The following is a 72089-nucleotide window of genomic DNA, read 5'->3' on the forward strand; positions in this document are numbered from 1 at the left end:
TATACTGACCATATCGTTTCTCCACTCTCAGTTGACAGTTCCTTTCCTCCCGCAGATGCTGCTCGACCCGCCGAGTTCCTCCAGCTTCGGTCAGTATTATACCTACTGGGCTGTTGGGGAAAAACCCTGCCCGTTACTGACCCAAAATACTTCCTCCACTGTTGACTTTACTTCACTATACAACAAGGCCAATGATCCTTGGAAATTTTTCCTGCATCCATTTAAAAGTACCTTGGCTCAGCTGAGAACAGGAACAAGAGATCATTCAGTTCCCTGAGCTTCTGCTTCTCAATGAGATCATGGTTGATCTGAAGCCTTAACAACCTCCATATCTCTTTATCCCATTGGCTAACAGCATGAAGTAACCTTACTGGTAAACATTTTCTGGAGATTACAGACATGATAAAAAGAGAAGTGGTTTAATTAACTAATTAGGAAGATTACAAGCATATGTTACTCAACCATAGCATAGCATGGGAAGGAATTAGTTGCCACACTGGGGTGCATTACAAACTGGAAGATGGAAATCAAGGTTTGTATCAATCTCAAGAGGCTTCCAGTACTAATGTCAGCTTTGTGTATTAATTTAGCTGTGCTGAAGTAGATCTCTTGAGCATTGCCAAAATGTGAACTGTGACTTGGATGTTTCCTTATTCCATGTTCAAGTCAAGTTAAGTTTATTGTCATGTGCACAAGTACAGTGAGGTACAGGTACAATGAAAAACTTGCTTGCTGCAGCATCACAGGCACATACTTTCAGACAACACTCACAGAACAAAAGCGACCCAATGTTAGAACTGATGCTGAGAAATTAAGCTGGATGTGAGGACACATGGGGAGTAATGATCTAATTAAATTTATATTGAAAATATATAAAAATGTTGGACTGGGAACAAACTAATTTCACTTCCAAAAGTGGAGCTCCCTCAGTACAACCACTGACGTGACAGCCTAGATTTTTGCTCAGATCTCTGGAGTGAGACACAAACCTCCCAACCTTTTGAATCAGGACAACGTGCTACAGCTCAATGCACTTTTCTCGTTAATCTAAATCAACCAATTACTCTAAGGATTTTGGATTTAAAAAAAAAAGTCAATTTTATCACATTGGTTGACTACTAGGACAAAACCTTGGTAAGCTCTTTGTGTCTTGTAGACTGTAGCCCTCAGCTGAAAACTTGTCCTGAGAGACTGTGGGATAGATGAGAAGTATATTGCACATTTAACCTTGCACTACAGAAACACACCCTTTGGCCCTCGAGTCCATGCAGACCATCAAGCACTCATTTACTTTAATCCTATACCAATCCCATTTTATTCTCACAATCCCAACAACTCTTCCCAATTTCTAGAGAAACAAAGGACTGCACTTCTACTTATCCCAACTTCTACTGATAGCAATATTAGAGACAATAGCGGCCAATGAAACAACCAAACAACATCTTTGGGATGGGGGCAGAAACTAACTTGTTTTTTCCCCTTTCCCAGTTTTGACGGAGTCTTTGACCTGAAATGTTAACTCTTTCTCTTTCTACAGATGCTGCCTGACCTGCTGAGTGTTTCTAATACCTTGTTTTTATATACAAATCAAGGGGGCAGAACAAAAAATATAGGAAGGTCATGCTAAAACTGCGTGAAATAGCAGCTAGATCAGATCTGGTACAATTCTGGTCACCACACTGCAGAAAGGATGTAGAAACATTAGTTCAGAAATTTAATACAGATTTTTAAGTTATGAGGAAATAGAGTCAGTCATCTGGGGCTTCTTTGGCTCAAAAGAGGCTAAAGAGGTTTAAGTGAAGTGTATGAGGGGGACAGAAATTGTGAATAGGAAGACTCCAGTAATCTTAGTAGTAAAGTCAATTTCGAAGGATAACATTTCAGGGAATTGCTTCTATTAGATAAGAGTTTAGGCAAAACATTTTCACCCAAGGTAGTAGGGGGGCTGGAACTTGCTGCCTAAATGACTGCTAGAGGCAGAAACCACTGTAGTTAAAAATAACATTCAACATGCGGGTAATGTACTGGGACCAAGAGCCAGGAAGTGGGATTAATTAAGCAGGGAATTTTTGCCCCAATTTAATGTCAAGTGTATACATAATCTGTTCCCATAAATAATTTATTCCACTATTTCCACAGTATATATCCCACTAGTCAGCCTGTGCTTAGAGATGCACGTGTTGCAGTAAGCAACAGCTAAAGCTGTCCTATTTTTATACAAAGCTAAAGGCAGGCACATAGTAGATAAATATTAATGTTTCCTGACTGTATGTTCCTGGACTTTGCAATTGGTTCTAATGTTATGAATGGATGGATGGAGAACACAAAAGCATCTGTTCCTTAGAATTAATGCATTCAAGAGTTAGAATTCCAAGGCTACATGAACTGACAATGGTCACTAAGCTTTTGGGAAATGGCAAGTAATGTGCCCATGATTTCTCTACATCCACAGATGACTGAGGCTCCCTGGTAAAACATACAACAGAAAAATATGAACAACTATCCATGAGTATGTTATTATACAACAGAAGGAAGACTTGCATTTATATAGCAAAGTTCTTTGCAGGCCAATTACATACTTGATTAGAATTGTCAATGTTATAATACTGGAAAACACATCTAACATTATACACACAAACAGCAATGAGATGCAGATCAAATCGTGCTATGGTGATGTTGATTGAGAGATAAATGTTAACCAAGGAAATTTGTGCCGTTAATCCTGGAAAACTGGACAAAGAGCACTCGAATTTGAAATAAAAGTCTCCATTCAAACACACATGGAGACCTGCAATGAAGTATCACATCAATGACATTTCAAATTCATCTCTTAATTTCTAAGCATCTTACACCACCTCTGGTTCCGAAGCTTTGTTACAGCCAAAAATTTGTATGTTTGATATCTGAAATCATTGAACTATGCTTTGCAACTATGGTCCCACAAGTTTATGTAAATATGCTGCAGTTTTGAAAATGTGAAGTTGAAATACAGGTTGCAACAATCCATGAAATGTACATGTTCCACTGTAGACCATGGCTAGACTGAACCTAGGTTGTTAAAACTTCACTCTAATATTGCCCTTTTTAAAAAGATATAGAATTTGGCTTCTATTAAAAAAATCCTTTAGGTCCAGAGAAAGGCTTGCTGTATTGGTACAAAACTGGAAGTATCCAAGGATTTTGTTTTATATTTAAGGTACACAAGTTTCAACCACAGGTTTGGCTCAGTGATAGTGTTCACCTCACTACTCTTGGTTCCTGGTTGCAGTTCAGAAACTTGAGAAATGCAAAACCAAGTCAATATGTCAATGTTTTATTGAGCAAGTAGTATGCTTTATCAGCCAAGTGGTTAGATGAAACCTCAGTGCATGCTCAGATGGATATTAAAAGACTGATTCCTTTGGAAAGCAAGTTCATCCTGATATGTACTCAAGAAACATCTGAGATGGTTTACCTCAATATTAACCTTTTCTCATGGGATCTTTAAGTACTTAGCTTCTAATCAAAAAACTGCTAAAATGTAGAACTGTTCAGATTATTGCTGCCACACCATTTGTTCTTGTTAAGAACCATCACTGGATATATGTCCATGTATATAGGCCTTGAAGTACAGCATAGATTTATCAGAATGATACTTTAAATCCCCAGAATTAAAGGAGAGGTTACAAACAACTAGGATTGTACTCCCTGGAGTTTAGGCCGAGGTAACTTTACAGCACAGAAATAGACGTGTTAAGTTCAACATTATCAAATTCAAAATAAGTTTACTACCATTTAACCAAACCAATTGGGATCATGTAGGAGATGGAAGAACCAAAGGATTTTATGAAATTACTACCATTATTTGAGAATGTGATCATGCCAGCACTGTAATTTCTCTTCATTCCTTTATGAAACTCCAAACCAATAACAGCCAGAGATGTTCCATTTCCCAATGTGTGTTAATCACCACTTATGGAAAGGGAAGAAGCTTGTGTGCACAGCAAAAGCGGATGTCATTTCCAGAGATTATTAAACACCAAGACACTTCAAAGTTATAACCAGATGTTAAAAAAGAACTTTAATACTATGCACCGCTGAACAAAAGTGAGATTTTGATGCACACTCGAACATGGAAAACAGGAAAATTAAATTCGGCCAGTCAAATCCATAATGGTTCTGTACATGTGCAACTCAGTTCAATCTCTCTCTCCTCTCCCCAATGCCCCACATATTGTGGAATCAAATCAAATCATTGGAGAAGTCTCAGGAGCCAAGGAAGAAAGTGAATGATTGCAGTTAATGCCTCAGAGAGACTTTATATTAGGAGTGTAGTGGCAAAATATTATCTCATCTCCATTGAAACCCTTATCTATCCAAAATGCAATTTAACTCTGAAAAGAAAGACTTTCTTCCTTACATCCTCAAACCTTACATTACTCCCAGCTGCAGGAGAGCCTCACGTACCTGGAACCAAATATGAAAGCAGCACGTCTGCTGGAAATAGCTACGTCAATAATAAGTTTAACATTAGTTTTAGTGCAGTTACCTATGTAAATACTTGTGACGAGTTTGAAATCAGCATCCCCAATAGTCAGGATACTGGCCTGGGATGGAAGAAGCCAATCCACAATTACTCTTGTTCAGATAAGGTGGTGGACAAGTTTCAGTCAAGTTAATGGAAAATGCCCACTATAAGCTCATTCTCTCATGGAAACCAGCCTACCCTCCATGAACTGTCTACACTTCACTGCCTCAGTAAAGCAGCCAACATAATCAAAGACCCCACCCACCCGAGAGATTCTCTCCCCTACACCCTCCCATCAGGCAGAAGATACAAAAGCCTGAAAGCACATACCACCAGTTCAAGGACAGCTTCTATCCTGCTGTTACAAGACTATTGAACAGTCCCCTAGTACAATAAAATGGACTCTTGACCTCACAATCTACCTCGTTATGGCTTTGCGCCTTATTGTCTGCCTGCACTGCATTCTGTTACTGCTTTTCCTTGTACCACCTCAATGCACTGTTGTAATGAAATGATCTGTATGGATGGCATGCAAAACAAAGTTTTTCACTGTACCTCCGTACATGTGACAATAATAAACCAATTTATTTACCGATTTAAATAACCATTAAAGGTATCAATTTGAGTGGTGCATTCTTTTAAGATTAGTCTAAATAACAACAAAATCACATTATGTACCACAAAACAAAATTTTATTTATGAAGTTACGCACAGGAACACAGAGGTATTTGACATTGCAAATAATATGGAATGTTCATGAAATATTTAAAATAAATAGATATCTGTAAGTGCTTTCCTTGAGCACCAACCGTAGGAAATGCCCATTCTGTCTGTCTTCTGCTGACGAGCATCCACCACACTGGGTCCACGAATGTCAAGACCAAGAGACTGATCAGTTGATATTCTGACTACAAATAAAACCCATTCACAACAGCAGCATTACCCTTTTCTACTTTATTCGTTGTTGTCATCTCTTATTTCTTTAATAATAGTTATTAAATTTTGAAGTCCAAAGATATAGCCAGTGTCCTGCCCTTCGTGGACCACACTGTCTTCACCAAAATACTTGCAAGTCATGTGAGCAAAGTCAATCATGCGAACATCAACCATGCTGCTGGCAGAGTTCGAGTAAGCATAAGCTCCTGCAGACTCATCAGCTGACTCTTCAGAAAGGTCTTCTGAGTATTCAGAATCCGAATCCAATGTTGACTCCTTGCCATCATAAATGATAAGCAGGGAACTAGAGTAGAAACGATATGATTCCCGCTTTTCTAATACAGATTTGAGTTCAGACAGTTTTTTAAGAACAGGTTCAAAAAGGTCCCTGCGTAAGTACTTTCCATTATTAAAAAATTGGTAAAGTGCATCTTTAAACCCTTGTGTAGAAAGTTTCCTTCCATGATATTTGTTCATAAACATAAGTTGGCCAGAGTCCAGTTGATATACCTAGAGAGAAAATAAGGACAATGCACATTATAATTGCTTTCCAATTGCCAACTTTTAAAAAGGCTGATCTCAATTTGAGGAAAAAAAGAGTTTCAAGCAGCATTATCAACTCCAGAGGAAAAGTTCCATTCTGGGATCAAAATCAGTTTTAAAAATGCAGAACACTATTATCCATGTTTTTGAACAGGAGCACAGCCCATCAATTCAAATACAACAGGATCTCTCTATTCATTTTGGCTACAAAACGTCTTCAGCTAAGTTATCAATTAGGTTTCTTGAAATACAATATAATGGCTAACTAACTCAATTCTACAATTAATAGGACTGAAGTCCCAAGGGAAAAATGTGGCGGATGGTCACCTGGTAAAAATACTTCTGATCTAAAATTACACAACTGCACAATATATTTTAGCTACATTAAGAGAACAGAATACAGAGACCTGACATTGTTCCATATCTTATGACAAACAGACCATGAAGCTGTTTAGGATCAATTTTGACAGCATGTTATTAACATTCTTTCCTTACATGTAATTAAAACTAAACACCTTGCAGAATGAGTGCAATCTATCTTTTAATGGCAGTGTGCAAATTTTTTTTCTTCTTAAATCTCTACTTAGCTAAACAAGCTTTCTAGTTGAATTAATCAAAAGTGCCAGAATTAAAACTGTTCACTTGCAGTTTTTAAGTATGCTGTTCTTGATTAGCTGCTGAGTGCATTCGAGAAACCTAGCAATATTGCACAATTGAATAAATTTCCAAAACATTTAATTCAAATTTACTTTTTCCAATACAAGATCAAGAAATACACAAACCCATTGGCTGTTTGGTCACTCAATTATTTCATTAGATGGTTTTAAATGGGATCAGAAGTCCACAAGGGGATCTCAGACTTCAGCCTTGGTTGATAAATTGAGTGTCATAATTGTGTTCCAGTATTCAATACAAAAGCTTATTGCATTGATCACTCCCAATTATTTGTAGTTGACGATGTATCAAGATCTAGCCCCTCTCAGAGGCCATCAATATGTACAAGGAAATCACATTTAATCAGAAATGATTGAAAACAGACAGCAAGACCTTCTTCCCCTGGTCATCTCCTGCTTTCATCAATGCAACTATCCCTAACACAGTATCTCGTTATTTTCCCACCTATTCCTGTTAATATACAGCTTAGGTACGGCATTCAGTATACGTACCTGCATTCCACAGACTCGGACACCAATGACAGCTGAAGTGCTTTGCTGACATTTACGGATTTGATTAGCTTTCTTTTCCTCAGAAGCATCATCTCCATGCTGGCGAGTTCCCATTTTTAAGTCCAGAACACATGGAACTTCATATCGGGAGGTTAAGTTCTCCAGTAAAATAAATTCTGACAATGGTGTTAAGGCTATACACAGATTTTCAGGAAGGTTAGTTAGTCTGGTTAGGTCTGTGTTGGGTTTCCAACTATAATGCAGAGAAATTGTTATGGTTTAAACATAATTACAAATTAGTCTTTACTTAAAAAGTACATACAAACTGTGTTAAGTTTAAACATACTGACAATCCTGCAATTTCATAAACATACACAAAAAACGTTCAGTGTTTTACCTACTTACTAAGCAATCAAAATCATTTAAGTCATATCTAGAAAATACAATATTCTACTTCCTTATCTTTTTGGTTGGAAGCTCTGCAAACCTCTTCTAACCCTGCCCAAGGATGTACGATTAGTAAATTTGCGGATGGCACAAAAATTGTTGATGTCGATAGCGAGGAATGTTGTCCAAGGCTACATCAGATCAGCTAGAAAGTTGGGCAGAGCACTGGCAGATGGAATTTAATCCTGACAAGTGAGGTGATGTATAGGGGTAGGACATATTCAGTAAATGGTGATGAACAGAGAGGAAGGAGTTTTAAAGGGGATCTGAGGAGCAAGGTTCTTTTTTTTTATTTATAAACAGTGGTTGATATCTGGAATGTACTGCCAGAGGTGATACTGGAATCAGATACAACTACCCAGTTTAAGAGGCATTTAGACACAGGCAAAGCATAGAAGGATATGGTCCTAATCTGGACAAATGGGATTAGTATAGATGGGCAAAAAGATTGGCATGGACACAAAGGGCCTCAGAATCTATTTCTATGCTGTACAAATCTACCTTCCAGACAGTTCTGTCTAAACAATACCTGAAATGGGAAATCAGACCATTTTTATTCAAGAAAATTAATTGTCCAGAATAACTCTCTGGTTTTAGTAATCATGCGCAAGAGGTTCCAGAATGTTGCAAAAAATATCCAATTCACAGACATTTTTTCAGGAAAGGGAGTCTGACATCCGTGTATATGGTAAGGCAATGAAATTAATGTCAACCTCGCAAATGAAAAAGTAAAGTGTGACGTGCTGTGATTAGTGTACATCATGTTGAATCTCCGTTGAATTCCTAAAATATGAGAGGGGGAGAGAGAGGAGAAAAAAAGAGAGGAAAAGAGAAAAAAAGAAGAAAAAGAGCACACAAGCACATACCCGTGCACACAGGAAGGACGCAAGATAGGACTTTACTCTTATGCCACAATAATGAAAAGGATACTGTATTGGTTTCTGTGTTTGGCATTATCCTTCATACGCTTCAACTGTTGCTGGTGACACTTCATGCTCCAAGGGTTATGCTTTACCTTCCCAGACTTCTTCTCTACACTATAAAACAACACTTCAGACTTCTTCGATTCAAATTCCTCATCTAATTTATGGCTACAAGAACAGAACAAGAATTTGGCTGTTAAATTCAATGTCAATGTTACAGAGAATTTAGTTAAACAGGTGACAAAATTAAAAGTGGCAAACAAGAATTTCAATGACCCAGCTCCTTACTTGTTCAAAACATTACTCATTTACTTAAGGAAAACCAAAATCAAATTACAATTGTATTGAAGTAAAGCAGTAGTCAAAAAATTCCACTTTAATAAATGAGTCAGTGGTCTATGAAAAAAATGACTCAGTTTGTTCAACTCAAAAATTACCCTCTAAGGAAAAAACTTTTGGTGAAGAACCCAGTCATGGCATTATCTGGAAACAGTTTCCACCAAAACACTGCATAGGGATAACTACTCAACACAAGATCCAGCAAGGTAGGCTGCATTACTTTAACTCAAAGAATCAAGAAAAAAAAAATCAAATGCATGGGTTTTCTAAAAGTTCCACTCTTTGTAAAATGAGGGATGGAGTCCAATTATTGCTTATACAGGACCAAAGAGATGAAACCCCACAGTTTAAAATAATATATTTTAATTCTTCTATAAAATTAAAAAGGCAATGAATTACTACTGAAACCAACCTTTTCATTTTATCTTCTTTCCTGTGTTGCCTGACCCTTTCTTTGCTGTAATTATCATTTTCTAGTAACACGGGCTTTTTATTACTCCATTTTATTAGCTTATTTTTAGGTTCACATTCGGAGTTATCTACATTTTCCAAATCGGCTTGGTCCCCCGTTAGTGGGTAGGCGATTAAGCACAGATTTCCTTCTTCATCTTCCTCAAAACTTACAGAAACAACACCTACAAGAAGAACAGAAAAGCCAACAACTGTCAGATGGGCAGAAATCAGCAATTAAAATCCTTAGCAACTAATTTAGTCACTTGATTGTACAGAGTAACAGCAACAACAAAACAGCCTGTTTGCTTACCCAAGCCTTCAGTTTTTAATGCAGTAGCGCCGTCTCTCAACCTAACAAATATCAAAAAAAAACTAGACAAAGACATCTTCATAACCTGGAAAAATATAAACTTCCAATTTATAGACACCCACCCCAAACACTGCACATACATCAGCGTATAATAAAAGTAGGAGTCAATAAAACAAGAGAGACAAATAGACTTGAGGAAGTTGTTTATTGGAATTGAAGTTAATTTTTGAGCAATTTATTGAATAAATGTATGCAATAGAGCAACATGGAAAAATACTACTTCATCCAAATCTTGGAGGCCAATGAATCACAGCTTTCCAATTATGAAACAGAGCATAGCAATGCACATCATAAAGCCAAATAGTAGAGGCTGATGCAGAATAGTGAATACAAAGCTTGCTGCAACATTCTGACACAGTGAATACAGAATCCTGTAAAGCTTTGTCAAACTTGGGTGAACTGCATTTACGAGACAGACAAAACAGCACATAATCCCTAAACAAACCCTATAACTCAACATACAATTACAAAATTAAGTCAAGAAAATGTATTACATTGCAATTATGAAAAAGGACACCAATTAGTTTTTTTTCCATTTATTGTTCTGCAATTCATTGTAGATGTAGTGCAATTCCACCACCAAACCCCACAGTCAATGACCTGTGCTTGCTTCTTTGCAAGTTCATTGAAGAGGTCTGTAAGTAAATCTGAGGCCAGTCTTTGATTTGGCTCAATGAGTTAAAGAATTTGGTTCAGCTGTTGGTTGACTGCTGCTTCAATCCTAACATCGTCTCTTTTTTTGAGCATTCCAACAGCAGTCTGAATGGGTCTTTGTCATCCTGCGCGACTGCCAGACAGAGCATTCTGGATGAAGGAACCCGTAGTTCAGAGCCTTTAGTAGCTGGCCATGGAGTAAACATCAAGAATGGACCTAAAAGGGGGTGGCGGAACCCAGGTTGTCCTTCAGACAGGCAGGGTTAACTAAGGGAGGCATGGACAAGGACTAGGGCTTTATCCTGGAAAACAAACATGATGGAATGAAGGGGAGCTGTAAGCCCCACCTCCTGCCAAAGCACAACACAAAACATCCCTAGATTCACATTAAGCAGGTTTTACACATTAAATTAATTATTGCAAAACTTAAGCAGTTGCTAAGAAAATGCCGTTATCTTTTAAAACATTATTCACTGCAAAATTAAAGCCTTAAGTCTTTCTAAAAATATACATCTTCAACTTTCACATCAAAGCATTCCAATGAATGTTATGATTAACATAATTACGGTAAAATACTGTTATCCACGTTCCAGAACTGAACTTAACCTAATCATATTACTTTATTGTGCCAAATACGAACAGAAACTAATCTGTGAACATATTTCCTCTACAATTTGTAGAACATTACTTTCTTTCCTCTTAAATTAAAACTGCATGAGATTGCAACATCCAGATGTTGTCACTTACTGTACTAGGAACTTCCCCAACTACAGCCTACAATGGAACTGGCCGACTCACACACCCTGGTGGAGCTAGTTGTTCCAGTCGGTCCTGTTCTAGATGAAAGGCGGCAGACTGCTGCTTTTCCAGCTTTTACCTCAACTTTAAAAAGCCTGCTAAAGCCTACTGAAATCGTTAGAGAGAGAAAAGCTCCAGCGGTTTCATTTACAATTCAATTTATTTAAAAACCATAACAATTTTGCAAAATTGCCAAGTCTTTACATTTAAAATCTACTTCATAATCAAGATCAAAACCTAAACACTTTAAATATTTAACATTTTCTTCACCTTGGATGAACTTACCTCCATCAGCAGACCCACTAAAGTATAGAAGAATAGAGGCTATTCATTCGTCACGCAACTACACTGCGATCTAGCTGGCAACTGGACCCCACCTGTCAGATCACGGCTTTCATCTGATAAAATTTGAAACAAAAACAAGACACAAATTTTCTTTGTCCCACCCTCCCAAGGTACCCCAACACCGTAACAGATTTGTACAACAGTAAAGGAGAGAAAGCCAAAATAAAAACATGTATGCATTTTCATAGAAGATGTGTTTGTGCATACCTTTATATTGCGGTGTAAACCGACGCATCTCTGGAGGCAGTGTCTCATAAAACTGGTGTTCTCGTTGAATAAGGGGTTTGCAAATGGTCTTGTCATTGAAGCGGAGGACACAAGAATGCCCTCCAACCTGGTGAACAAATGGCTCTAGGAGGACTCCCTTTGCATAGTTCTCCACTTCCATTGCTCCAAGTGCTGGGCTCATCCTTAAAGCACATTAGACAAATCAAATACAGCAGGCCGTGTGAAGTCTGTGGCTACACCAAGCTGAAGTTTCTTTTTCCAGAGGTGGCTAATATACTGCCAGGTTCCTGCAATAACAATAGAATTCCCAGCGATTAGGTTCTTTCAGTTGCAAGCCAAAATAATTTCTCCTTGAAACAAGCCAGGGCAAGCATTCCAGTAAATGATCTTTTAGTGAACTGAAACACAACTGAGCTGAGCTGGGAAGGGCAATGAAATACTGAACTATGAGGTCACACACAGAAAAAAAAACACTGATCCAATTATATTCCTCCTACGTCACAAAGTGTGACCAATTGACTGCCACTTACTTTTGGTGGGAAGGCAGTGGCAGTGAGCCAAATAGGGAACAAGGGAGCGGAGAAAATAGAACACTGCTGCTCTCAGATGGTTTGCATTGACTTCACAGCATTTCCTTATTGTGGCAGGATCAAGGGGAATAAATGCACACAGATCTAAACTCTTCTGATCAAATGCAAGCATCCGATCTTTTTAGTCAAGATCAATAAAAAAGTTTGAAAAGGGTTAATATTAAAAGGTTATTTATTCATTGGATGATTTCTTATGGACAGATTTAAAAGAATAAGTACCAAATACCTAATATTTCAAGAGTAAAAAGACAACTTCTGGAAAAATCTATTTTGTGCGTGCTTCATAATCTCCCAAATGAAAATGGCAAATGAGAACCCAAAGGGACTGCAAAGGTTAGTTCAGACTGAATTGAACTTAGATGAGAATCTGCTGCTAGGATATTCTGCACAGAAAATTCTTCCTGATAAGAATTCGAGAATTTTATTAATCTTCATGTTTCAGATGATAAAAACAGAACAAGTGGAGGGAAAATAAAACCTTGTCAGTCATTTTTAACCTACTTTCTGATCAATTATTGGGAATTATTTTCAGAAATCAAATCCAGTTTGGCTTCATGTTGGAATACATGTTTTTGTAGTGCTGTCTTTGCAGAGCAGATACTATAATGATAAAACATTGGTAGCTTTAATTTTACTAAAAGTAAATTTAATATACCAAAAGATTAGAAATCCAACAAAAATAAGCAGTGCAGAAGTTTCAAGGCATTCAATGGGTCAAGCAAAGTGAAGCTTGTGATTCTGGAGGAAGATTAGAAAAAAAGCACTAATATGATTCCAGCAAGGGTTCTACAATCAAAGTATTCAGTGTGGTTTCAGTACAAATCTGCTCAAGCATTCTCCTAAATGATTTACAGCTGTAATTTTTCTGAAGTTAAGTGCAAAGAACAAAGAATCAACACTCCACTTTGGAAGGACAAAGTACAATAAACTTTTAGAATTCAGATCCAACTAAAGTCCAAGACAAATGATTTCAGAACTGACAATCCAAGCATAAATAGCGCCACCTGCTGAGTTGCAGCTAACCAAAGTCAGTGAATGCAAATTTCACTGAAAAACACTTTTTCTTATGCCTCAAAGAATAACATCCTAGCAGCAAAAATAAAGTGCACAACACATACACTCCTTAATGATGAAACTAACAAAACCAGCTTCATTCATTCAGCCACAATTTCATAGAATCAGAACACAGATTTTAATGACTTCTATATTTCCTCATTAAGTACATTTCCCCACCTTGGCTCTACTGAAAAACAAGCTTTCTGCAAAGATTTGCAAGATGGAGCCATGCAATAAACATTGTTTTCTATTGTTTAAAGGAGTCAGGTTTCAGATCAGGCATTAACATCGTTCTTTGAGGAAGCTTTGTTTCTGAAAGCAGACTCCTTCTGGACCCTAGCCATCCTCTGCCACTATGTTTAACTGGACAGACTAAATGATAAGCCCAGATGAGAGTCTCGACCCAAAATGTCAACTGTCCATTTCTCTCCATAGATGCTGCCTGACCCACTGAGTTCCTCCAGCACCTCGTGTGTTACACTATCTGCAGAAGTGTTCAAAAGCCAAACAGCCTGGCAGTTGTCTTTTCTACGCTAACACTAGGAAGCAAATTACATCACTGTCAACATTCTCCAAAAAACAGGTGTGATTTTTTTTGTACAGATAAGCCCTTTATAGAGATGGGGTATGGTTCTGCACCACAAGTTAAAAGAATGTGAGTATACTGTATAGTTATCATATTGAATAATTAAATATCCAGTTGGCTGAAGGGGGTTAAAAACTGTGTGGATGGATATCAATAACCTAAAGATTCAAGTCTACATGAAGTTATTTATTTATAAAGTCAAGACCTCCAGAAGTCAAATCAAACAGCTTTAAATGAATACCAAATGTTGTTGTAATTCATGGTTTTAGAAAGGAACATAACATTCCATTACATTAACAATTTTACAAATTATGCTACATGAAATGCTATTTAAGTTGAAGCAACTTTGTGGTAAAAATGAATATAGCCAATTTGCTACCACCAAATTGGTCACACAACCAGATCTTTTCATCCTACACCCTCCCCCAATGTATTGGATTACACTATTATAAAAAACACATTTAACCTTCAAATATGATTCCTATTAGTAGAATATTTACCACCACCACAATAATAGCCCTTCAGAAATCTTATGTTCAAGATCAATTTAATAACCAATGAAATTCCAATCACTTGACGAGTTTAATATTTACTAGGTCTGTGACCAGTGGGGTTCTGCAAAGATCAGTGGTGGGTCCTCTATTGTTTGCAATATATATTGATTTGATGAAAATATAGGTGGTCCGATCAGCAAGTCACGACACAAAAATTGGTGGAGTTGCAGATAGCGAGGAAGTTTGTCACAGGATACTGCAGGAAATAGATAACTTTGGGCAGAAAACCAGCAGATACAAGTACGAGGCAAGGTAGTTTAGAAGATAAAATGAGAAAATATACAGTAAATGACAGGATCCTTAGGAGCACTGATGTACAGAGGAATCTTGGGTGCATGAAAGTGGCAACACAAGGGGATAAGGTAGTACAGAAAGCGTACGGCACTCTTGACTTCATCAGTCAGGGCATTGAGTATAGATTGGGAAGTTACATCGCAGCTGTATAAAACAATGGTTAGGCCACATTTGGAGTATTGTGTGCAGTTCTGGTCACCACACTATAGGAAGGATGTGGAGAGGCTGCATAAGAGATTCACCAGGATGTTACCTGGCTTGGGGTGTATTAGCTATAACGATAGGTTGGACAAGCTTGGATTGTTTATCTGCAGCATCAGAGGCTGAAAGGTGACCTGAGAGAAGTACCTTTTCTATATTTTCCGATCCTCAAAAGGTAGTTTTAATTTGGAACTGTTCCAAATATATCTAGTATTCATTTCACAATTATTATTTGAATCTACAATTTAGCATTAAAGAATGGCCTCCTATACCATAACGAAATTTGGAAATGACCCTTTGTGTAAGATAATTGTCTACCAACATTATTGATAGACAATGAGTAAGTGATTGAACTTAACATGTCAAATACAAAACATCACTGCAAACTTTGACAGCCCACCACAACGTTTATCACCTATTCTCCATCTGTCAACTTTATCCATAAAACAACAAGAGGTTCCTTTCATTCGTGCACCAAATTGTTTTTTATTTTTTATATTACTCATGTTATCTAATGAAATAGTTGTGTGCTGTTACCCACTAACTGCCAAACCTCAAACTCAAACAGCCCAGCCAAGGGTTAATTAAATGTGCACACCACTTACTACATGCAGAAGTGGAGTAAGCACTACTGGACTTTCCATAAAAACAACCTAATTTACCTTGTAAATAATCAAAATCTGGAGCGTGCTAAACCAGTTTCCCCACATGTGATAATTAAAAGAAAAGTAGAGAGGAAAACAAATTGAAAAACATAAGCCCAAAATTAACTGTTATAATGGAAAAATATAATCCAGAAATTGAACACCACTGCTTTCTTAGAACTGATTATTAGCACAATGGTTTAATTTAAAGTACTTTATAGGTTAAAGTGATGTACATCATTTGTGCAACAGTTTTTCATTACTTTTCTTCATCAGCTAATCAGGCAACTGGCATCAAAAACATCTCCCAAACAGTAATAACACCTGAAAGAGCAGCTTAATAATGAAATGCAGGGTAGCTAATGTGACTGTGGACATAAAAAGTGTTATAACCACTTTTCGAATACACACAGAATGGGCCACATCTTGCTGGTAGATGTCCACAGTTCCAGGGCAAACTACAGGTATTTACTCTGTAAATGGGAGCAAGTTTGTATTTTAGGAGCAAGTTTGTATTTCAGGAAGTCCTGAATCTATTGACAAACCCAGTGGATCATATTTGACTAACCCAAGTGATAATTTTAGTGAAGCAACAGAAGTCTGATCTTGCTTTCCAATATGAAGTGTTAACTGTTTATCTTTCCTTACGCAGCCAGACATGCTGAGTTTTTCCAGAATTTGTTTGTTTTTTTAAGTTGTAGAAAGTGGAAGTGATGATGGACAATGGTGGTTTCCGCTGATCAATCCCAGGATATGACCCCACCAACCGCCCCCCCCCCCCCCCCACAACTATACACTGTAGGCTAGCAGAATGGGCACACAAATAGTATACTGAACTGAGTGAAATGCGAGGAGAGGCATTTAACAGAAGGAAAGGGATTTTGACTGTGAGGAATTTAAATTATGAGGATAGATTAGACAACCTGAGATGATACAACAGGGAAAATTGAAAAGAAGATTTAAGAGAGGTATAGAAGATCAAGGTATGTTCGTTAGGGGAAAAGGAAGCTGTTCTTATTAGCTGACAGGTCATGGACCAAAAAGCCACAGTTTGAAAGTGACTGATAAAACATCAAGACGCAATGCAAGAGAAAACTACAGGTGGGTTAAGATTTAAAATATACTTCCTGGAACTATGATGAATGCAGATTCAATTGTGCCTTAAGAGGAAATTGGATAATTATTTAAAATCCAAATAATTGCAGAGTACAGGATAACAGTTACGGTTATAGGACTAACTAATTTGCTTTACAAAGCTAACATACACCCAACAGACCATCTTTCTGCACTGCAACGAATTTAAGAAAATGGCTTTGTCCATGTATGGTCTTGAGCAGTTAACGATATTTTAACTTTGCATGGATATTTATGACTCTCAATAAATTTAATTGCAAAATAAGGCAGGTTGGGCAACCTACAGTTTTGATAAATTATTCAATACAGTATTTGTTCTTAGAAAAGAATTCAGCTCCATTAGAGAATGATTCCAATATGCTAAATCCCCCTTTCAGATGCTGTCACACTGTTTTTGCCATAGAGTTCATTTCTAAGTCACAACTACAAATGTCCCCAAATACAAGCTTGGATGAAATTGCAAGCTTTCTAAATATATGAGACAGTTGAACTATGAAAATAAAATGCTTCATTTTGGGGAATTAGCAATAGAACTAAACATCATTATATAATTAACATCCTAATCAATTGCTCAGAAACATTTAACTTGTGGCAAATATATCAGTATATGCATTCCCTCAACCTATTAAAGGAACAAGAAAAATACAAGTATATTTTGATATTTAATCTAAAATAACCAGATATCTTGAGGCTCATTTTGTACTTTAAATTTACAGTGACACGGACGAAATACACATTACAGGTAGCTATAAATACCTCTGGAAAAACCAGTTAAGTTTCACATTCACATTTTGATTACACTGCCTGAACTGAAGTTGCCACATCAGCACACACTAAAACTACAAAAACACCCATCCCCAGAAGTGTGGCAGCTGCAAAGGAAACTGTCAAAACAATTGAAATTGAAATCAATTTGATTTTATTATTAGAAGCACCAAAACAAACCAGGTCAAAATAGAATGCAAGTGAATTTTACTACAAAAGAAAAATCACATATGAAAACCAAGCTAAAAGCTTAGTTGTGAACCTAGTCAGCAAGTGCTTACACAAAAAAAATTATTTTCTCTATTTCCCTTCAATCTTCTGAAACAGACATTGTGATATGGCACATTCTCCAACACATCATCCAAATGGTCGTATGAAAACCTTTTCAATTGGCATAGACCATTAAATCTTATGGCTTTACGTTACGTCATGTCACGAGTGTCAAGGGAGCCTGAAATTTTAGTTGTTCACTGATGCTATAAACCTGACATCAAAATTCACTGTTCAGCAGATCTCTCTTACCATACAAGTCTAGACTTTCAAAGGTTCCCTGTGAAGATTTATTATCCAAAACAAACTGCAGTTTGTAATATGAATAATAGCTGCAGCAGTAGCCTCAGACTGCAGAATCTCTCAGCTTGAAAACCAAACTCAAAGAATACATTATTTAAAGATGCAAGTGTTTTACTTAAATCAACTTCTCTCTTTAGATCATTCAGACATCCAGATTTATCTGGAAATATCAAATTTATCTATAACCTTGTGTTTCTCTACATCCACTAAAAATAATTTATTTTAGCACAAGGAAATCCTATCTTAAATACAATTTTAGTGTTTAACTATTCCAGGTAATGTTTAATATTAGGAAACCCAGAGATCAATTTGGATGGTTGAATTTGAATTACTAAAAATTTGAGCTTTGAGAGAAAATCTTACACTTAAGTCTTTAACAGATGTACAGTTGAGAGCATTCTGACTGGTTGCATCACCGCCTAGTATGGAGGCTCCAATGTGCAGGATTGAAAGAGGCTGCAGAAGGCTGTAAACTCAGCCAGCTCCATCACAGGCACCACCCTCCCCACCATCAAGAACATCTTCAAGAGGTGGTGCCTCAAAAAAGCGGCACCCATCATTAAGGACCCTCACCATCTGGGACATGCCCACTTCACGTTACTACCATTGGGGAGGTGGTACAGGAGCCTGAAGACCCATTCTCAACATTTCAGGAACAGCTTCTTCCCCTCCGCCATCAGATTTATGAACGGTCCATGAACCCTACCTCATTATTCCTCTTTTGCACTATTTAGTTTTGTAACTTATAGTATTTATGTCTTTACGTCTTGCACTGTACTGCTGCCACAAAACAACAAATTTCATGACATATGTCAATGATAATAAACCTGATTCTGATTCCGCTATTACTTATGCAGAGAAATAAAGATGCAGTTTTCTGCCACAACTTTAAATGACAGTGTGCACAAAATAACTGCCAATAGAACAGGCAATACTAATATTGTACAACTTAACTCAATGGCCAAGAGAACATACATTACAAATTAACAATAAGATAATCTCCCCAACTAGCTACGTAGCAAGTGAAAGCACAATTGTAATGTTAATTCTACCCAAGATAGCATAGTCATCAATAATTTATTTTAAAGAAATAAACATAAACAATTAAATATACCAGGAGATTTACATTTTTTTGCTGAATTGTACAAACAAACACAGCTGGTTTAAAAAAAACTTATTCTCTCATCCAAAATCAAAAAACTGCAACTGCTGGAGATCTGAGATAAAAGGAAAAAATGCTGCAAACACTCAGCAGGTTGAGCAGCATGTGTGGAGAGAATTGATGATTCAAGTCAATGACTTTTATCAGAACTAAGTAAGGTTAGAAAAATCAAACAGATATTACAGTGCAAGGAAAGAGCATGGGTGAAAACATAGGGAATGTATGGGTAACCAAGTGACACCAAAAGTGTTAGTGAAAGAATGTTAATCACATCCAATCTTCCAGAAGAAAGGTCAAGGAGAAGAGGAATAAGGATGAGAAGGAGACAAAAAGAAGTCAATGCTGCAATGGTGAGATACAAAATGCCACAGTTGCCTATATGACTATTCCTTGATTTATGAAGAGGATGTGTTACTAGAAATGCTTTGTTAAGCAGTTTCGTAAATCGGAAAGACTGCATGAATTTCATCATGCGCATTTCAGCATAATGTATTCCTAGGCAAAGAGCAGCATGCTATCCATTAGAGTGGAATTTAACTTCAGAAGTTGAAGACTCATACTCCAAAGTGTCAACAGTGAGAAATCGTAGAGCGAACTTTGTAAATCGAGGAATTACTGCAGTTATCCGGTGCTAGGCTACACTTCCTTGAGACAGAGTACTACATTTCTACCAAGAGCTTGGAAGTAAAATGAATTCTCTGTATTTAAGCAAAATGTAGACATCCTACAATCAATAGCTCAGCAGTACAGAAGTAACAATACTTTTATTGAAAGGCAGTACTCAACTTAGACAAATCTAATTCGCTAGCAGGCATGAGGTATTTATAGCTAATTGTAAAATTACAAAGTTAAAAGCTATAAGTGGATATAGTGGTTAAATATAAAATTAAGGATAGTGAGCCAGGAGAAAAATTAAGAAAACAGTATCATCCCAGCCTCTGCAATACAGTCATTGATTGGAGAAGTGAACATTAACAGAAGAAAAAGATTTATTAGGTAGTTGAACAAAGGGACAGAGAAGGAACAAACCCAGACCAATCAACTTTGTTCATGGAGCACAAATGTAAAAAAATTTCCACAGTGCAATTTCTATTCAACACAGATCCATGAAATTAAATTGATTTCATAATGTGTATTTTAAACTTGGTACTAACACAAGATCAAATTGTATATCTTGGAAAGTTTAATTCCAAATTTAACAAACATCTGCTCAATTTAAATACCTAGCTTAAGGTGTGAAAAGGTACATGGGGGAAGGGGGGTGAAGTATCTCCATTAAGAACTGAAAACTGACACTGCATTGCGTAGACAAGGTCAGATAGGTAAAATGAGACTTTATTCATTCCAACAAATGCTCTCAAAAGGATTGCAATAATCTTGCAACTTATGTTAGTCAGACATTGAGATCTTGTCTAAGAACAATCATCAAATTCCAGGAATTTTAGTTGGATAAGTAGCATTATAAGACATTACCTAGTTTAATTTTACTGTACCTTGAAATCAATTATGATAATCTGCTTTCCTGTTGTTTAGCAATCCTGATGGCTTGGCATCTGGCTCACCTGTTTCTATTTCCCATGCTCCCTTTACACTCAATGGGTTCACTGGAAAGATTATTATACTTGTATCTAAAAAAGTGATTTAAAGTGTATAGGGGTACTAATGGGAGAAATATCCAATAGTCCAGAAAATCTGCCAGTCTGGCATCAAATTCCTGAGGGTGCCAGATTATCAGAGCTGTTCTGAATTTTGATGTAAAACTCAAAACAAAAATAACTTCCACTATCATTTTGCTTAAAATCACTTTAACCAATTATACCTGTTTAAACTTTGAAAACAGCATTGCAAAATCTAATATTCAGGGGTTAAGAAATATTCCAGCTAAACTAAATATTTTGATCTGGATATGTAACATACACAACCAACATTGCATTAAAAACCACTGATTGCAGGCTTCTATCTAAATTATGCATAACCACTACAAGTGTACAGTCTACAAAGATAGAACCACAACAGGATAATTCCATCTTAATGATATTCCTCTCGACACTACGAACTTGTAATTTAGCAACAAAAGATCAACAGTTGGTATGACAAACTGAAGATTTTATAATATGTAGTACCTAAGTTACTTGATAGCAACAAAGGAAAGCCATTTTAATACTTGGGACCAAATAAGCACATCATCAACAGCTCTGCTGTTCAGTATACAGCTGAAGGCAGACATCCTATTGCTAAAGTTTCCACCAAATGTCAAATTACATGCTCTAAAATAGTATTTTAAAAGACTCTTGGTGAAGAATAAAATGGCAAATATTACTTTCAAGTTAATTTCTTCCACAGCTACAAAAGCAGTTGAGCAGATCATTGAAAAAGATGTACAAGTATGTGCATAACGTGATGATTTCTCGGACTCACTCACACCAAGAGCATTTCCCAGTTTTCAAGTGAAAATTGTAGATAGATATCTTTATTAGTCACATGTACATCGAAACACACAGTGAAATACATCTTTTTGCGTAGTGTTCTGGGGGCAGCCCGCAAGTGTTGCCATGCTTCTGGCGCACTTGGGTTGTTTTAAGAACATCAGTTGACTTTTACTAATGGAATTACAGCAGAAGCTGGGAACATCTCACTTATTCCTCCAAGAGCTGAAAATATTTCCCATTTCAAATGCTTAACTTTTACAAAATGAACTACCTTCATCTACTTCGGATATGCACCAGTCAAAACAACATCCTCTTTGTTGCTAACCCTTTTACAGAATAAAAAAAGCAGAAGATGTCAAAATTCAATCTACGGGAGTTGTATGGAATTTACCAAAACATCCATATTTGACAATTTCAGGGAATGGAAATTCCAGTAGTCAAGTAAGGTGCATACTTTAAATGTCAAAATAATGTACATTATATAGTGCAAAACTTTCTCTACACTTAACTAGTTTCTGACACAGAATTAGAATCAAACAACTCTAAACCATCTCAAATAACATAAATGGAGATACAAAGAACTGTTAATAAATTCAATGCAATTCTCCAAATACATTAACATATAAAGCACTTTGATTATACACTCCATTAACCAGATAATATAGCTAACATCTACAAACTGTACATTGAAGTACCTCTTTAAAAAAAAGTTGAGAAATATCTTAAATGCAGTATGCATCAATACAGTCCATTCTAAATGCAAGACTCTGAATACACTGCAATCTCATTCAAATTCCTTTCACCCATGCCATAATGACACTTGTGCTTAAAAGAAAAACAGTAACATTTGGGTAGGTTCCAATGCCACCCACCCAACCCCCCACTTCATATCTACATTGGGTCCAAATCCAGTATGAAATTTTGCTCCAAGACAACAGAGGTTTAGTTATTAAACAAAAAGAAAAAAATCTAGATTTCTTTCAGCTGTAGAAGCATTACAGTAAACAGGTACAAGGGACAGGGACTTGATGATAAATACAGCTCCATTAGGTAATCAAGATTCTGAACTAGTCTACCTCTAATATATGGGAGGAGTCCAGATTAAGTCAAAACACTGCATTCCTATATAATTGCTTTTTTAAATGAGCAATTATAACTTGTACACACAAGTGTGAATACAAAATAGCTACTGCATTTACCAAATGAAAAAAAATTCAAGCTTAACACATTGCTTTGAATACAAAATATGTAGAGGATGCAAATCAACAATGTATCAAATTCAGCATATCATTGCTGATCCACATCCACTTCTGATTTCAATAGATCAACAGAACTTCTAATTGTTAAACGGCATTAGAAATGGCCTAGATAGACCGAATTTAATTTTAGATGTATTCATTCAAATCCAGACTTCATTCGTGTATGGCTTCATGTATAGCACCCAATATCTAGTCACTGCGAAGCTTTGTGTAAGGGTATTTACTTACAGGAACTCAGATGAGTATTTGAATACCCATTCTTCACAATTAAAGGCTGAAGGTTATTTATAGTGCTGAAGAATGCTCTCTTTAAGTCAAAAAGGTTCACGAAAACAATGTTTTCTTGTCTTACGCATATTGTGCATCACCAATTATCCAATTCATCCCAGTCACAAACTGAAATGTACTTAAGGAAACATGCTAGACTGTATTTTTCTATCATCAACAGTTGCATACACTTAAAATGTGATAAAAACCAAGTCATTTTCATTTTTTCCACTTTCTAACCACAGTTATAACACAAAGCGTTTTGTTAGAACTCAATTGATATATTTATGATAGAACCTGTAATAATAGTTGTCAAGATCTGATTCAAGTAGTTTGACTAAGAAACAATAGCTCAAGTTATTAGATGATCAGATGAATACATACAAATTTCCTAACCATATAATTAAGATGGCAATAGATCAAGAGTTATAATTCAGTTCTTAACTAATACAAAATACTTTAAGCAAACATTAGTTTTGATGATAGCTGTTCAGTCTTATGGTTATACACTTATAACCAGTTGTGCAATTCTGAAATCTTTGCTATTGCTCTATACTTTTATTGAAACACTGCAACAGGATTTACAACTTTTAGATATTTAATGTTAATTACTGTAAGCAACTAAATGCATAATAAGCAAGACTTGTTACATCATGCAATTCAAATGTTACCTTTGCAATATTACAACCATTTTATTCAAAGATGAATAGTAAGGTGCAACTAGACACAAGGACAGACATTTTTCCACAAATACATCTTTTGATATTTTATATAGGTCCTTTAACATTGTTATGTTAAAATTGATGTACAATCTTTATGGCCTTCTGTCTGCAAAATACCTAAAGGTCCAATTTTCCATCTGTAATAACTTATACCAGAAGTTCCCAGAAGAACCTTCAGGGAAGAAAAAAAAATCACAATGAAAATAAAGTGCCTAATCTGTTTTGTTTTTAAGCAGTTTTACTAGTACATTACAAAACACAACATCTCCTATGTAGCACATTCATCACTTCTATGAATTTCTATAGTTCTAAAATAATACTGATACAGAACAAAAGACCTAACAAGGTCAAGATGACTTTCAAACTTTCAGAGTTACCCAAGGCATGTGCAAAAATGTTCAACTCTGCCCATATTCCAAAGGTACACTTTAAACTTTTTTTAGATCAAATGAAATGCAGAAGCACAAACACATGTATACCATTAGTTCAGCAGAAGAACATTCAGTACTAAGTATGAAATTTGTGTCATTATTGAAGTTTCAGTTTACTTTTTTGGGAAATTTAGAGCTGCTTCTTCCTGTTGAATACATTTTGCAATAGCGCCATTTAAAATGTATATAGATATTTTATTTCTAAAACTAACTCCTTCAAAGCCAGTTATGGTTGGCCAACATATTGATCCAGTTTCAATAAAAAGTTTTGGTTCCAAATTTCAGAAACAGGCCATGAAAAGTTTGAATTACGAACCACAGTGCAAGCTACAAATTTCTTCATAAACAACTTAAGTCACTGGAATAAACAGAACTGGCAGCAGAATCTACTGCACATACACATTCAAATCTCATTTTTCCAGAAGGCTGTGAAAGAACTGAAACTGAATAATAATCATAACACAATCACATGATGACATATCAGTGAGAAACACATTTTGTATCTACGAGTTCCTTAATTTTTGGTAGGTAATCACATCAAATTTCATTTTATTTTTGTAAGTGCAACTTCAAGCAATCAAAGTCATTCACCATGACTAACACTATTCATTTTAAACCTAAGTGTTAAAAATTAGGGTTTCAGGTTGTGGAATTTTCTCAACTCCAGATTCTTAATTCAAAGAAATTTAATTCAGTATCTTTTCCATATGTACATTTTTAAGTATGATCCCGAGATCAGAGGTAGACATTGTGGAGAAGAATCTTTGGATAAACCTAAAAGCAACCAATAAGTTTTATGTAAATCAGCTTACAGGATGAAAGGTGCTACTTATTAATAAAAAAATTATATTGATATGGGTGGACTTAATTTCAAAATCTTTCCACAATCTTCAAATGCTGATCCAATACAAGTACAAAGGTAAGAGAGACTATGTTAATGCTAAAAAATGAAAACAGACAAATGGAAAATTCAAAACAACACCAGATGAACTAACTGTTCACTTCTACAGTGACACCAATTGCAATTCAAAATAGATTGACTAAGATAAACACTGCTTCCTCCAGATTCTATTTCAGCATTGGACTCACAAATCTATTTTATGAAAAATTGTCCTTAACATTTTAATGCACTGCAGCTTTGAGGCACATAGCCAGAAAATATTATGCCTTACATTTATCTGACTAGCATATTTAATCTTAGATTAAAAAAAAAGACTCTTCACAGACATAATGGAACAAAAATGGATACCAAGCCAAAGGAAACAATTTTAGGAAGAGTGAGAAAAATCCTGACAAAATGCTGGCCTTTGAAGGAGGTTGTATGGTAGAATTTCATGGAAAATGGCATCATCAGAAAATGCATCAATGAGGGATTAAGATGTATTCAAGTGAAAAAGGCAGAGGTCTAATTATATTGGATAGAGCAAGGCAGAGGGTACAATAAAGAAAGTAGTTATAGGGTGAAATGCAAAAATGAAAGCATTTAAGATCAGATTGCTAAAAGGGACAGGATACAGGTAGAAATGCTTCACATGATATATTTTATAGAATAGGAAGTCAGCTAAAAATTAACTTGGATGAAACAATGAAAAAAAGAATGGTAAAACGATGGAATTAGTGGCAAGGATACAGAATTTCTAGCAGGAACCAAAGATGATGTCATCAGTCTTTGATATTCTAGTTGAATGAAACTACCAATATCACAAAAGGCATGGTAAGGGAACACTTTGGAGAGGGTTGGAGAGAATTTGTGAAGTGGTTACTGAGTAGATATCAGAAACTAATTGAGAATACCCATAGGCAATGTTGTTAAGAACATTATTCAGATAAGGAACAGGTAAATCATTAAAGGCAGAGCAGGATAAGATAACAGAGCCAATGTTGGAGATGCATGGCTATAGTGAGATGGGCAAGTTAGTGTTGCAAGTTTGAAAACTGGTGAGATACAAATTTTACTGTGAACAGAAGATTGGAAAATAAACAAGTTAGAAACATTTACTACCTACAATCTACCCAATAACTTGCACAATTACATCATTTTTCAGGCACAGTGAAGGATAGTGACTCAATTCTTTTTAAACAAGTTTGGAGGAAACATTTCAGCAAATATAAATGTCAGGCAAATAATGCATACCAAGTTAAAGAATAACGATTAACTATTTAACTTGATGGCAAAAAATACAATAAACTTCTATATGCTGAAGAGTCATCTGGAACCAATGATAGCAAGCTCATCTTTGAATCCGATGGGTAGAGCATATGTAATATTCAGCATTGCCCTGAGGAAATGTAGTCAATTAACATATCAAAGACATCAAATTTGAAGTTTCCTGCAACATTCTGCAAGTGCAAGATCTTCGAAAACAAACCAAATTTTTTTTAAAAACCATTTTAATGTACGAATTAGGTAAAGTGGTAGGTCTTTCAGCCCCTCAAGGCTGCTCTGTCATTCAATATGACCACGGCTGATCATACTGCCATGCAATACTGTCTTCGACCTTCTCCACTGCCACAATGAGGCCAAATACAAATTTGAAGGACAATACCTCATACTTCCCCTGGGTATCCTACAGCCCAAAGGCACGAACATTGAATTTTCCAATTTCAGGTAACTCACTCACTGTACTCCTTTTCCACTCACACCAGTCCAGGGTTTTTCTCCCTTTGTTCTCCTTTCAATCCCTCCCCAACCCTGCTACCCAGACTCATCACCCTCCCCCACCTGGTTCCATCTGCCTGTCACCTACATATCTACTTCGGTTTCTTCTCCCTCAGCTCACTTTTCCCATCCTCTCCCCCACCAGGTTCCATCTGCCCATCATCCCTCCCTTACTTGTCTTCACCTATCACCCACCTACCTTCCTTTGTCTCTAACTCCCCACTGCCTGGCCCCCGACTCCATCTGCCTTTTTTTTCTTTTTAGATTCCACGCATCATCTACCAGACTGTCTCAACATCCCTCCCCCCCACCTACCCCCAAATCAGCCCCTCATCTGGTTCCACCCATCACCTTCCAGCCTCTATCTCACCCCTCTCTCTGACTTCTAGATATGCCAACCCTGAGTTACAACCAGTTGGATTATGGAAATTCACCCTTACAGAATTCACAAATTGCTGCCCAAAATTCTGAGATATGGAATAAAATTCACTTTCATGGAATCTACACGAGAAAAAGCCTGCATATTGGCTATCTTTCAACCCGAAATGTCATCCATCTCTTTTGCCTCAGATGCTGCTAGACCCACTAAGTTCTTCCAGCAGTTTATCTTTTGCTCCAGATTTCAGCATCTGCAACTTGTCTCTAGATTGTAATTATGTTCAGCCAACCAAATATTTAATGTATTGTTTAGCTTAAGTTGTAACTGAGGTTCTTCATAAATTGAAAGGAAAACTACATTACATCTAAGTTTCTAATTTCCTCAGCAGCAAAAGAATGCTAAGATACTGTTTTACAGTTTCACTTTCTGCAAGTGATACGCTTAATCCAGATATCCCACATCAACTTGAAAGTTAGGGTTGAGAGAAGCACCTTAATGCAGGAACAGAGTTACTTCTTGATTCTTACTTAAAAGCTAACATTGATAGAAAACAAAACATGAATGTCACATGCAACAACAACAGTGGCTTGGCAAATGTGGAAGCTAGTCAGTACATGGAAATGTCCCATAAACAGATTTGAGTGACCAGGAATGGTACTTGTCATCGAATAGTGATATGGGACCTTTAGCAGAGCTTCGACTAAATTTGTTGACATGAAGCATCAGTCTCACGTTCAAGAAAATAGTAAGGCTAAGAACCAATTTCCAGACTAAGAACCAAATCAGAGTCACTCTGCAATTTATCAACATGGATGAACTTGCCATCAATAACAGGATGCAAATCTGATGAACTAAGGCGATATAACTAATAACTATTATAACTAACAGGGAAACAATTACTTCAAGTCAGGTCTGGTGACAACTCATATTCCAGAAACAAACCAGGAGACGATGCCATCCTGGAATTTTATTGACAATTTCACAACAGCTGACAGGTTACCATCACTATGCTAAGCTGTAACTTTCATTCGATAATTTTGCAATAGCACCAGCAATGGGCACATTAATTTTTTTTTACAAATCATCTGTACCTCTTCAATACTAGAGGGAGCAGGACTGAAGCCAACTAACCAAAGAAGCATCATGCAGAAACCAGGTAAGCTCCAGTATCCTTCACTGATCCTGATAAAACAGATATTTCTTAAAGGACCAGCACAAAATTTAGATGCCGACTGTGGACCCAAGGCACAGGCACATGCAGAGCAGACAGTGCTGAGCAAACTCACTCAGCAATCAAGTCCAATACTGGGTTTGTAACAGGGATCAGTGATTGTAATAAAGCTTCCACCAAAAGCAAGACGCCTGCAAGAAAGTTGCATTATTGATTAATCAGACCAACAATGACAGGAATTCTAAAATAGAGAAACATTCTCTGAATTGGTTGAGGTTACTGCATTTCTGATTACAACAGATCCTAATTTAATCATAGGTTCAGCAAACAACCTTTACCCTAATAATATTTTTAATCCTGCATTTGTATCACAGGATGAAATGCAGAAGCTAACTTTGCATTAAAATGTACATTTGCTGTCAGTTCATCATTCTGCAGGAGGGTCTTCTATGGGCAACTGACAAAAGCTATACCTTCCTAATAGGCAACCAACACACAATGAAATTTCCAAGTTCAAACAAGGAAAACAAAAAAAAAATCCAGCCAAATCTAAATAACTCGATAAAGGGTCTAAATCCAGCTAATCATTCATACCTGATATTATTTTATACATCTAAGATAAACAGGGAAGGAGGAAAAGAGGGGATTTTAATGATTAAAAAAACACACAATGAGGGAAATAAACACCAATGAAAGGGGGCATGAGAGTGAAAAATGCTGCAGATAATGAAGATACACAAGGTAAACAGTCGCAGGTCAATTAAATTTAACCCTAGAGTGGGAGGAACACACCGAGGTTTGATCCGGAGATGGAGGCGCTCTCAGCCTGTCACTAAGCAACCGAAGGAATGAGGAAGGAAATCATCCCAAACCACCCGTCATTTAGGGGATTTATTTAACCCGGGTGCCTACCGCTGTGTAATTCCCCGGGTGTTTTTGCAGGTCAGTCTCCTTACCGAGATTAGGATAGCTCGTTTTATGCCTCTCTCCCCCTTCACACACCGCACCTTCTTTGTTCTCTGACGGTATAAAATGGCCGCCAACCCTTCCCTCCCGTTGACAACAGCACTGCGGCCTCGTTCCAGCGCCGCGGGGCTCAGGAGGGCGGGGCCAGCCGCTAGCCCCGCCCTCCACCCCGTCCGCTCCCATTGGCCGCTGCTCGCGCGTGCGGCCGGCCGACCCGCTCGGCTCCTCCAAGCATGCCCTAGCAACAGCAAACCGATTGGTCAAATCCGAAAATAAATATGAGTTCCCATTGGTTAGTCCTAGAGGGCGTTGACGTCATTGTTGTTAACGTTATTTTTTTGAAGGTTGTCTCCCTGCCCCCTCCAACCCGTTATTTATAGTATTCATCACCCACATCCAACATCTCCTCTTCAGATATACATGATTACTCATCTATAATGCTCAGCAGTTATGTTCCTTCCCTCAGTCTGTTTCTGGTTTCTTGCATCAGCTGAATTTTGATTTTTTTTTGTTTGTATATGTAGTGTTTTGATGCAAAATTTAAACAAATCCACCTTTTCCTTTTCAGAAGCACATCATTTTCCCCATTAACTCCTCAATGTTGGTTAGGTGGCAAGTTCTCTGCGAAGAAAGAAAAAAAATTGCGTTGATATATTCATTAGTATTCATTTCGAGAGGACCAGAACGTAAGGGCAAGGATGTACCGCTGAGGCTTTACGAGGTGTTGGTCAGACCGCATTTGGAATATTGTGAGCAATTTTGGGCCCCATATCTAAGAAAAGATATGTTGTCCCTGGAGAGGGTCCAGAAGAGGTTCACAAGAATGATCCCGGGAATGAAAGGCTTAACATATGAGGAGTGTTTGATGGCTCTGGGTCTGTACTCGATGGAGTTCAGAAGGATAAGATTTCTTTATTAGTCACACGTACATCGAAACGCAAGGTGAAATGCATCTTTTGCGTAGAGTTTTCTGGGGGCAGCCTGCAAGCGTCGCCATGCTTCCGGCGCCAACATAGCATGCCCGCAACTTCCTAAATTGTACGTCTTTGGAATGTGGGAGGAAACCGGAGCACCCGGAGGAAACCCATGCGGACACAGGAAGAAAGTACAAACTCCTTACAGACAGTGGCTGGAATTGAACCCGGTCGCTGGCGCTGTAAAGCATTACGCTAACCGCTACACTACCGTGCCTGCCCTCATGAATGGGGAATCTCATTGAAACATACTGAATACTGAAAGGTCTGGATAGAGTGGATGTGGAGAGGATGTTTCCATCAGTAAGAGATTCCAGGATCTGAGGGCACAGCCTCAGAAGAAAGGGACGTCCCTTTAAAACTGAGAGGAGGAGGATTTTTTTCAGCCAGAGGGTGATGAATCTGTGGATTTCATTGTCACAGAGGACTGTGGAGGACAAGTCACTGGGTGTACTTAAGGCAGAGATTGATAGGTTCTTGATTAGTAAAGGGGTTAAGGGTTATGGGGAGAAGGCGGAGAATGAAGTTGATAAAAGAAATCAGCCATGATTGAATGGCGGAGCAGACTTGATGGGCTTAACAGCCTAATTTTGCTCCTATATCTTATGATCTTATATCACCTTTCACAGCAAATTAAATGTTTTCAAAGGAGCGCACTGCAAGGCAAACAAACAGTATAGCATCAATGTCAAGTCGATTGAGGGATTTAATATTGGAAGCATTAGTAGTGAGAACTATCTTGCTCTACTTAGTACCGCTTTTATATCTGTCTGAAAGAGTAGATGTGGCCTTGGTTGAACATTTCATCCTAACGATGACACATCTGACAGTGCAACACACTTCATTTCTGCACTGGAGCCTCAACATGGGAGTTTCGTGGTCAAGCTTCTGAAATGTGATCTGAATCCAAGGACTTCTGACTCAAGTGCAAAGTTGGCTACCAGCTGAACCTCAGCTGACATATTTGAGATCAGTCTTAACAGCATTGACATACTTGACAGCCAAAACAGCATTGATGTGCAGAGAGATCTTAGGGTCCAAGTCCATAGCCCCCTGAGGGTAGCCATGCCAGTAGATAGCGTGGTAAAGAAGGCATATGGCATGCTTGCCTTCATTGGTTGGGGCATAGAGTATAAGGGTAAAGAAGTCATGTTGCAGCTATATAAAATTTTGGTTAGGCCGCACTTTGAGTATTGTGTGCGATCCTGGTCGCCCTATTGCCAGAAGGATGTAGAGGCTTTGAAAAGGGTGCAGAAGAGGTTAGCTAGGATAATTCCTGGATTAGAGGGTATGAGCTATAAGGAGAGGTTGGACAAACCTGGGTTGTTTTCTCTGGAGCATCGGAGGCTGAAGGGAGACCTGATAGAAGTTTTTAAAAGTATGAGAGGCATAATAGGATAGACAGTCAGAATCTTTCTCCCAGGGCAGAAATGTCAAATACCAGAGGACATGCATTTAAGGTGAGGGGGGAAAGTTTAAAGGAGATGTAAAGGACATTTTTTTTACACAAAGAGTGGTGGGTGCCTGGAACAGGCTGCCAGAGTAGTGGTGAAAACAGATACAATAGTGGCGTTTAAGAACTTTTTAGATTGATGTATGAATATGCAGGGGGGGATGGAGGGACATGGATCATGTACAGGCAGAACAGAGTTAGTTTAATTTGGCATCATGTTCGGAGCAAATATCATACACAGAAGAGTCTGTTCCTGTGCTGGACTGTTCTAAGTTCTATGAGATGAGCTTAATTCATCCATGGGAGGCTTTTAATATGTTAGCGATGCTCTATCCAATTCACAAAATCATTATTGAAATAGTACCAGGTCTATCAATATTACTTATTAAGATTGCCATTCGCATTATAACATTTATTTACACGTCGCCTTGCAAGTAAACACAGCTCCATGTGTTTGAAAAAATTTGCAATCCATTCCATTCCTAGCATTTCTTCAGCCCTAAGTAAACCAATGCCATCTTACCAAAGGATGTCATGGAATGATCACATGGTATGACAACATATCAACTGACGTGACTTCTCCTTTCCAACTGTTATGCCATGTGTTTAAACTGTTTTTAAATAATATGTTACGGTACCCATTCCAGCAAAGGCTTCCCATAGCAACTGCAGCTCAAAGTTCAACATAAATTTCTTGGTTCTGAGCTGTTAGTTCAGTTTCCCATGTCAGCAAACTGAGTACTCCTCAAACCCACTGTAACGCAACTGGGACTGCCTTGTGAGACTCTTGAAAAGTAGTTCTTTATATTTCTGGACTACAGAGGAATCAAGGATCATGGAGAATGAGCAAGCAACCTGTCTGTTCTCGGCCTCCTACACTGCCAGGGTGATGCTAAATGCAAACTGGAGGAACAGCACCTCATATTCTGCCTGGGTAGTCTACAACCCAACAGCATGGATGTTGAATTCTCCAGTTTCAGGTAACCTGCTCCCCCTCTGTCCCCCAATCACCTCCCAGCCTGTCACCATCTCCACTCTTCCCTCCTCCATCTGCTTAACACCTCTCCTCACCTGGATCCACCTATCACCTGCCGGCTCCTGCTCCACCCTTTCCCCCCACCTTTTTATACTGGGTATCTCCCTCTATCTTTCAGTCCAGATGAAGAGTCTTGACCCGAAACTCCAAATGTCCATTTCCTTCCATAGATACTGCCTGACCTGCTGAGTTCCTCCAGTGATTTGCGTGTGTCCCACAATCTTGTTGAAAGGCAAGGGCTTCTGCTTCTTTTTCTTATGTTCTTTTGTTCTTACCACGTATGACTTGTCCTTCTTCCACTATAGGAAAGACGTGATTGCACTGGAGAAGGTGCAGAAGAGATTCACCAGGACGTTGCCTGAATTGGAGGCTTCTAGTTATGAGGAGAGATTGGATAGACTGGGCTTGTTTTTCCTGGAGTGTAGAAGGCTGAGGGGTGACCTGACAAGATGTATAAGGTTATGAAAGGCATAGATAGGGTAGATCATCAGGGTCTTTTTCCCAAGGTAGGGGTATCAAAAACAAGAGGGCAAAGGTTTAAGGTGAGAGGAAGGAATTTTGCAGGGGATCTGAGGGGTAAGTTTTTCACACAGGGTGTGGTTGATATCTGGAACACATTGCCACAGGAGGCGGTGGTATCAGATACAATTGCTATGTTTGTGAGACATTCAGACAGACACATAAATAGGTAAGGCATAGAAGGATACGGTCCTAATATGGGCAAAAGGGATTAGTGTAGATGGACAAAAAGGTCAGCATGGACATAGTGGGCGAAAGACCCATGTCTATGCTGTGTGACTCTATAATTCTATGACTCTATTCCTGATGCTTGGCGATGTTGTGCCAAAGTTAAGCAGGATTGTTCGCAGATCCGATGGAAATAAGCCTTGCACACACAATGCTGCACACAACACACTGTATTGCTAAGTTATCTCAGAAGCACGCCTGAACCCGTTTAACTGCAGCGACCCGTTCCAATCAGTCCATGGCGTCAGTCGCGACCTAACCTGTGGTGAGCCCAAATCCAAGAGACCTCACCACCGGTGTGCTCACTCTTCTAAACCCTGGTCACTTCTCTCTGCCCCTACCTGGGTCCATCCTTTGTCCAGGTCGACCCATCACGTGACCATTGCCTTGGGCCTTACAGGCTCATGTCTGCAGAGACAATACCTTGGTTACCTAGCACCCAGGTCACCCTTCCCCCACGCACACACATTTGATTCCAGCAATTGTTCCTTGCGCTCTCTGGCCAATATTTCAAGATTCTTACCACAGGAAATCCTGTCCAATATGCTAGATTTTGAATGCTTCCTTCCCAACCTAATAACTATGTTGGTTAGACTGCATTTAGAGTATGTTGTACAAATCACTGGTTAGGCTTCACTTGGAGCATTTGTGTGAAGTTCTGTTCACCATGCAATGGAAGGATATGATTAAGCTCGAGAGGGTGCAAACAAGGTTCACAAGATGTTGCCTGGACTCAAGTGCTTGAGTTATAAGGAGAGGTTGGATAGGCTGGGACTGCTTTCCCTGGAGCAAAGGAGGCTGAAGGGGTGATCTTAAAGAGGCTCATAAAATTATGAGGAGCATAGATAGGGTAGATAAGTCACAGTCTTTTTTCCAGGGTAGAGGATTCTAAAATTAGAGAGGATAGGATTAAGGTGAGAGGGGAAAGATTTAAAGGGGTTCCGAGGGGCAAGGTTTTCATACAGAGGCTGGTGTGTATATGGAACAAGCTGCCAGAGGAAGTGGTAGAGGCAGATACCATTACAATGTTTAAAAGACATGGATAGGAGAGGTTTAGAGAGATATGGGCCAAACGTAGGCAGATGGGATTAGCATAGATAGGCATTATGGTCAGCATGGATGAGTTGGGCCAAAGGGCCTGTTTCCATGCTGTACAGCTCTTGTGAATCTATAAATCTATGTTATAATCATTTATATATCATCTGTCACAGTGTTTGTTCTATTGTATAGATAGAGAATCCACTCATTACCTTCTGCCATCGTTCCTCTTCCAGTACAGGACTGTGGGAGAAATGTGAAAGACAATTGAGAATGTTCTGGAATTTCTGTAGGAGGGGAGCTAGAGGGTTAACTTTTGCTCTGCCGATAGCCAAGGACTCTCCATGTATGGTGATGTTTTGTGTCTTGTCCGCCACGCAGAATGCGGCAATCTAATTATATTTTGTTCCTCAAGAGTGCTAGACTGAGGCTGAAGCCATGGATGGTCACTTCTGCCATCTATTTCTGCTATTCACTTCTGCTGTTTGTACTTGGATGCTTGTAGTCACGTACTCTTGTAATATAAATAAAGGTTGTAATCTCTTGGTCGGGCAGAACTGCGAAACTCTACTTTTAGGAGTCTGAGCTCTCCATGATATCATGCTACAATAAAGATTTCTGAAGCACATGCCTACTGAGTCAGTGTGATACTTTTCCGCAACAAGGACACCGCTCAACTTACACAATATCAAATCAGAAAATGCTGGAAACACTCAACAGGTCAGGCAGCATCTGTGGAAAGGGAAACAGAGTGAATGTTTCAGATTGCAAGTACTGACTCCAACGCCTTTACCGTTCTTCCTTCCCAGCTAGTATAGTGTGCTTATTTTTTCCTTGTCTGTCTGGAGACCTGGGTACAGAATGTGGCTTTAAGAACTCCACTAAAACCCATCTGTTAAAACTTTTAACTGAAAGAACCGTCTCAACATCTTTCTGTTCTTTCTTTCCTCATACGATATCCTCTCTGACCACAATGTCTTGGTCATTACTAGTGCATGATGTAGTTAATTGCAATAAATACCTCTACCTTTCTAAACATATTCACGATGTTGTATCCAAAATTGAAAATATCAATGGACAGGTTAGGTGAGCAGAAAAGTGACAAATGGAATTCAGACTGGAGAAGGGTAGGGCAATGGATTTGGGGAGGGCAAACAAGTCAAGGAAGCAACGAACAATCTGCTGGAGGAACTCAACGGGTCGAGCAGCATCTGTGGGGGGAAAGGAATTGTCGACGTTTCGGGTTGAAACCCTGAATCAAGGCTGAGAGTGGAGAGGCAAGATGGCCGGTATAAGGAGGAGAGGAGAAGTGGTGACTGAGGTGATTGGTGGACTGAGGAGGGGATGTTAGATGACTAGCAGTTGGTACCAGGTAGGGGAGGGGAGGGTGGAGTTGGGCAGGTGAAGGACAGATGGAGGCAGACAAAGAGAGAGAGAAAGAAAAAGATGGAGCAAGGCGGGAGGAGGGGAGGGTGAAGGTTGGAGACAGCTGCTGGAGGGAGATAAGCAGGAACACAAAGGGCTACCAGAGCTGGACTCTGATAAGTAGAGGCGAGAATGGGAACCATCAGGGGAGAGGTGTACAGCAAGTGGAACCAGAACCAGAACCAGGGGAGGGGGGGAGGGGAACCTGTGGGTGAACTGTGTGTACTGGGTGGATGGAACAGGAGGGGGAGGGGACGAAGATGGGTGAAGGGGGTGGGGGGGGTATGTGGAAAAGGGGACAGAAATGGGAGGATGGGAGGAGGATCGGGGGAGGGGGGGGTGCAAAACCACCTACTGGAGAGAGGGTTAACCTAAAATTGGAAAACTCAGCGTTCATGCCATTGGATTGTAGACTACCTAGGCGGAATATGAGGTGTTGTTCCTCCATTTTGTGTTGGGCCTCACCCTGGCAGTAATGAAAGCCAAGGATGGACAGGTCAGTGTAGGAATGGGAAGGGGGATTGAAATGGCATGCAACTAGGAGCTCGGAATGGCCACCGTAGACCGAGCATAGGTGCTCTGCAAACTGGTCGCCCAGTCTGTGCTTGGTCTCGCCGATGTAGAGGAGGCCACATCGGGAGAATCGAATGTAGTAGCTGAGGTTGGAGGAGGTGCACATGAACCTTTGCCTCTTTAGGTCCCTGGATGGTGGTGAGGGAGGAGGTGTAAGGACAAGTGTTACACCTCCTGCATGGGCAGGGGAAGGTGCCAAGGGTCAGGGAGGAGTGGGTGGGAAAGGATGAACAGACCAGGGGGTCACAGAGGTAATGGTCCCTGCAGAAGGCGGAAAGGGAGTAGGGAGAAGAAGACATGGCTGGGGGTGGGATCTCATTGCAGCTGGTGGAAGTGATGAAGGGGGATATGCTGGATGCGGAGGCTCATAGGGTGAAAGATGAGGACCAGGGGAACTCTATCTCTGTTCTGTCTGGGGGGGAGGCAAAGTGAGCATATGAGAAACAGAGGAGACGCGAGGGCAGGCTCCATCAACCACAGCAGAAGGGAAGCCACACTTCCTAAAAAATGAGGACATTGAAAACACAATACAATGTAGGATTCCGAGATGTGTAGGATATCAGAGTGCAGGTCCACAGCTCCCTGAAGGACAGGTGGTTACAGGGTGTACAGGATATTCATCTTTATCAGCCGAAGCATAGACTCCAAGTGCAAGGAAGTAATGCTGGCACTGTATAAAATGTTAGTCAAATTACTGTTCTCTCTCTTTCCCCTGGTTGGAGTACCGTGGTCACCACGAGGCAGGCAATCCTATCCTGAGCACATCATCATGCTGAACACAACCCCAAGATTTTAGGTCAACCTCAACCATTTGGTTCCATGGCAACTGTAGTCTGCATCTAGGAGACACAAGAGACTGCAGATGCTGGAATCAGGAGCAACAAACAATCTGCTGGAGGAACTCAGTGGGCTGAGCGACATCTGTGGGGGGAAAGGAACTGTCGACATTTCGGTTGAAAACTTGCATCAGGTCTGCATCAATGTGGTGCTAATCCTGCAGTAGGGTATTCATGACGGTGCTCAAAGATCTAGTGTGATCAGCCAAGGCCTCCTCTGGGTAATGTTCGAAACAAGCAAAGTCCCTCCACCCTGAAGACAGACCTCTGGGCTGGTAATGTACTGGTATTGGTATCGGTATTGGTTTATTATTGTCACTTGTACCGAGGTACAGTGAAAAACTTGTCTTGCATACCGTTTGTACAGGTCAATTCATTACACAGTGCAGTTACATTGAGTTAGTACAGAGTGCATTAAGGTACTACAGGTAAAAACAGAGTAAAGTGTCACAGCTACAGAGAAAGTGCAGTGCAGGTAGACAATAAGGTGCAAGGTCACAACAAGGTAGATTATGAGGTCAGAGTCCATCTCATCATATAAGGGAACCGTTCAATAGTCTTATCACAGTGGGGTAGAAGCTGTCCTTAAGCCTGGTGGTACGTGCCCTCAGGCTCCTGTATCTTCTGCTTGATGGGAGAGGAGAGAAGAGGGAATGACCCGGGTGGGTGGGGTCTTTGATTATGCCAGCTGCTTCATCAAGGCTGCGAGAGGTAAAGAGTCCAAGGAGGAAAGGCTGGTTTCCGTGATGCACTGGCTCACTGGCTCGCTGGCTTACTGGCTGAAGTGAGGTAAATAGTAGGTACCACAATTTTAAGATAATTGTTTGAAACATTAGCAGAGTGTTGAATACATTTTTTTGATGCCAAGAGTGGTGGGGGTTTGTAGTTCACTGTCTGAAAGGGCAGTGGAGTGCTGAATGATTACTTGGTGTGTCACAGCTTGTAAGATCACAGACCAAGTGCTGGCAATTAGCTCAAACAGAATTAGCCCACGTCAATCTGCCTACTTCGCCACTCAATAAGGTCGTGCCTGACCTAATTGTAACTTTACATTCCCACCTACAGTCAGCAACCTTTCACCCCCTTGTTTATCAATTAATCTCTCTACATTAAAAATATTCAAAGACCTTCCTTCCACTGCCCTTTGAGGAAGAGAGTGCTAAAGGTTCATAACTATGAGAGAAAAAAAATCACCTTATGTTTGTCTTAAATGCGTAATCCTTTATTTTTAAACAGTGACCCTTAGTTCCAGATTCTCCCACAAGAGGAAACCTCCTGTCCTTGTCAGCCTAGTCGTTGAAGACCTCTCAGAAGCAATTAAGTTTTTCACTGTACCTCGACACATGTGATAATATTAAACCAATTCCAATTCCAAGTGCCCTTTCAAACTTCTAAAGACCAGAAGATGCAAGCCCAGCCTGTCCAACCTTTCTTCCGAAGATAATCGGTCCATTCCGATAGAAAACAAAAAAACTGCAGATGCTGGAAATCTAAAATAAACCCAGAAGATGCTGGAAATAGTCAACAGGTCAGGCAGCATCTGTGGGAAGAGAAACAGAGTTAACGTTTCAGGTCAGAACTCCAAGTACTACCTTGGCAAATCTTTGTGGGCTGTCATGCTCATGGTGCTGTGAATTGCCTTCTTCTGCGTCTTAAGTTTCTATGATTCTGTGAATGGTTGCAGTAAGAATGACTAAAAAACAAATGTTTGGCAATGATTTTAGACATATTGCCAAAGCTTTATTCATGGTGGCCAATGTGTAAAGTCACTATTTGCTTGGCTTCCTGTCACTGTATGTGTAATCCCACAATACACAAACATGCAAGATGGTATTAAAATTGTTCTGTCTCATTGGCCAACAATTTTTATGATTATTTCTTTGTTCTTATTTCCACATACCTTGAGATTTTGTTTCTTCCAATTGAAAAAAGGAAGAATTTTAGCAGTGACTTATTCTGCTGCACATCAGCACACCAGCTGAAGAAAACCACAGTGAATTAGGCTGTGGCAACATGACAATATTAGATGATTATGGCCCATTTCCACAGAAGGTCCCATAAGAGGAAAGATCATTATATTGACGATCATCAAAAATATCCATTTTGGCTTATCCATAGTCACATATTGTTTTTTGTTTCACTGCAAAATGTATAATATAATCCAGATGTGTGAAGTCACCCTAAACACTGTAAACACTGTTTGGTTTTACGTTGGTGTGTTTAATTCAGACTTGTGAAATAGAATTGACAAACCTGCCTTGAAATGTGCAAAGCAGATTTGGCAATATAGATATGAGAGGCCAGCCCTCATAACCCAGTCCATAGGTTTAAATCTTGATTAGGTAGTTGGTTCTTAATTTGAACCCAGTCAGTTTCCAATCACATATCCACTTCATCATGACGGCTGTCTACATCAACCTCTGTAATGTTTCCCATTCCCACTCCTGCCTCAGGCCATCTGTGACTGAAATCCTTGTGATTGCTCTTTGGTTACACAAACACTCAACTAATCAACCTACCTCCACTGCAATTTCTCTGTAGCTCTTCTACTTTGTTTTGCATTCTTGTACTACCTCAATGCACTGTGTAATGAATTGACCTGTACGATCGGTATGCAAGACGAGTTTTTCACTGCACCTCGGTACAAGTGACAATAATAAACAAATTCCAATTCCAATTCCAATGTGCTCCTGACTGATCTCCCATCTCCCAACCTCCATAGATCACAGTTCATTCCAAAACTCTGCTGTGCATCTTAACCACCCCATTAAATATTTATCCTTAAGTTCACTCCTCAATTCTTCAAATTTGATATTCTTATTTAACTCTCTGTAGAGTACCGACTCTTCTTAAATCTGTAATGTCCTCCAATCCTACATCTGAGATCTTTCTATCCCTCCAATTCTGGTCCCTTTTGCATCCCTGACTTCCTTCACCCCATCTTTGCTGGGTGTGCATTGAGCTTTTCTCTCCTATGCCCCTCCTTCCCCCTCTAAGATGGTCCTCAAGCCATCACTTGCTCATTCCTCAATGCTCCTTTAAAGTGGTTCAGTGTCAAATTATGACTGAAAGGACTCCTGCAAAGCTCCTGGCGTGTTTTATATGGTGTTAAGGTGTTGGATAAATCACTCAGCTTCTCATTGGTCACACTATTCCAGCTTTATATTCATTGCAGTTTAAATATAGCTCAGCTTTTAACATAAGCAAGATAACCAGAGAGCAGATGATAGAGTTTTTAAAAATGTGCTTGTTTGTTCAGGTAAGTAATGCTGAGTTGTTATAATAACCTTGTTGTGAGTGCACATGGTTATAGCCTTTGAATCACCAAATTTGTTGAACTCATTTTCACAACCTACTATGACAGGATATGAACTCACGTCATCTGTTCACTGGTGCAGCATCATAATTACAGCTCCATCTAAATGCATGCATATACCAATCTATTCCAAGTAAAGGAACTTAACATTTACAGTGATGTGTTCTCTTTGATCTGCCTTGCACCACCCTTTCAAAGGTCCCTTAAGGATGTGTTGTTCCATAGGGATCGGTGCTGGGACCTCTACTGTTTGTGATATATATAAATGACTTGGACAAAAACGTGGATGGGCTGATTAGTAAGTTTACAGATGACACAAAAATTTGTGGAGTTGTGGATAGTGAAGGAGACTATCAGAGGATACAACAGGATATAGATCAGTTGGAGACATGGGCAGAGACATGGCAGATGCAGTTTAATCCAGGCAAGTGTGAGATGTTGCACTTTGGGAGATCAAATGTAAAGGGAGTGTATACAGTAAATGGCGGAACCCTTAAAAGCATTAGGGTATCCCAACCCACCAGCTCTTCAGGTTAATTTGGTAAATGAAGCTTGCCGGTGAGCATTGGGTACCCTCCCTGCCTAGCTGAGGTCACTGGGAACAGAAGCCAGGGCCAGCTCCAGCTCCATAGATTCTTTGTGGGTCAAGAAGAGAAGCAATTGTTGTGAAGCTGTAATGGTGAGCGATATCACCATTACCTTTGATGAAACAAGGTGGTGGGTTAATCGTTGCCTCGTCTGAAATTTCATTTTTTGCTATCCCAGTCAAGCATTTCCAATGACGAGACTATCCAGTGACTCCCGTTCATGCTTGGAGGTGAGCAAGTTGAAATTAAATACTTTCTGTTTTAGTCTCAACTACACTGAGCTGGTCGTCTGGGAACAAAGTCGGGTGACACTTTGTTGTGCCAAGTTTGCATTTATATCTGTCTGGGAACTAATTAGAAATGGGATTTGTGAGGAGGACAGGGTCAAGTGGGCGGCACAGTAGGGTGGCGGTTAGCGTAATGCTATTACAGCGCCAGTGACCCGGGTTCAATTCCTGCCGCCGTCTATAAGGAGTTTGTACGTTCTCCCCGTGGTTGCGTGGGTTTCCTCCGGGTGCTCCGGTTTCCTCCAACATTCCAAAGACGTATGGGTTAGGAAGTTGTGGACATGCTATGTTGGTGCCGGAAGAGTGGCGACACTTGCGGGCTGCCCCCAGGACACCCTACACAAAAGATGCATTTCACTGTGTGTTTCGATGTACATATGACCAATAAAGATATCTTATCTTATCTTATCCATTTCTATCTCAGCTCCGCTACTGAAATTTCCTTGGTGCTTCAAGGCCCAAAAATTCCTTTGCTGCATTGGCCAACCTCTCTCCTTCCACCTATGCAAAATCTAGTTCTTTGAAATCTCTGCTCTTTGTATCCTAGCTTCAGTCCAATCCCAATCACCCATTACCCCTGTGTTCACTACCTGCCCTACATTAGTCTCCTTTCAATGTTCCAATCCTTATTTTCCAATGCTTCCATGACCTCACCTCTCCTCTCTATAACCTTCTCCAGTGTTCTAATTCTGATACAGAAATCATGACAAAAAAGATAATGCAAAAAGCATAACGCTTGACTCGGTGGGCAGCACAAATGTCACTGAGATAAGTGATTGTAGGTTCAATTCCTATTCCAGAGACATGAGCTCAAAAGTTTAGGCTGTTGTTCCAGAGTTGTACTCAGAGAGTTCAGCATTACTGGAGGTGCTGAAATGGTAAACAGGGCCATGATTGATTCCATAATGTGCATCCAAGTTAGAATCAGAATCAGGTTTATTATCACTGACATGTGTTGTAAAATTTGTTGTTTTGTGGCAGCAGTACAGTGCAAAGACATAAAATTACTATAAATTACAAAATAAATAAATAGTGCAAAAAAAAGGAATATCAAAGTAGTGTTCATGGACCTTTCAGAAATCTGATGGCGGAGGAGAAGAAGCTGTTCCTAAATGGTTGAGTGCGGATCTTCAGGGTCCTGTACCACCTCCCCGATGGTAGTAATGAGAAGAGGGCATGTCCCGGATGGTGAGAGTCCTTAGTGATGGATGCCGCCTTCTTGAGGCACCGCCTCTTGAAGATATCCTCGATGGTGGGGAGGGTTGTGCCCGTGATGGAGCTGGCCAAGTCTACGACCCTCTGCAGCCTCTTGCAATCCTGCGCATTGGAGCCTCCATACCAGGCAGCGATGTAACCAGTCAGAATGCTCTCCACCATACATCTATAGAAATTTGCAAGAGTCTTTGGTGACATAGCTGTCATACTTCCTACACTGAAGAGCTCTTCAAGAGTGTCCAGTTGATCGTAAAGTGAAAATCAAAAACATTGCAGATGCAGTGCATTGCACTGCAAATCAAAAATACTTAGCAGGTCAGGCTGCATCTGTGGGAAGAGAAACAGAGTTAGCGTTTCGGATCGAAGATGAAGGGTCTTCAACCTAAAAAGATAACTCTACTTCTCTTCCCACAGATGCAGCCTGACCTGCTGAGTATATCCAGCATTTTCTGATTGTAAAGCAATTAGGCTATGAAAAGTGCTATATTAAGTTGTCTTTCTTACAAGAACAAGAATTCTTCTTGTGTGAGAAAAGTAGTTGCTGATTTCAATGACCTGGCTACACCTTTTTGAGAAGCAGAGGCTCAACACATTTAAACAGCGCTCTTAAAGACTCTTGGGCATGTACTTGAAGAACTGTAACTGCAGGGCTATGGGCCAACTGCTGGAAGATGTGTTTAGGTTGGTGGCTCTTTTGATGGACAGAATGGTCTGCCATGTTATAAATTTCTCTTGTGAGATAAATGCAATGTTGCTACTGGCACCTGCTGAGCCTCAGAGGGGAAAAGGGGAGACATTTGGAGACAGAGGGTAGAAAGAGAAGAGAGCTCAGGGGAAGCGTTGGTCATCTGATTCATTTCCAAGTCGTGCTAAAAGCAGTAGCTGACATGCCCTCGTGCCCTGCAAAATGTCTGCGGAATGAACCATTGGGATGTTCCGCATAGACAAACAGATCAGGTTAAAAAATAAATGGTTAAAGTCAAAGGAACCGTTGAAGAATGATCACATAGTGAAATACCGAACATTGTTTTGAGCCCATTGGAAGCGTACACCAGCAAGAAACAAGCACCTTTAGAAGATGACCCAGGGCTGAAGAAGTATACAACTGTACACAACAAGTCACATCAGTGTGGCCAGACATGACTCACTCATACATTCCCAGTCATGCTCAGCTGATATAATCTCCCACACAGACGGTCAAAGGAATAATTAGTAACAGGCACAATTTAGAACTGCATGGAAGGCATCGTTGATGCTCAAATAACAATTGCTGTTGCAACATCAGGGTAGTCTCTGACATGAGATAACAGAGTCTGCAGTGTGCTGATGGGTTGTTAGTTTGAGAGGAATCCGAAAGTACTGGTATATTGGCGTCACCCCTGCCCCCATTGCTAAGATCCAGCCCTTCCTGAAAAACCAGCACCTCTCATTCTCTGTGTCACAGGACTGAGATAAACTACTTGCTCTTTATCTCAGCTATCTAGGAAGAAGGGGAGAAATTACACGACTGCTAAATATTGTCCAATTATCTCAGAAAAGCATGTTACAGAGTTCCAGCAAAACAAAGTACAAATTAAATTTATTGCAGGAAATCTGGATATCAGAATCAAGTTACATTTCATCAAATAGTTCTTAAGTTTCTCTTATAGTTTAAACAACTTCTAAAAATAATTCAAGACAGTTTTTAAGATATACTTTTTCCAGCACTTTTTTGATAAGCTTTTCATAAAAGTTTGCCTGGGGCAATTTTGATATTGTGTAACGGTGTAAAGTTTGACATTGCAACAGAGACATCACTACAGAAATACTTTGTTGGCACCAAAGCAGTTGGTAACAGCCAGCACCTTCCCTCCACAACAGGAGTTCTCTTTCCACCTTCTCTCTCCTCCAATTCTCTCCTCTCTTTTCTGAGGACAGTGGTTGTTGGGGATACATGAGGTTCTTTTGGGGCTGATAAGTCATTCAGCATTTGACTTTAGCTGAAACTGAGCCACTAAAGTCAGCATAGAGCTAAAAATATACTGCTCCTTGCATAGGAAGCTTATTGAAACTGCAGAGTCACTGTGCTTCATTTGTGTCAAAATGAAACTTAAGTGTGCAAGAATCAAAAAGCAATGATGTTTCTTAAAGGTACGTAAACACAATTCTTTTTCCTTTCTTAAACCAATTTTTCAATCTCTTTTGCATTTTCGATATTTTAATTCTGAATGATGTAAAAAGAAAAGAATCATGTAGTCATAGGGTTACACAACATGCAAACAGGCCCTTTGGCTCAACTCGTCCACACCCATCAAAATGCCTATCTGAGCTCGTCCCATTTGCCTGCATTTGCACAGATCCCTCCAGGCCTTTCCTATCCACGTACCTGTATTAAACTTTGTAACTGCACCCACATCTACAGCTTCCTCTGGCAGCTCGTTCCATATACCCACCAGCCTCCGTGTGAAAAAATTGCCCCTCAGGTCCCTTTTAAATTTTTCCCCTTTCACCTTAAATCTATGCCATCTAGTTTTAGACTTCCCTACCCTGCGAAAAGGACTGGGACCATCCACCTGATCTACACAGGTCACCCCTCAACCTCTGATACCCACGGGAAAAACGTCCCAGCCTATCCAGCCTCTCCTTATAACTCAAGCCCTCCAGTCCCGGTAACATCTTTTCTGCACCCTTTCCAGCTTAATGACATCCTTTCTAGAAATAGATCCTCTCGAGTCTTCTCCTCCATTTGATAGAACAAATATTAATTATTGACCAGAACTCCACTCTTCTGCCCAATTCCCATAACTCTTAACTTCCCTCTGGTCCAAAAATTTGTCCTTCTGAACTTTCAATACAGTCATTAACTCAACCTCTCAAGACCTCTAGTCAACAGAATTTAGACCCTCTGAAGGAACCTCTTCATCTCTGTCTTAAATGACTGCTCCCTTATCCCGAGGCACCTATCTTCAGAATTTTATTTGTTTCAATGAGATCACCTCTCATTCTTCTAAACTCCATGGGGTATAGGCTTATTCTGATCAAACTTTCTTCATAAAATCATCCACTCATCCTAGGAATCAATTTAGGGAACTTTTAGCATTGTCTCCAAGGCAACTATACTTAAATAAGGAGACCAAAATTGGATACAATACCCCAAATGTTATCTTACCAAAGTCCAGCACAATTTTAGCAAGACTTTTTTTTTCCTTCCCCATCCCTTTTCCAAATTACTTGCTGTACCTGCACGATAATATTTTAAATTCTTATAATGGGACACATCTGAAAACCAATATTTAATAGTGTCACACCTTTGATACAATATACTGCTTTTCCTACCTTCCTACCAAAGTAGATACCCTTTCAGATTATGCATCTGAAATCTTTTTGCTCACTCATTTAAATTATGGAATTGGAATTGGAATTGGTTTATTATTGTCACATGTACCGAAGTACAGTGAAAAACTTGTCTTGCATACTGTCCATACAGATCAATTCATTGCACAGTGCATTGAGGTAGTACAAGGTAAAACAATAACAGAATGCAGAATAAAGTGTAACAGCTACAGATGAAGTACATTGCAGGTAGACAATAAGGTGCAAGGTCATAACAAGGTAGATTGTGAGGTCAAGAGTCCATCTTATCGTACTAGGGAACCGTTCAATAGTCTTATAACAGCGGGATAGAAGCTGTCCTTGAGCCTGGTGGTACGTGCTTTCAGGCTTTTGTGCCTTCTGTCCGATGGGAGAGAGGAGACGAGAGAATGTCTGGGGTGGGTGGGGTCTTTGATTATGCTGGCTGCTTTCCCGAGGCAGCGAGAAGTGTAGACAGAGTCCATGGAGGGGACGCTTGTTTATCTATATATGTTATTACTATATACTGTATTGAAAGTTCAGATAGACTAATTTTTGGACTAGAGGGGATTCAGGATTATGGCAATTGGGCAGAAGAGTGAAGTTGTGACCAACAATTAACATATGTTCTATCAAATGGAGGAGAATTATCTATATATCTTTGCAGTCTCATACTTCACCATCCCACCTATCTTTGTATCACCAGTGAACCTGAATATCTGTCATCCGTCATTGACAGAGATTGTAAAAAACTGCAACCTGGTACAGATCCAGTAGTTAAAGCCTGCCAACCAGAAAATAACCCATTAATTACTACTCTTATCTTTTGTCTGTTAATCAATCTTCTATCCACCTGCCCCTTCAGTCCATATCTTGTGAAGTAACTTTTTCTTTGGCATCCTTTCAAATGGCCTTTGGAAACCCAATACACTACATCTACCAGCTCCCTTTTATCCACCCTTCTAGTTACATCCTCAAAGAACATTAATAAATTCTTTTCAACTAATTCTTTTCAACTAAATGACAGAAACTGCTCTTGGTGTTAACAGAATTTCTGCCATTTGAAAAACAGATTCCACACTTATCTCAATGACAGCACTTAAAAGTAATTTATTGCATCTAAAAGTGCTCAACAAAAATAGCAAGTTAATTGCCTGGCATGATGATTCATTCCCAAACTGAATAACATCGTAATTTCCAGAGAGTTTAATTCTGCAGTATGTCTGTCTTCATGAATCAGCTTATACTATTTAACTTGTCTTGTGAACTAATAGAAAGAAGGGCTTGCACCTTTCCTGACCTCCACATTTCCCAGAACCAATGAAGTGTTTTATGAACAGTGTTCACTACTGTAACACTGGGAACAGGGCATCTAAGTTATATGAGCAAAACATGCAACATCTTATCCCACAAACTGCAATGTGATAGTGAACTGTTCTTCCAGTATTGTTGAGAGATAAATATCTTGATCTTCTTGCAACAGTATATTTTATGTCTCACTATTTGAAAGTGTACCTGAGTTTAACATCTCAGGCTAAAACAGTACCTCCAACAGTGTACCTCTCTCACACATCTACGATGAGATGGACTCTGACCTCACAATCTACCTTGTTGTGACCTTGCACCTTATTGCACTGCACTTTCTCTGTAGCTGTGACACTTTGTACTGTTATTGTTTTTACCTGTACTACCTCAATGCACTCTGTACGAACTGAATGTAACTGCACTGTGTAATGAATTGACCTGTAAGATCGGTATGCAAGACAAGTTTTTCACTGTATCTTGGTAGAAGTGACAATAATAAACCAGTACCAATACCAATACCAAGATTGTAGATTTAAGCAATGGGGACTAATGATCTAGAGGCACAAATTCAAATTACACAAAAGCTGGGAAATTTAAAGTGTAAATTAACTAAATCTGGAATAAAAAATCTAGTATCAGTAGCAATGATGTTGGATTATTGTAAAAATACATCTGTTTACCACCATCCTTCAAGGAAGAAAACCTGCCATTAAAACAAAAACTGCTGGAAACACTCAGCAGGTCAGGCAGCATCTGTGGAAAGAGAAACAGTTAATGTTTCAGGTTGAAGATCTTCATCAGAACTGGAAAAGAGAGAGACAGGGTGGGATAGATGGAACAAAGGAAATATCTCTGTTGGGTGTGGCCAAGGGTTGCCAAGAAAATCCTTGCTGTTTACGGAGCTGTCTGGTTGATAGAATAATAGGAGCAGCTAGAGAGAGAGAGGCAGACAGACAGACAGACAAAGACGGACAGGTTGATGGAGAGACAGACAGACAAAGAGAGAGACAGACAGACAGACAGACAGAGAGACAGACAAAGACAGACAGATAGACAAAGAGAGAGAGTGAGACAGACAGACAGAGAGAGAGACAGACAGACAGAGAGAGTGACAGAGAGAGAGAGAGAGAGACACACACACACACACACACACACACACACACACACACAGAAACAGAAGGAGAGAGAGGGAGAGAGAGAACAAACAAACGGACATGTTAAAGCTGTGAAGCACAGAGCAGGATGTGGAAACCTGAAATCAAAAGGGGAACTCTGGAAATACCCAACAGGTCAGGCAATGTCCATGGCGAGAGTAAGTTAATAATACGTCTTTTCAGTGCAACTGCATAAGATGCAACACCCTTTCATTTACCTCATTGCCGTGTGTGCCAGCATCTTCTGTCTTTATTTCAGATTTCCAATGTTTTCAGGTTTTTGATTTTCCGGTAAACCTGCCGCCTTTACTTGGTCAGGCCTAAATGAGACTTCAGACCCACTAATGCACCCGATTCCTGGCAGCCTTCTCAAATGGCTTGGCAAGCAGATTAGGGTCAATGAGGGATGGGCAATAAATGTTGATCAGTGAAGTATTAGAAAAATCCCCGCAGAGGGCTCAAAAGGCAGACTCAGAAGGGAGAATATTACCACAGAACCATGGGTTGTGTTGCAAACATAGCTGATTTCCATTGTCCCGGCACTGTAGCCTTTGGGTGCACAGTGGCACACTGCCTCTGAGCACCAGAGACCCAGGTTCAATCCTGACCTCAGGTGCTGTCTGTGTGGAGTTTGCATGTTCTCCCTGTGAATGCATAGATTTCCTCTGGGTGCTTGTTTTCTCCCACATCCCAAAGGTGTGCATGTCATTGGGGTAATTGGGCACTGTAAATTGTCCCTAGTGAGTAGGTGAGTGGCAGAATCTAGCGGGAAGTTGATGAGAGGAATAAAAGAAAATAGGATTAACGTAGGATTAGTGTAAGTGAGTGGTTAATAGCAGAGACTCGATGGGCCGAAGGACCCATTACTGGGCCGAAGGACCCATTTCTGTGCTGTACCTCTCCATGACTCTATGATTCCATGGCTTCCTTTTCTCACCCAGAAACCACCCTGGCTGCAACATGTGTATCAGTGCAGTAACAAGAAACAGGTACAGGACAGGACACATCCAGTAGCATGCTGAACCCTTGTGTAAGAGGAACATCCTGTATGTCTGACCTGCCTTACCTAGACTGGGAATTTATTTTGGCCTAAAAGATGCATGGGTCAAAGGTTCTGGCAGATAGACTGCTAACTGCACTGGAGAGGCCCCTGGAATTTGTGGCTTCGGTGAAAATCCTGGTGGCTATCTTCATCAATATGACTTTGATAAGCCTTTGATAGGGACGACCAGAGCTGAAGATGCAGGCATCTAGGACGGTTGTTTCGAAGAACCATTCACGGTGAAGAGAATGGCTTCTTCTGTGCTGCAAGATTCCAGGAACCTATGATCCAGGGAACCTGCTAGTTGCTGTCATTTTCCTATCAGTGTTAGGTGTGGGTTTGTGGGGAAGCAGCCATGCCTTGGTAACATCTTGTCCCCTTCCCTTCCCCTTTCTAAGGCAATGGCAGATTAAATTAAAAGAAAATATCAAGGCCATAATCTACTTTCTGAATTCTCCTTTAAGCTGTGTCAGACCCTTCCTGTCTAAACTGCAAAGTATAAGATAGCCTAGTACTTTCTCACACTTTGGACATTTATCCCTTAAACTACCAGAGGATCTGCACGTCTGCTTTCTGCCAAGACACCTGATAGTCTGGAGGAGATTGATATCGTGCTGGTAAACAGATAGGGTGGTTTCAATGTCCATGATAATTCATTCTGGATTCTGAGGCAGTGTGTTGACTTCAGCTGTTTTATTGGAATCAACACAGAATTATTCTGGCATCTGGCCACGTAGATGAGTCTTGTCAGTGGAGATGGAGTAGAATTAGAAAGTGACGCAACAGGTAATATATTGATGCTTTACATTTCCTCAGGGGTTGTCCCCATTTGTTCCTTAACTCTGCAAGAGATTAGCATAAACCTGTGATGGAAGTGTAAACAGGGTTTCTACCAAAGCTATGGCAGCCGCTCGAGCGGAACTCCTGAGCTATTCCCAGCAATATGACTTCACACTGTTATTGGCAAAGCAGCGGCTCAAAGTGTAAGACAGATGCAGAACTCTGAGAGGCAAGATGACTGATTGGAGTATTATCCAATCTAACCTACATAAAAGACTAATCTGAGCTGAAGTGACAACCAGCAGGGAAGAAATTCCTCTCTGGTCACTAAATGCTACTGGTTGCCCATTATACTCACCTGCACGTTCAGAGATAAATTCACCTTTGATAACCAGCACTAAATGTGTATGCAAAGTTCGGTTGACACTGATATTCAGTTGCATTGAAGCCATCGGAACTGAATGTGTGGAACTGAGTAGAACTAGTAGCCAATATTCCCATGCTTGCAATCAGAGACAACCTGCTGGCCCACACAGTTATCTTGATGTGCTATCCAATGTGCAGTGTGTGTTCCAATAGCGAAAAATGAGACTCACAGCTGATGGCAGCAAACACTATGTCTTGGTCATGCATTATTAGAGAGGTGAAAAGTCAGCCGGCATTCTTTCCCGTCATTCGTTACTCGTGTGCTTCCATGGAAAATGAAAACAAAATGGTGCCTTGACTGTAATGTCTCCTAATTTTGAAAATCCAGCCAATATTCTCTTGCTGACAAATGAAACCAAACATCAGCAGGATGAGTGGATGGGCACGGCACACTATGCTGTCAATTTAGCCCAACTGGTAACAGTCTTCCCTTTCAATCGGTATTCTGGGACTTAAACTGCATGAGCTACACTGATACTCTGAGACAGTATCGAGACAACCTGACCAATATTTCTCTCAATAACCAAAAAAAGGAAAAGATTGTTATTGATTTGTTCATCTTATTTTCACAAAAAGGTTGTGTGTGCATATCCCTGATCAGGGATGATCTAGTCTGGCAGTCCAGTGCTGGGCTCCTATCTGTCCACTCATCAGGTGGTAAAAAAATTCCGATCCCTATTCATGGAAAAGCAGAGGGATTTTCCTCCACACCCCCGCTAAATTTATTCCTTAATCAACACCAAAAACAAAATATTGCATCATTTATTTTGATGCTGTTTCCTGAGTTTCCTGTGTGCTAATTAGTTGCTGTTTTCTACACCATCTTTCAAAAGTACTCATTCGGTTACAAATCACACTGAGACATGTTGAGGTTTCGAAAAGCACCACATAGACAAATCTCCCTTTTATTACTGCATGCTAGATCTTGCTTGCAAAATACCATTTACACTTGCTTACATTAAAAATAGTCACTGCATTTCAATTTCACTGTAATTTATTTGAAGCTCTTCTTAATGTTTCTGGAATCTTTGATAAAGTGAGAGGTACCTTAACCTCACAGCCACGTTGCAGTAAAAACTGCGAGCAAGTTTGATTGAAATCCACAAATAGAAAATTGGAACAAACTAACCAGCCTAGGGTATTAAACGTGCACTCGTGCATTCCATTAAGATTATATTTGCTAAATTAAATGATTGTCCTTGGTTATTCAAAAGTTTAAGCTCTGGAATTCCCTCCCTAAATCTTTCCATCTCTCTACCTCTAATTCCCCCTTTCAGACACTCTTTAATATTGCATTTGTCCAAGCTTTTTGTTCACCTGCCCTAATATCTCCTTATATGGCTTGCTGTCAAATTTCATTCGATACTGCTCCTATGTATGAAGTGCCTTGGGATGGATGGTTTGTGAATTTAAAGGCATTGTATAAATACAAGTTGCTGTTGCTGCCCTGCTAGTCACATAGTGGTGAGAATCACTTGTTGACTTTACGAAATAAAAGGTTACAATCCAACAGGGAGATCAAGGCTATAAATCACAGAGACAGCAAAACAGCTTACTTAAAGCCTCAACTGACAACATTAATATATTTATTTAGTTCCACTTCAGTTAGTCACCACTGATCCTTTGTTTTCTGAGCTATCAAGAGGTGGACTATTTGATTGCTTAAGGAAACTGTGGAGGATGGCTTCAGCAACACAAGTAATTATTGTCTGAGAAGGTTAGCCAAAACAACTGGCTGGTAAGGCGTAAACGCAGGCCAATTAGAAATTCCACTTTGATTGGCAAGGTATTGATAGATTAGGGACATTAGAAGGATATTCTTAAATTCCTTAAGCCAACATTGTATCATTCACAACTGCACAGAATCTCAAGAGGCTGCAGAGGGTTGTAGACTCAGCCAGCTCCATCACTGGAACAGCCCTCCCCATCATCGAGGACATCTTCAAGAGGCGGCATCCATCACTAAGGACCCTCACCATCTGGGACATGCCCTCTTCTCGTTACTACCGCCAGGGAGGAGGTACAGGAGCCTGAAGACTCACACTCAATGATTCAGGAACATCTCCTTCCCCTCCGCCATCAGATTTCTGAACGGTCCATGAACCCATGAACACCACCTCATTATTCCTTTTCCTTGAACTATTTATTTATTTTTGTAATTCATCGTGATTTTATATCTGCTGCCCCAAAACAACACACTTCACGTTATATAAGTCCGTGATAATAAATCTGATTCTGATTTTGATTCTGACTCTGGTTAGGATAGTATTGTCCATGCAAAATTACAATAGAATTAAAGGGCAGAACAGTGGAGCAGCTGGTAGAGCTGCTGCCTCACAGCTCCAGTGACGCAGGTTCAATCCTGACCTCCGATGCTGCCAGTGTGTGGAGTTTGCACGTTCCCCCTGTGACCGTGTTGGTTTTCGCCCCAGGTGCTCCGGTTTCCTCCCACATCCCAAAGGTGTGCAGGATGGTAGGATATCTGGCCGCTGTAAATTGCCTCTAGTGTGTAGATGAGTGGTAGAATCTGGGGGGAGTTGAAGCAAGTGTGGGGAAAACAAAATGGGATGCTTGATAGTTGGCATGGACTTGGTGGCCAAAGAGCCTGTTTCTGTCTGTACTGCTCTATGAGTTTAGTTACCCCAAGAAATATCTCATTGAACTGCAATGATTTCACTAAGCACAGAATACATTATAAAGATATTGCTTTGTTGCACAGATAACTCTGCATCAGTTCATTTTTCATCTGCATCAAAAATTGATAGAATCACAGAATTGTTTGGCACGGGAGAGGCCACTTCACCCATTGAACCAATGCCAGCCCTGTATAGATCAATCCCGTCAGCCTCGTTCATCCCCTCTTTCCCCAGATCCTTGAAAATTGGAACTTCTAATAAGAAGCAATGTGCATGCTTAGCAAACCACACAATGAAAGAGTCCTTCCATGGGTTCTGGTTTTTACACTCAGTAATTATAAAGGTCCAGAAATCATTCCAGATCAGGGAAAGATGGTCCAAAGCCAATGTTGTAGAGTCCACCATGCACAGTTTTGGTCTCTGTAGCTAATGAAAGATATACATGCAAGCAGTTCAGTGTGGATTCACTAGATTGATTCTTGGGAGGACAAGTTGTCCGGTGAGGAAATAAAATGACATTTACTTGTGAATAGAAGAATAAGAAGTAGCCTTGCTGAGACAATCACGGCAGGGAGAGTTTGCTTCCTCAGTCTCAGGATTACGGGTCGCACAATGTGGACTGAGAAAGTTTCATTTATGTTTTTCTTGTGAACGCTGCTTGTCTGACGCTCTGTGCCTGTGATGCTGCTGCAGGTAAGTTTTTCATTGCATCTGTGCACACATGGACCTGTGCAGATGACAATAAACTCGACTTTGACTTTGAGAAGAGGAAAACTTCTTTAAGAAGAGGGCTGCAAATCTTTGGAATTTTCTGCCTTGGAGGGCTATGTTTTTGAATACTTTCAAGGCTAGAATTTTGGATACTAAGGCAGTCAAACAATACAGGGATTGGGCAGAAATGTGGATGAGGCACAGGATCACCCTGTCTTGAGGTAACATGCTGCCTAAGCTTGTTCCTATTTCTTATGTTATCTGGTGAGGGTAGGACAATAGTGGAAAGCACCACTCTGAGAATCCAGCACAGAGAGCTCAGCTGTCGTTCAGTGGGGGAGCAGTCCACTGAGTTAAAGCATGCTGAATTCAGTCCCACTCAAAAGATGAAGACAGTGTTTAGGCTGATATTACACCTTGAAGGAAAGGAGATTTCCTTTACTGGTGAAACAAATGGATATTTTTAATAACCCCCTGGTTTTCTGGATACTTATACCAGTGAGTCATTCAAAGACGAGGTCAAAGTCGAGTTTATTGTCATCTGCATAAGTGCATGTGTGCAAAGGTGCAATGAAAAGCTTACTTGCAGCAGCATCACAGGCACATAGTAGAGACACAACATTCACAAGAAAAACATAAATTATAAAAAATTATTCAGGAAAGAACACAAATAGAACAATTTGTCATTTGAGGCTGGGTGGATAATTTATTAAAATGAATTTAAATTTCCCAGTTTCTTGTAGTAGGAGTGAACCCAAGTTCAGCCTCGTAATGTAATCACCATGTCACCACAGTTGCAGCAAGCTTCTGATGATAGATTGTCAACCTGAAATATTGACTGTTTCTCTCTCCATAGATACTGCCTCGACTACTTTTCGTTCATGCTACAAGATTCATGATGCACTGGTTCCTTGGGCACCAGGCACTAGACGGGAGTTGGTAGACAAGGGTTTCCTCCCAGGAAGTGTAGAAGGGAGCCTTGAATGGTCATTGGCCAGGGATTCTCGGGAGCGTAAGTGGGATCCCATTATACTAATCCCATTATACGTAGTGCCTATCCCACTGAACTTGTTTCTAGATGTATACACACGGATAGTGGGTTTTTGGAATGAAGAGTAAGGTTATCAGTGGAAAATAGGACAATCTAACCATCAGGGTGTCCCTGCATGAATAGGACCAGAATATCAACTGAAGACCTCAATAATGTCCAAGGTCCTCAATGAGTAGGTCATTGGGGACAGAGTAGAGGGATAGATAAGGTCAATAAAAGGACCATTGTACTAAGTTCGAGAGGGTGGTATGTGGAGCAGACACCTCAAGTTGGTTTAACTGGAGGAAGATCTAGTTACTTGTGTCCAGTATCCACCCTGTGCCCCACAGGAGTTGTACTTGTGATGCCTGGCCTGCGCCCTTAAAATCATTGCCCTAAGTAACTGAATCGCAATGGTTTTAACAGATAATTGCAATTAATTATAAATTGTAAATGAGTGGAATTAGTGGTATATGCCTTTTGATTTTCATCAATTTCATTTTCTATTTCTTATTCTTTTCAAAGCCGTAAGGAATATATTCAGATACATGAGAGTTTAAAAGGAAATTGGGTTACGTACATTGACCACATTTGGTAATGGTTTGAAATGTAGTAACACTGCAAACCCAGTGCTTCACAGACGTCAGGAAATGGAATCTGTGCTTTGATGTATTGACTGATTATTGTGGTCTTGCAGTCAGGAAGGAAGTCAGAGTAGGTTGTCGGGAGAGTCTTAAAAGAGGAGAAAAGTAGATACGGGCAGTCCTCAGGTTACGACAGGACTCAGTTCCTGATCTCTGTTCGCAATTGGAACTCTCTGTACGTTGGAAGTGAGCTACAACAGCGGTGACAGGAGAGCAATGGGAAGAACGTCCACCAGCTGACTCCGTGAGAGAGCAAGTGAGTCTGCTCAGCACTCCCAGCTCTGCTCAGCTCCACACAACCCCTGACTGTTGCGGCTCAGAGGGAGGGTGGGGTGGGGAGAGAAGGCACAAGGAAATACCCATTCTGTTCCCACCCGGCGGAAGGTGCTTGCAGCCCCGTAGCAGCCAGCAAATCCATCCCACCGGTCTCCCAAGCACTCGTTCACATGTTGGGCATTCATAACCTGGGGAGGACCTATGGAGTGGTTTAGGGAGAAATGGAATAGTCGAGGCTTTGGCTATTGAAGGCACTGCTACAAATGGCGTGCCTCAAATCAGGGTCAGACAGGAATTGGAGTACATCATCATGCAGGCTGACAGAACTAGAGGAGATTACAGAGTTAGGGAGTCACGGGCAATGGAATGTGGAATGATTTGACCCAGAGGAGGCAAGTTTTAGTATCGAGGCATTGCCTGACTGAGGACCAATAGGAGCTACCAAATTCAGGGGTCTGAGTAGACTGATAGATGTCTGGGTTTTCAATAACTCAAGTTTATGGAGGCAGTTGGAAAGCAAGTGTTCTGAGAAATCAAGTAATAAAGGCAAGGGTAATAATTTTTCGACTAACTTAATTGAAAAGCTACAATGATATTGCACAAACAAACCCTCTTTGTTATATATATTCCTGCCTCATCCATCTTGTTCAGGCACATCCAGCCAAGACATTGCAGCTACTTCATTGTCCACTTGTGAATTTTCTTAATTTGTCTTTATTATTTTACATGACCTGCAAATCTCCACTAAGTAGGAGGCCTTTCTCACCTTCAAAAGAGGTTATATTTATTTGGTGCTAGAGTACATGGTGCTGTCTGAGATCAGCACTAGTCCTTTCAACCTCAGGGATTGCAGTTGCTGCAAATCAGACAAATGGAAAGTTTGGTGGTTCAAACCTGAAATGGTGACTCACTACACCAAATCTTACACATTGACTTCAATCCTAAGGCAGCAAAGTTGCAGTGAACCTCAACTTCCACCATCCCCACTAACTTGTCCAGTCTTCTTCCCATGATCAACAGGTCTTGACGATGGCAAATCAAGTCTAAAACATTTGAAGCAAAAATCATTCATCTTGGCTTAAGAACATTGTAGCTTATCACTCACCAATCTTGGATCGTAAAGATTACTTCTATCAATGTCATCAGCTCCATAAAAACCTAAGCTAAGCATGTCTAATCAGTAATACTTGATTCACTATATCTCTCCTATTCCCTACTAGTATGAATCTTGGCCTCTCGTTTAGTTTTTCCACAAGTAAAAATATGTGATTGCATTTGCTGAGTTAAATCCTTTCCTATGGAGTACAGCAGGGAACACGGCTGAAGATTGCTTTATAAGATGCATACTTGCTTCACACATTGTACTTATCATAGTGTCTCAAGGATAAAGGAGAGAGAGGGAGATGTTTGGGAAGCGACCTGCAGACTTTATGACGCTGATGGAAAAAGGCATGGCTGCCAGTGAAAGAAGGGTTGAAATCTGGGATGTGTAAGAGGCAAGAAAGTACAGATTGCCAAAGTTTGCAGGGCTGGAGGAGTCTCAGAGATACTCTACTTGTCCCAATCTCAACATATCTCTCATCCTCCAACCACAGGTTTCACTTCCTTATTCACTAACCCTGTCAAACGGCCCCTGTTTAATTATCCACTTACACTCTAAAACAGTCATTAAACACTGACTAGTTATGTTTGCACGTTGTGGTTTATGTGTGACAAATAAAAATGAAAACTAACATAAAATGAAGCAGAGACAGAAGAGATTCTGCAATTGTTGGAATCTGGAGCAACGCACACAAAGTGGCAGAGAAACTCAGCAGGTCAGACAGCATCCATGGAGGGAAATAAACAAAAGTTCCAATGAAGTCCTGATGAAGGGTCTCGACCCGAAACATCGACTGTTTACTTCCGTCCATGCTGCCTGACCTGCTGAGTTCCTCCAGCGTTTTGTGCATAAAATGAAGCAGAGCGGATTCTGCAGGACCAACAATGTCTTGGCTTAAAAATTTTCCACCCTTATCTCTTGACTTTCAGTACTTTTTTCAATATTATACAAATGGTGGATGATATTCCTAGATATTCTCCTAGGTATCTGCATTGGACTCTTGCACACCTCAAGTTTAATGGTCTCAGCATTGACAGCCATGCATCTAGCTGCTAAGGTTTCCAATTCTGAAATTTCCCTCTAATCTCTCTACCTCTCTTCCCTACTTCAAAGATGTTCCTTAAAACACACCGCTGAACAAGCCATTGGTTGTCAGTCCTAATATTGCTTTCCATAGCAAGGCATATTTTTCTTTGATAATTTTTCTACTGCATTAGTTGCTATATAAATTGTAGAATTATTGCCCCACGAAAAGGGGCCACTTGGCCCACAAGGACCACTTCTGTCCCACTGATATCAGAATCTTGAACGGACCTCTCACGCGCTGAAAAATGAATTCATGATCTCCCAATCTGCCTGGTCAGGGCCCTTGCACTTTATTTGTCCACCTGTACTGCACTTTCTCTGCAAGTGTAACACTATATTCTGCATTTTGTTTTCCTTTTGCAATATCTCGGTGTACTTACATATGGCATGGTCTGTCTGGATAGCATGCAGACTAAAGCTTTTCACTGTATCTCGGTACATGTAACAATAACAAACCAATGCTAATATCTGTATCAGATGAAAGTTGTTTATTCAAGTCAGCTACAACACTTCTGCTACTGTTCTAATTAATCTCCCCCACAGAGGTTGTAAACAATATCATTGAGTTAATGATGTGGAGTTACCAAGAAATTACAGTTCAGAAGTAGGCTGTTCAGCCCCATTAGTCCATGTAGGTGTTAATGTTTTGCTTAATCCTTCCTCATGTTGCTCTATCAATGTAATCCTTCATTCTTTTCTCCCTCACATGCTTAAATAGCCTCTCCTATAATCAGTTTACTCTATTGGCCTCATCCATTCTCCGAGATGTCCTTATTCCCACCACACTCTTGGTGAAGATGTTTCTCCTGAACTCTCTGTCTGATTTCTTGGTGATGATTTTAAATTCATGGCTCCTAGCTTAGTTCTTAGCATAACTGAGAGCACACCGTCCTGGTAGGTCCATTGCTACTGCCTGCTCTTGTCCCACTGAACTACCTCCCCATACCTCGAACCCACCTTGTCCCCCCTTGTCTAGTCCCTTCCCACCTACATCCGCAACATCTCGTATGCTCTCTGTCATTTTAACAACTTTCAGTTCCCCGGTCCCCACCACCTCGTCTTCATGGTGGACCTCCAGTCCCTATACACTTCCATCCCCCATCAGGTAGACTTTAGGGCTCTCTGTTAGTTTCTAGAGCACAGATCCAACCAGCTCCCCTTTACCAACACTCTCCTCCGACTGGCAGAACCTGTGCTAACCTTGAACAACTTCTCTTTTGATTCCTCCCACTTTCTATAAGTCAAGTAGCCATGGGAACTCACATGGGTCCCGGTTATGCCTGCCTTTTCGTTAGCTACGTGGAGCAGTCTTTATTCCAAACCCACTGAGGCACCACTCTCCAACTCTTTCTCTGCTACATCGATGACTGCATTGGTGTTGCTTCCTGCACCCATGCGGAACTCATCAGTTTCATTGACTTCGCTGCCAACTTCCACCCTGCCCTCAAATTCACTTGGTCCATTTCCGATACCTCTCTCCCCTTTAACGATCTCTCTGACTCCCTATCAGGAAGCAAACCATATCAGGACTCAGAGGCATAGATCGAGTGGACAGTCAGAGACTTTTTCCCAGGGCGAAAATGGCTAACATGAGGGGACATAATTTTAAGGTGATTGGAGGAAGGTATAAGGGGGATGTCAGGGGTAAGTTTTTTTACACAGAGAGTGGTGGGTGCGTGGAACGCTCTGCCGGCAGAGGTTGTGGGGGCAGATACATTAGAGATATTTCCTCCCACATAGCCCTCCACTTCTCTATCATTCATGTGTCTATCTAAGAGTCTCTTAAATGTCTCTAATGTATCTGCCCCCACAACCTCTGCCGGCAGTGCGTTCCACGCACCCACCACTCTCTGTGTAAAAACCTTACCCCTGACATCCCCCTTATACCTTCCTCCAATCACCTTAAAACTATGCCCCCTCGTGTTACCCATTTTCACCCCGGGAAAAGGTCTGTTTGAATGCTGGATTCTGTGGGCTGCTCCCCTGATGATATGCTTGAAAAAAGAGAGAGTAGAATGTGGGAAGGAGGAACGTGTAGGTGTAATATCTGTACTGTACACTCATCCCTCGACATTAACGTTATACAGACCTTGACAGGAAGCACCTGTATTCCTTCAAAAATGTAATTGATAGGATTAAAGGGGAGGAGGAGAATTTCTTATTCCCCAGAGGGGGTCAGGGGTTCATTTCCTGAAAGGGTCGTACAGGCAGATACCTGCATTGCAGTTAAAAAAATATGAGCGATAATTATGCCCTTATGTATTACTGATCATCAGGAAGGGATGATTGATGAAATCCTGGGCTCTCAGGATCTACAATCAAGGGTAGTGGATGAAACCAGGAGTGCGTAGGAACAGCACTGGACAAGGAAAGTAATAAATTCTGCAGATGCCAGAAATCTGAAATAAAATCACAAAATGCTGAAAACACACAGCAGATCAGACAGCATCTGTGGAAAGAGCAACACAGAAAACATTTCAGGTTGAAGAACCTTTGTGAGTGGCTTCATGAAAGGTTTTCACTTTGGACAATGGAATTGATGAACAGGTCAATGCAAAATAATAAATCCCTCCCTCTCTAAAGTCACAGCTAAAACTCCCATGGTCTCTTATAATTAAAAAGGAATATGATTTACTAACTGGAAGCAAATCAGGTTATGAGGATTTTGTGAATTAAAGGAGGGCAGACTGTGGCCCATTTGGCTTGCTTGCTCCATATGGCACTCAACGGCTTGAATGCTGAATTCTGTGGGCTGCTTTCCTGCTGATATGCTTGAAAAAAGAGTAGAATGTAGAGCAGAAGGAGAACGTGTAGGTGTAATATCTGTACAGTACACTCATCCCTCGACGTTAAAGTTATGGAGACCTTGGCAGGAAGCACCTGTATTCCTTCAAAGACATAATACAGTTGATAGAAGGATTAAAGGGGAGGAGGAGAATTTCTTATTCCCCAGAGGAAGGTGGGGGTCAGGAAGTCATTGCCTGAAGGGGTAGAACAGGCAGATACCTGCATTGCAGTTAAAAAAATATTTGGATGAGAAATTGACGACTTGTAACCCAAAGCTAATGGACCAAGTTCTGGAACATTACGGACCACCTCTTGCACGACCGTGGACTTGTGTCTGATAGTGTTTTTTTTGCACTAAAGTCTTGTTTCACACAACCTCTTTTCACTGTCTGGTATAATTTATGTATAACTTATGTTCTGTGTGTTTTCTAAATCTACATGCCTGTGATGCTGCTGCAAGCAAGTTTTTCATTGTACCCGTACCTCACCATTCTTGATTTGACTTGACTTGGAAAGTTGGTGTTATGTTGGATTGCTCTTCTGTGGCTAGAATGGACTCAATGGGTTAAATGGTCTTCTTCCAGGCCATAAGTTTCCAGTATTCTATTCTATGGTGTCAGGATGACAAAATGCATTTAGTAGATACTTGCAGCTTTGTAGCATAAAACTGAAACCAAGTATACAAGCGTACTGCCTGTAAACATGTATAGAAAGACTTGTTGAGATACTTTAAGAGTCTGAATGTCCAAGTGTAGGAGTGCTTAATGTAGGTCAGGAGGTCTGCAGGGACCAGAAGCAAGATCACTAAACAGAAGGTGTGGACACAATTTGTAAAGAAGAACCAGAGAGGAGGTAAGGAGAATTAGTTTTATGCAACAAATTGTTCTGATTTTTATTGCACTGCCTGAAAGGGTAGTGACACCAAAACTAGTACAGCTTTAAAAATGACATTGAATAAATATTTGGAAAAGAAGATGTGCAAGGTTGAGGGAAAAGTATGAAGGACTGGGCTTAATTGGAAAGAGTGAGTTGAAGAGCATGAAGAGCTGAAGGGCCTCCTTCTGAGCTGTATAACTTATAAAGGTCCAGGGAGGGTAGAACAACGAACATAAAACATAGAAGAGTACAGCACAGGAACAGCCCTTTGGCCCATGATGTCTGCACCAACCAAGATGCCAATCTAACTAATCCCATCTTCCTGCACATGGTCTATATCCCTCCATTCCCTGCTTGTTTGTGTGTCTATCCAAATGCCTTTTAAATGTTGCTATGGTATCTGCAAATCTGAATTAAGGTGAAGTTGAGAAATCAGATGAATAGACCACTCAGTGAGGTGATTGATCACAGAGAAAGTTGAATCGTGATTTCTTTTGGTCTTGGCTGACTTTATCCAGTGAGGTTTAAGGAATTGTATTGATTTTGACCTTTAGGGCGAAGGGAGTGGTTAAGATTCTTGCAGTTTGACACACCTGATAATTACCCACCTGGGGAGTGAGTGAAGGCTTGCCAAAGATGTCGAAACTATTCCTGGAGTTTTCATTACGCAAGTCCTGACATTAAAAAAATCCATCAAAGTCGAAAGAACAGCAGATACTGGAAATCTGAAGCACAGTCAGAAAATGCCGAAATCAAAACCCTTCTTCCTCCTGACTCGCTGACTATGTTTCTCTCTCCACAGAGGCTGCCTGACTTGCTGAAGGTTTCCAGCATCTTCTGTTTTCAATAATAATGTTCAAACATCCTTTTAGAATAGAATCATAGAAAATTTATGACACCGAAGGAGGCCATTTGGCCTGTTACGTTGATGTTAGTTGAGAAAGCTTGCCAGCCTGTTCCCACCTTCCTGCAGGTCTCGGCAGCTTGGTATGGCAACTGCTCTGCCCAAGGCCACAAGAAATTGCAGAGTTGTGGACACAGCCCAGTCCATCACGCAAACCAGCCTCACCTCCACTGACTCCGTCTACAATTTCCACTGCCTCGGGAAAGCAACCAACATAATCGAGGACCCCTTCCACCTCGGTCATTCCCTCTTCTCCCCTCTCCCATTGGGCAGAAGATACAAAAGCCTGTGAACACGTACCACCAGCTCAAGTAGTGTAGCGGTTAGCGTAATGTTTTACAGCGCCAGTGACCCAAGTTCAATTCCGGCCGCTGTCTGTAAGGAGTTTGTACGTTCTCCCCATATCTGTGTGGGTTTCTTCCAGATGCTCCGGTTTCCGCCCACGTTCCAAAGACGTACGGGTTAGGAAGTTGTGGGCATGCTATGTTGGCGCCGGAAGCGTGGCGACACTTGCGGGCTGCCCCCAGAACACTTTATGCAAAAGACGCATTTCACTGTGTGTTTCAATGTACATGTGCCTAATAAGGATATCTTATCTTATCTTATCCCGCTGTTATCAGACCCTTGAATGGATCTCTGATATGCTAAAGATGAATTCTTCATTTCTCAATCTACCTCATCGTGGCCCTTGGGCTTTATTTGTCTGCCTGCACTGCACTTTCTCTGTAACTGCAACACTATATTCTGCATTCCGTTTTCTTTTTACTGCCTTGATGTACTTATGTACGGCACGATCTGTCTGGATGGCGCGCAAAGTTTCTCACTGTATCTCAACACACGTGACAATAAACCAATACCAACACATATCCATACGTGGTGAGAATTTCTGCCTCCACCTGCCCTTCAAGCAGTGAGCTCCAGATCCCCCACCACCTTGTCCTCACATTTTCGTGTTTCACAATGCAACGGAGTGTTCAAACATTGTGCATGAAACCCACAGACAGCACTATCCCCATGCATCCGTTGTCATTATCCTCATTGATGGTAGAGGTCATATTGGAATGTGGTGGTGAGTAAATGTAGTGCATTTTGTCGATGCTACACATTGCAACCCCTGTGTGCTGCTGGGGGGAGGGACTGAAAGTTCAGGGTGATGGATGGGGTGCCAACCATTTGGCCTGCTTTTGCAGTGGATGGTGTCAAATGTCTTGAGTGCTATTGGTTCTGCATTCATCCAGACAAGTGGAGAGTAATTCATCACGCACATGACTTGTGGCTTGTAAATGGTGGAAAGGCTTTTGGGTATCAAGAGGTGCGTCAGTCGGTGCAGGATGGAGTCATAGAGTTATACAGCACAGAAACAGGCCCTTCAGCCCAACTCCTCCATGCTGACCAAGTTGCCTACCTGACCGAGTCCCATTTGCCTGCATTTGGTCCATATCCCTCTAAACATTTCCTATCCAATAGCCAGACTCTAACCTACTCTTGTAGCCACAGTATTTCATAGCCTCCATTGTCAAATGAATCTGCTAATACCCGCAGCTGTGTTTGCTTGGCCAAATCGAAACTAGAAGTTTAATGCATATGCAAATACTGATCTTTTAACAATAATGATAACAGCTGCATTTCAAGGGTTGAACTAACTATCAGTAGCATCACATTGTACTTCAGTTAATGAATAACGATTATGCTTGTTCCATTTCTATTCAAAATAAGCTGCAGACAATCTTTCTGGCAATGAGATCAGTACACCACTATTCTTGATGTTGGTCCAGGGCTGTTGTCAAGACCCTTCAAAGGTGCTTCTACAGTTTCACCCACAGAACTATCCAAGCATCATTCACTAGGTTTATGCATCGGAGAATCTCTAATGGTAACAGCAGAGTCATGGATTGCACCAATCTGGGTCAAATCATCTGGATATAAAGAGCCAGTATTGTTGCCGTAAAGCCTGCATAATTCTCATGTGTGAGTTGATTCATAAAAGTGGCAAGCTGAAAGGAATCTATAATCGTACCTACAGCCTGGCACAAGAGAACAGCAACCCTGTCGTCATGGAGATTGAATGCATTTTCAGTGCAGGTTTTTGGTAAACAAATGATACACGCCTGCCTTTTCTCTGGAACCGGAGCCTGATTCTGAAAATAGAACTTCAGCTCCAATGCAGGGGCCAGTTCTCTATTTGGTGAATCAGCCTCCCACAGCAGGCTGACAAGGGAGTGGAAGCAAAACAATTTCCATAGATACAGTAGCAGAATTAGACCATTCAGCCCATCGAGTCTGCTCCGCCATTCAATCATGGCTGATTTTTTTTTCAACCCCATTCTCCCTCCTTCTCCCTATAACCCTTACCCCTTTACCAATCAAGAACCTATAAATCTCTGCCTTAAACGCACCCAGCCCTCTGTGGCAATGTATTTCACAGATTCACCACCTTCTAGATGAAGAAATTCCTCCTCATCTCAGTTTTGAAGGGACGTCCCTTTATTCTGAGGCTGTGCCCTCGGATCCTAGACTCTCCTCCTGATGGAAACATCCTCTCCACATCCACTCTATCCAGGCCTTCCATTTTCCAGTGGGTCTCAATGAGATCCCCCTCCCTCATTCTTTTGAACTCCATCGAGTACAGGCCCAGAGACATCAAACACTCCTCATATGTTAAGCCTTTCATTCCCAGGATCATTCCCTTCCAAGGCCTCTGTAACCTCATTCAGCCTTCCAGTCCTCCAACACCTCTGTAACTCCTCCAATCCTCCAAAATTTTTGTAACCTCAACAACCCTCCAATCTTCCAACATCTTTCTAACTTCCTACCGCCCTCTCGCCCTCTGACATCTCCATAACCTTCTCCAGTATTAAAAACCTGCAGGGGGACTGTAACCTCCTCCAGCCCTCTATCTTTTGCCATCCCGCTTGCCCTGATCTCTTTCTCCTGTGATCTACTTACTCTCCTTTCCAGCCCTGTAGAGTCTTAGAACAATACAGCATAGATGCATGCCCTTCGGCCCAATGAGTCCATGCTGTCCGCCCAGCTAGTCCCAATTTCCTGCATTCAGACCATATCCCTCCAGGCCCCACCCCTCCATGTGCCTATCCAAGTGCTTCTTAAATGATACTGTTGTACCTGCCTCACCCACTTCCTCTGGCAGCTCGTTCCATATACTCACCACCCTCTGCGTGAAAAAGTTGCCCCTCAGGTCCCTTTTAAATCTTTCCCCTCTCACCTTAAATCTATGCCCCCTAGATCTGGACTCCCCTACCCTGGAAAAAAGACTGTTACCACCCACCTTATCTATGCCTCTCATAATTTTAAACACTTCTATAAGGTCGCTTCTCATTCTCCTACGTTCCAAGGAATAAAAACAGAGCCTGGCCAACCTCTCCCTGTAACTCAGTCCTCTAGTCCTGGCAACATCCTCGTAAATCTTTTCTGCACTTGTTCCAGTTTAACCACATCTTTCCTATAACAGGGTGACCAAAACTATGCACAGTACTTCAAGTGCGGCCTCACCAACGACTGATACAACTGCAACATAATGTCCCAACTCCTGTACTCAATGCCCTGACTGACGAAGTGTGTTAAACACCCTTTCGCTACCCCATAATCCTCTAAGATCTCTGTAATCCTCTAAAATCTTTGTAATCTCCAACCCTGCAGTCCCTTGAGATCAAAGACAGAGGCACAAGAAATTCTGCAGATGCTGGAATCTGGAGCAATACACAAAAAGTGCTGGAGGAACTCAGCAGGTCAGGCAGCATCCGTGGAGGGAAATAAACAGACGACGTTTCAGGCCGAGACCCTTCATCAGGACTGGAAAGGAAGAGGGCAGAAGCCGGAGTAAGAAGATGGGGGAGGGGGAGTAGCACACGCAGGCAGAGGACAGGTGAGTTCAGGTGAGAGGCGAGTCCAGGTGAGAGGGGGAAGGTAGGTGGGTGGGGGAGGGGGGGAAGATGTAATAAGCTGGGAGGTGATAGGTTGAAGAGGCCAACGGCTGAAGAAGAAGGAATCCGGTAGGAGCGGGCAGTGGACCATGGAATAAAGGGTGGGGGAGGGGAGGAGAGGAGATGGGCAGGTCATCAAGGCAGGGGAAAGGAGTCATAGGAATAGGGGAAGACAAAAGAGTGGGCTGGGGAAAAGAAGGGGGTGGGGTTACTCGGTTAGAGAAATCGATGCTGAGGCCATCAGGTTGGAGACTCCCAAGGCGGAATACGAGGTGTTGTCCCTCCAACCTGCACCGGGCCTCAGTGTGGCAGGAGAGGAGATCTCTGTACAGGAGGCCCCTGAGATCTCTGCCGTCACCTCTAGCCCAACAACCACATGAGATATCTGTGGCTCACTGATCCCAGACTTTTGATCACACTTGATCTTCTCTTCCAGGTAGTTCCCTGGGGTCGAGGGTGACTTGCTTCCACTCCAGTCTGTGGGTTTTGAGATGGACGATGAGGCTAAGGTGGGTCCAGTGGGAGCCACTTGATGGAGCCGATGAGTGGGCAGTGTGGGAGGGATGCCTTCCTTCTGTTTATGTTGTCCCCAAAGAATGAACTCAAATTTTCCAATGCCATTCCAAAAGCCATTTTGAGCAGTCACAGGCCTGGGATTCCCATGGGTCAGTGGCAGGTCACAATTTTTCAAGAAGCCTTTGAGAACACCTCCACATGCTGGGTCACCTCACCATTAGCAGCCACGGCCCAAAGCTCGAAAATTCCTCAATCCCTCCCACTTTGTACCTTTCCTCCCTCCTTCAAGTTGCTACTTAAAACCAAGGGTGGGTGCAACGAGGAGCAAGCAGAAGAACATCAAGCACCACCCCACCCGCTCCCCCAGTAAGTATCTATGAGGTGCACAACCATTCACCTCAGCATTTAAACAGGAACCTCTCATAACAGGTCAAACAGCATAACTCCCCCTCCCATTGGGCAGAAGATACAAAAGCCTGAAAGCACGTACCACCAGGCTCAAGGACAGCTTCTACCCCGCTGTTATAAGACTACTGAACGGTTCCCTAGTACAATAAGATGGACTCTTGACCACACATTCTACCTCGTTATGACCTTGCACCTTATTGTCTACCTGCACTGCACCTTCTCTGTAGCTGTGACACTTTACTCTGCATTCTCTATTGTTTTATCCTGTACTACCCCAATGCACTGTGTAATGAATTAATCTCTATGAGCAGTATGCAAGACATGTTTTTCACTGTACCTCGGTGCATGTGACAAGAATAAACCAATTCCAATTCCATCTCCAAAAAATGGCAACATTTAATGCCCGCACACACCCATCTATTTGCTCTGTCTTTTCCCATTGACTCTGATTTCTTAACGTGTCTTGGTACCACATTTTAGAACATAGAACACTACAGCACAGTACAGGCCCTTTGGCCCACAATGTTGTGCCGACATTTGATGCTGCTCTAAGATCTATCTAACCCTTCCCTCCTACTTAGCCCCCTATTTTTCTATCATTCATTTGTCTAAGATTCTCTTAAATGTCCCTAATGTATCTGCCCCCACAACCTCTGCAAGCAGTGCGTTCCACACACCCACCACTCTCTGTGTAAAAAACTTACCCCTGACATCCCTCTTATACCTTCCTCCAATCACTTCAAAATTATGTCCCCTCGCATTGTCGCCCTGGGAAAAAGTCTCTGACTGTCCACTTGATCTGTGCCTCTTACTTGATATCACTCTTTAAATAAGAGGCCCTGTCGTCAGCTCTATTTTCAAGAAGAGGAGAGGAGTTCTCCAGTGTGCTGGCCGATCTTTATTTGTCAACCAATAAGATATTGTCTTTTTTGTTCAATATAGAACAAGAATGTCACTAGAAAGGCCAGCATTTATTGCCCATCCCTAATTGCCCTTGAGAACGTTGTGGTGAGATCCCTTATTGAATTGCTGCAGTCCTTCTGATGAAAGTGCTCCACACACTGCTGTTGGGCAGCGTGTTCCAGGACTGGACATTCAGAACTCTTAACTGAGCAGCTAGAATGCCTTTGCATGAGTGGCTGGTGTCAGTGCGTCTGTGGTTGTTACGGGACATGCAATGTGGTTCAATGTGGGCAGACATGTAAAGATCTGAAGGCACAGCACAGAGAGTAGTGGACTCAGCCCAATCTATCACTGGCACATCCCTCCCCACCATCGGAAGTATCTACATGTGCCGCAGCCTCAAGAAGGCAACATCCATCACCAAAGATCCTCATCATCGGGCCATACCATCTTCTCACAGCTACCATCGGGCAGGAGGTACAGAAGCCTGAAGTCCCACACCACTAGGTTCAGGAACAGCTACTTCCCTTCTACCATTCGGTTCTTGAACCAACCAGCAAAACCTTAATCACCACCTCAGTCTAGCAACACTTTGACCACTTCGACCACTTTCCTTTTGTTCTAATTGTGCTCTTTCTTGTATAATTTATTTTTATGTTTCTCTTGTGAATGCTGCTTATCTGATGCTATGTACCTGTGATGCTGTTGCAAGTAAGTCTTTCATTACACCTGTGCACACATGTATTTGCGGATAAGACAATAAACTTGACTTTGACTTTGACCTTCACTTTGACACTAAACTACTTTGCCACCTAGGCTGCAGAATCCTTTCTAACAAGTGGGAGAAGTAGGTAGAGAAGGAATCTGCCTCACTGCACTCCAGGCTATTTGCCAGCAACTTCTTTGTTGAACCTGGGCTATTTTGCAGTCTCGAAGGTTGCAGCAGAAAGAAGGATGCCCTGAATAGTAAGTCAGGAAAGCAGACGCTGGAGTTCTGAGAAAGTGCTGACATTTCTGATCCTGGATGTACACAGGATACTTGTTATGAACTGATGTACTGACATACAGTGACTTGCCATCATCATTCTTGGAACCCATGAGCTTGCACAGAAATAGTCCATCCCAAAACTGATCCAAATGCTTCTCATAATTTTCCAGCTGACTTAGAATAACATCTCATCAGTTGCGAGGGGATACATGATCCTACTTGAGAGATGTTGAGGAGAGACACAGGTCATCCTGAACTCCCTGACTCTGGTGTTGCTACATTCAGACTCCACAAGATGCAAGCCAACTGTATTAAGCTGTAAATAAAATTTTTAAAAAACAGCACATGCTGGAAATCTGAAATAAAAACAGAAAATGCTGGAAACTCTCAGCAGATCAGGCAGCATCTGTGGAGAGAGAAACAGAGTTAATTTTTCAGGTTTGAGACCCTTCATCAGTTCTGAAGGACCATCTGTTCTTAGACCTGAAATGTTAACCCTGTTTCTCTTTCCACAGATGCTGCCTGACCTGCTGAGTGTTTCCAGCATTTTCTGTTTCTTTCTAGCCATAAATATTTTATTGGCCTGTCTTTTGTTCCTGCTCCTTCCAACATCAGTGTTGCTGCTACATTGGGCCTTGGCTATCACCAAGGTCTCCAATAAAGGAAACAATATTTGCAATTCAGAGTGAGAAGATGAAACAGAAAAAGACTTGGTGGCAAGAAATACACATCTGGTTATGTGGTAAAACCTCCAGCACAAGGGTTCCTTCCTATGTTAAGTGTTGCTTTATTGGTTGGGAACCGTGATAACTCCCTGGGCTTCAAAGTCAAAGTCAAGTTTATTGTCATATCCACAAGCACCTGTATGCACAGGTGCAATGAAAAACTTACTTGCAGCAGCATCACAGGCACACAGCATCAGATACACAAGAAAAACATAAATTAACAACATAAATATACAAGATCATAGAAGGAAGAACACAATTAGAACAAAAAAAAACAAAGTCCATTGTAGTGCAAAGTGGTCATAGTGTTGCTCTACTGAGCTACTGATTAGGATTGTGCAGGTTGGTTCAAGAACCGAATGGTTGAAGGGAAGTAACTGTTCTTGAACCTGGTGGTGTGGGACTTCAGGCTTCTGTACCTCCTGCCTGATGGTAGCTATGAGAAGATGGCATGGCCCGGATGGCAGGGATCTTTGATGATGGATGTTGCCTTCTTGAGGCAGCGCCTCCTGTAGATACTTCTGATGGTGGGCAGAGATGTGCCCGTGATGTATTGGGCTTCTGAGTGCTTCAGAGTTGAAGCCATGATGTCAAGCTTCAATGGAACTATCTGTGAGGATGTGAGCTCAATCAGTGGGTAATATTCCCACAGCTCCTTAACACTCGGAGCCAAAGTAAATTCCACCACTACAACCCCATCACCTGAGTCCTTACTCAACAACGCAGATTCCTTATTTCACATTTACCGGGTCTAGTGGCTGAAAATGTCAGAGGGTGGGGAGGATGTGTTTATCACTGCTCGAAAGCTAAGTGATCAGTCCTCAACAGGAACCAACAGCTGCCACCGGTGGAACCACTCCTGGCTTCACATGGCGGAACAAAAATAACCATGAAACCTCATAATAGCACCACACAAGCCTGTTATTGTTATTGGTGGAACATAGAACATTACGGCACAGGAACAGGCCCTTCAGCCCACAATTTCTGTGTCGACCATGATGCCAAACGAAATGATCTGCCTGCACATGACCCATGTCCTTCTACTTCTTGCATGTTCATTTACCTGCCTAAAAGCCTCGTAAATGTCAATATTGTGTCTGCTTCCACCACCACCCTTGGCAGTGTGTTCCAGGCAGCTACCACTCCTTGTGTAAAAAACTTATCCTGCACATCTCCTTTAAACTTTCGCCCTCTCACCTTAAGGTTATGCCCTCTAGTATTTGACTTTGCCACTCCAGCAAAAAGATTCTGTCTACTTCATCTATGCCTCTTATAATTTTAAACTTCTATCCTCAGCCTCCAATGCTCCAGAGAAAACAATCCAAGTTTGTCCAACGTCTCCTTATAGCTAATAGCCTCCAATCCAGGAAGCATCCGGGTGAAACTCTTCTGCACCCTCTCCAAAGCCTCCCCATCCTTCCTGCAATAGGGCAACCAGAACTGCACACAATATTCCAAATGTGGCCTAAGCAAAGTGTTAT

The 72089-nt window shown here is 40.9% G+C and overlaps 1 protein-coding gene across 2 annotated transcripts; it reads right to left on the bottom strand.

The window, feature by feature from the left end:
- Positions 1-5177: 5177 nt before the first annotated feature.
- Positions 5178-29688, bottom strand: ip6k2b (inositol hexakisphosphate kinase 2b). 2 transcript variants are annotated; one of them, XM_052018679.1, is made up of 6 exons: positions 29542-29688; positions 11689-11996; positions 9274-9496; positions 8530-8690; positions 7153-7328; positions 5178-5953 (listed from the first exon to the last, which is right to left on the bottom strand). In XM_052018679.1, exons 2-6 carry the CDS (start codon positions 11888-11890, stop codon positions 5462-5464), a joined length of 1254 nt encoding a protein of 417 aa, XP_051874639.1. In that variant the 5' UTR covers positions 11891-11996; positions 29542-29688; the 3' UTR covers positions 5178-5461. The 2 variants fall into 2 exon arrangements, with proteins under 2 accessions (XP_051874639.1, XP_051874640.1); XM_052018680.1 differs by having other exon boundaries at positions 29498-29624.
- Positions 29689-72089: the final 42401 nt, after the last annotated feature.

This window comes from Pristis pectinata, chromosome 6 (genome assembly GCF_009764475.1).
Source record: "Pristis pectinata isolate sPriPec2 chromosome 6, sPriPec2.1.pri, whole genome shotgun sequence".
NCBI classification, from domain to species: Eukaryota; Metazoa; Chordata; class Chondrichthyes; order Rhinopristiformes; family Pristidae; genus Pristis; species Pristis pectinata.

Excerpts from the sequence above, each read along its gene's own strand:
- ip6k2b (XM_052018679.1), bottom strand. The coding sequence starts at position 11,890 with ATGAGCCCAGCACTTGGAGCAATGGAAGTGGAGAACTATGCAAAGGGA. Across the intron at positions 8,691-9,273 it reads AAAGAAGATAAAATGAAAAG|CCATAAATTAGATGAGGAAT; the intron begins GTTGGTTTCAGT and ends CTGTTCTTGTAG. Across the intron at positions 7,329-8,529 it reads CAAACACAGAAACCAATACA|AATTTATTTTACTGGAGAAC; the intron begins GTATCCTTTTCA and ends CACCATTGTCAG.